The sequence below is a fragment of the Hydra vulgaris genome, chromosome 15 (genome assembly GCF_038396675.1).
Source record: "Hydra vulgaris chromosome 15, alternate assembly HydraT2T_AEP".
NCBI lineage: Eukaryota > Metazoa > Cnidaria > Hydrozoa > Anthoathecata > Hydridae > Hydra > Hydra vulgaris.
The window spans coordinates 27,434,126-27,506,214 of NC_088934.1; the positions used below are offsets into that span (position 1 = coordinate 27,434,126).

The 72,089-nt window shown below is 27.5% G+C and overlaps 1 protein-coding gene across 1 annotated transcript; it reads left to right on the plus strand.

The window, feature by feature from the left end:
* Positions 1-19,588: 19,588 nt before the first annotated feature.
* Positions 19,589-22,321, plus strand: LOC136091853 (uncharacterized). Its single transcript, XM_065819566.1, has 3 exons — positions 19,589-19,640; positions 20,982-21,173; positions 21,627-22,321. Exons 1-3 carry the CDS (start codon positions 19,589-19,591, stop codon positions 22,319-22,321), a joined length of 939 nt encoding a protein of 312 aa, XP_065675638.1.
* The last annotated feature ends 49,768 nt before the right edge of the window (positions 22,322-72,089 follow it).

The window sequence follows — 72,089 nt, forward strand, 5'->3', positions numbered from 1 at the left end:
ACTTTAAATTGCAAAGTGGCAATGTAAGTTTGCACTCTTCATTATAGGTACATTAATGTAGAGTTTTATTTTTTGGCTTCGCGACTTTATCAGATTCTCATTCGCCATATGTACTATAATCTTGTCAGTTGCTTTGTAAATTCAAAATAATATGTTTAATAGAGTTGCCATATGTTTTAATAAATATTGCATCTCTATTGTGATTAGTCTATAGTTTTTTTTAAATAACAGATTTTTAAGGTTTGTTTTTCAAAGTTGATAAATATTTTTCATAATTTTGGCAAGTAATAATGTTAAAAAAGTTCCTAATTGATGTTATTCAAGCAATAAATGAGCTTCAATTATGTTTTTTATTATTATGTAAAATACTTTTTAATATTTATTTTTTATTTATACATGTATATATATTTATAATATTTATTACTGTTATTGTTGGAAGCTTGCTAAAATGCTTCAAAGATTGAATTACTAATAAAAGTAGACTTTGATAGTCTTCTTTTTATTAATTTGTTTGTTTATTTAATTCTTCAGTTCGGCCATTTTGTAATATTCGAGTATTTTGTTTTAGTTTGCCAACTGTGGAAATATGGTTTTAATAAGGTATATTTTAATGATTCCAAATTTACTTTATTGATCATGAGCCAACAAAATAGAAATAGAGCTGGAATTCAATACAATTATGGTACTTACTTAATACTAACTTTGTTTATTGGTAACATTCCAAAACTATTTATTGCTATTTGTTATGCATTATTTTATTTTACTATATTATATTTGTCATGTTGAAAATATAAATTTTCTTTATACTCAAGTGATTTGGTATTTTGGGCCATACAACTTGAACAGCTCTTACCATTTCGCATTTCTTCTTGATTAGTGGCGTCTTTAAGTCATTTTAACAGCGATGTTAAAAGTACAAATATAAAATAGAAGTTAAAGGTACAGCTACCAAAAGTAGCAATGTTAAAAGTATAAATCATAAAATAGTATTCAAAAGTACAGTTATAAAACAAGCGATATTAAAAGTACAAATCATGTTAAACTAGTCAAAGGTACAGCCACCAAGAGAAGCGATGTTAAAAATACAAATCATAAATCAGAAGTTAAAAGTACAGCTACCAAAAGTAGCAATGTTAAAAGTATAAATCATAAAATAGAAGTCGATAGTACAGGTACCAAAATTAGCAATGTTAAAAGTACAAATATAAAGTAGAAGTTAAAAGTACAGCTATAAAATTAGCGATATTAAAAGTACAAATCATAAAATAGAAGTTAAAAGTACAGCTACCAAAAGTAGCAATGTTAAAAGTATAAATTATAAAATAGAAGTTGATAGTACAGCTACCAAAAGTAGCGATGTTAAAAATACGAATCATAAAATAGAAGTCGACAGTACAAGTACCAAAACTGGCGATGTTAAAAATGCAAATCATATAATAGAAGTCAAAGGTACAGCTATAAAACTAGCGATATTAAAAGTAAAAATCATTAATTAGAAGTCAAAAGTACTGCTTGAATAAATCATAAAATAGAAGTTGAAAGTAAATCTACAAAAAGTAGCATTGTTAAAAACACGAATCGTAAAATAGAAGTCCAAAGTACAGCTATAATACTAGCGATATTAAAAGTACAAATCATGTAATAGAAGTCAAAGGTACAATTATAAAATTAGCGAAATTAAATGTACAAATCATGTAATAGAAGTCAAAAGCACAGCTACCAAAAGTGCCAACGTTAAAAGTATAAATCATAAAATAGAAGTCAAAAGTACAACTGCCGAAAATAGCGATGCTAAAAACACAAATCATAAAATAGAAGTCAAAGGTACAGCTACAATACTAGCGATATTAAAAGTACAAATCCAACAAAGAAGTCAATAGTATAGCGCGAGTTATACCTGTGTCGCCTATTCTATATTGGTAGTATAATGATATAGCATTTGTTTTAGAAGTTAAAAGTACGCAAACTATAATTAAGGCAACCGTTTCGATTTTGAAAACGAGGCGTACTTTTGACTTCTACTTTATATATATTATTATATATATATATATATATATATATATATATATATATATATATATATATATATATATATATATATATATATATATATATATATATATATATATATATATATATATATATATATATATATATATATATATATATATTGCTAACCGTTATATTGCTAACCAAATATAACATCCCCCATAGAAAAACCGAAAACGAAAATGCGTTTTCAAGTTATTGCACCTAAAAGTGCATTCAGTACGTCCAAAATATTTATGCCCAAAATAATAATTTAAAAACGCAACAATCAAGATTAATAAAAAGGTTTGTAAACAATATACTGTAAATAAAGTCAGCATTAAATGGTAGTATATTTCAAATACATACTTATGAAATTATGAAATTCATACTTAAAAAGTTAATATTTTGCATGGCAATGATTATATAGATTAAACATGAGGGATTTGATATATTAGATACCAAATGCTAACACTTTGCAGTATTTTAAATCTGACATAGGGGGATGTAATATTCAAGAAGCCTCTATAAGGGGGATGTGATATTTTTACATAGGAATTTCAGCTTCTTATTGTGATATATATATATATGTATAGATTACACATGGGGGATGTGATATTTTAGATACCAAATACTAATACTTTGCAATATTTTAAATGTTACATAGGGAGATGTATTATTTTAGAAGCCTTAATAAGGAAAATGTAAAATTTTACGAAGGAATTTTAGCTTGTTATTGTGATATATATATATATATATATATATATATATATATATATATATATATATATATATATATATATATATATATATATATATATATATATATATATATATATATATATATATATATATTATATATTTACTTGCAAAGTATTAGTACTTGGTATCTAAAATTTCATATTCCTCACACATGAGGAATGTGATATTTTGGATACCAAGTACTAATACTTTGCAATATTTTAAATATTTCACAAATTATTAATTTATTATTATATAATTTATTTACTTTATAAGAAACTACTTTTTTTTTAAACCAATACTCAATTTTTTGAACTCTAAATTTATTTGTTATACATTTTTATTGAATGCAATTATGTTTTTTAATTTACCTTAACATCTTAAGTCAATTACTATATTTTACTTATTTTGATTTTTGGTAATTTGTAAAATTAAACTTATACTAAAGCTTGTGTATATGTTTAATAATAAATGTGTTACAAATTTTTAGATGTATGTGCTAGAATTTGGCGGTAGATTTCTTCTTTTTTTTCAACTTCTAGCAGTGTTTCCCTAAAAACCTTTATAAATTATTTATTAAGTTAAAATTATCATGTGCTACAATTTTTTACATGTTGATATATATATATATATATATATATATATATATATATATATATATATATATATATATATATATATACATATATATATATATATCACAAGTGAGAAATTTCACACACATTTTGAAACTCAAATATTGATGTTGTAAGTGCCTACTTATACACATAATGATAATAATATAAGAATAAAAATAATATTTTATGAAATATATCATTTTTTCATTTAGTTAAATGATTTACCTTAAAGCAAAGTACTCCACATGATATACCGTCAACTTGTTTAGCATATGGCGATGTTAATATTCTAAACTTTTCAATAATGCCATATCTCTGTTGTAAGTAACGACTAAAGTATAATAGTGGAAAAATTATAAAAGATGTGAATACAAAATTTTGAGATACCAATCATTTGATTAAAAAGTCATCATACTTCTATTTGGATTCTTCTTTTTTTATGGAATTAATCGGCTCTCCCATAGGGTTCATATAATGAATGGTTTTATCACCTGGTTTGATTATATAAAACACAAAAATAAAAAAATAAAAAAAATATATATATATATATATATATATATATATATATATATATATATATATATATATATATATATATGTATATATATATAAGTATATTTATATACATATGTATATATATATATATATATATATTCTATATACATATTTGTTTATATATATATATATATATATATATATATATATATATATATATATATATATATATATATATATATATATATGTATATATATATGTATATATATATATATATATATATATATATATATATATATATATATATACTATATACATATTTGTTTATATATATATATATATATATATATATATATATATATATATATATATATATATATATATATATATATATATATATACTATATACATATTTGTTTATATATATATATATATATACATATATATATATATATATATATATATATATATATATATATATATATATATATATATATAATTTAAATAATAACTATCATTAATTATTTGGATTTTTTTTGTAGCTAAAAGTTTGCGAATACCTCATGCCATCTTTGTATTAAATCAGTTTTATTTGGCAACTCGTCCAGTGAGAGTAGCTCAGCTGGTGACAATACTTCGATTCGATTCTTCACAGCATTAATGAATGGAATGACATTCAATTTATTGTTTTACATTTAAATGAAAAATTTTTTTCAAACGAAGACAAGTTATTAATACTGTTTGTCTTGCACAAAAATTAAATTTTGAAGTACATTCATTAATCATACCTTTTTTTACTGTTTACTAGTAGTTTTAAATAGATATAAACAACTTCGTCACTGAGACATTCGTTTCAAGTGTCTTTTAATGAACAATTATATATTTTGCAGCCACCTAAATCTGGATAATATACCCATTGTGGCTTTTACAGAGTTTATAATAGGGAGATATTGTGTTATTGACCTATTAATGAAATGTAATAAAAATTATTTATTTAAGCATGCATTCATCAAATAAAATAACGACGGTACTACATTTACAGAAGATTACATAATGTTATAAATTTTTAGACCTTCTATTTTTTCACCGGTTGGCAATAATGTTTAAAATTGATTTTATTTAAGTAAGATTACATAGAAATCTTCAGTTCACTAGCGCGCCACTGAATAATATATACCTTTCACTATCTTAAAATAAAAAGCCAACATGAAGGAATTGAAAATAATTTTTTAATACATACCTTCATCATCTTCAACTACAGAACATTTTATTGTCTACTCTGCTTTATATGTCTCGTCTAGAAAATTGAACATAAATATAAAATGATAGGCTAACAAATGAAACGGTAATTATTTAATAAATACCTTGATTTTCTTTAACTACGAAGCTTTTTATTGAATCTACCCCCTCTACAAAACAAACCATACATTAAATAAAATGTTAACACTTATAAATGAAAAAGTAATTTCTTATTACATACCAAAATTAACTAGAAAGCCTTTTATTGTCTCCAGTGTCTTATTTGCCTCTAAAAAATTAAAATATAAATTAAAATAAAAAAGTAACAAATATAAATGCAAAGGTAATTTTTTAATACATACCTTCACTATCTTCAACTACAAGGTTTTTAATTATCTGCTCTGCATTATTTGCTTCTAAAAAATTAAACAAAAAATAAATTATGGAAAAAAAAATCCCTTAGCAGACCAAAAACTGAAAGATAAAAAGAAAATCGCATTTAACAATTAACCCTTTATGCTTTCCACCAATGAATGTTTCTTTTCAATTTCTATTTCGTTTTTTGTTGTAATTGTTTCTAAAGTAGAGGGTACAAAGTCTTTCAAATTATAAATTATTGGTTGTTTAGCAATAATATTTATGAAACTCCTTAGCTTTCTTTTTAGAAGTTAAAAAAAGTAGTTATCGGAAAACTTATATATAAGTTTGCGCGTACCTTTATCACAAATGCCTTCGAGGAATTTCTTAACATGGGCTCTTTTGTGGGTTCCTTTTATAATGGCTTTATTACTACTCAGTTTGTAATTTCCACATTTTGTAATATTGCTTACTTTTTAAGGTCCTTTAAACCGTGGCTTAAAAACTCCTCCTTGCTTCTCCTCCCTCTAATCTCTTTTATCGTAATACTTTTTTTGTTTCAATTGAGCTTCTGTAATGTTCAAAAATTTATAACTATTGTAATTAGAAAAAAACAAAAGATAATCTTAAAAGATAAAAAAAACAAAAGATTAAGGTATCTTAAAAATTTAATCAAAGTTAAATAGTGTAAGTGATTAATTTAGTGACCAAATTGGTTAAGTTGTCAATATGAATTTTATTTTTTTCGACTTCAGCTTTTACTTCATCTTCATTTGCGGGGGAAATATCGATCACCTAAATAACAAAGCATACTGGTATTGGTAAACTGAACTATGAGTGTAAACTAAATATAATTGCTCAAAATATTATACCAAATATACTTACTACTTTAAACTCACTTCTGCATACAGGTGCACGGCCACCAAGCATTAACTCAAAGGTGATACTTTTGTAGACGTTTGTCTTTCAATACGTAATGGATATAAAACTATATCTAGAAATTCATTCCAGTTTGACTGGTTTTCGTCGACAAGCTTTCTGATTTTTCTAATAAACGTAATTTCAAAATAATGATGTTATTATCATTATTTTATTGTGAACTTAAAAAATAATAAAATAATGCACACATTTTTATTTTTTATTTGCATTTTTATCTTGTCCATTTGTTTGAGGGTGATAAACAGCAGTTCTTCGTCTTTCGATACCCAAGATCTTATATACCACATCGTTTGAATAATTAAATAACGGAAAAAATGAATTGTTTTTATTACTTGCTATTGCAAATGCTGTATTATTCAAAATCAAAAGGTCTTATTCTAATTCATCCTTAAAGGATTCAACCTAATGTTGTTCCTACGGGTCTGCATTATATAAAAAAAATAAAAAAATACCTTATTGCAAAACTCAGTTCCATTGTCAGTAAGTATGACAGATGGAAATCCAAAGGTTATGACTAATTTTGTTATCGCTCTTGCTACCGTTATTGCTTCCTTATTTGGTAATGTGTAAGCAATAGGCCATTTAGAAAATAAATCGGTGCAACTCATGAAGTATCTGTTACCCATTGATGTTTTAGTATAAGGTCCAGCGAAGTGTTTAGCAATAATTTCTCATACTCTTTTGGTCTAAACACAATATTTCAACATAATGCAACATAAGAAAGTAAACATAATACATCATACATAAATAAAAAGATTAAAATAAAAGATTAAAATATTCTAAATAAAAGATTCTAAATTCTAGAAAGATATTAAAAAACACTTTATTAAATTACCTTTATAGAATGTAAATGATCGAATGCGGAAAGCAGTTGATTCGATTGACATCGAATGCATTGTTTTATCTGTTAAAAGATTTATTTTTTTATTCCTTTTTTAATCTTTCATCTTAACTTCCCAAGGCCGATGGTAGTGGTTTTACAACTCTACTATGATAATAAAATAAAAACAATGCAATTAAATAAATTTAAAAGCAAAATACTTTACCCATTTTTTAATATCTCCGGTAATATTGGGCCAAAAATGTTTTTCCATTATTTTCATTACTGTTTTATTTGTGCCACGATGGCCCCCTAAAGGACTATCATGTTCCGCAGCAAAAAGTTTTTTTTTACTTTTCCTATCCACAACAATATCCGCATAATATAATTTTTTACATATCTTCTACGCTTCAACTTGTAATCTAAGAGTAGTAAATATTGAACAAACATGCTTTCAATTTCATTTATTTCAATGAAATATTTGAATTTGAGTTTTGTCTTTTATTACCAGTGCCTAGAACACAATAATTTTTTGACACATTTCTTGAACTTCGTTTTTCATCTTTTCGAAAACCAGCTGCATAAGTGCTTTCTGTTAAATATGCTAAAATATTGTTAAAGTAATGTTCGTTTTTTTCCACCTTTTCTATTTTTAACTCTTAAGTTTTTCAAAATTGTAATGAGTATATCAAACCTGTTTTCATACTCCGAATAAGGGACTATTTATATACATATATAATCGTAAGAAAATCAATAAGTATGTCTTAATCTCCTTATTGATTTTCTTGTATCTCCTTTCAGTATGCCTATCTTTGTAACGCTCATTTTTCTGTTTTTTAATACTTATATTTTTTTCCTCTAAAAACGTCTATTTCCACATGCAAGGGTTACTGACGGCTTCGCCGAAAGATCGTGACTTATGTTGTGTTCTGGAGGGGCTTGTTGTTGACTAACCTGTAGGACTAGCCCTGGTAGGTAAAGCGTGACTTGGTAAGGCATGTAGTAGAAGGGGGATAAATTTTAATACCTACTTAGTATTAAGATTACACGTAGAAAATTAAACTTAAATTAAATTAAGTAGAAGAAAAAATAAATATTTCACAAATTGAATAGAAACTTTTGAATCAAAAAGGAACAAGAATATTATTTAAATATTTTCAATGTTTTTTAAACATGTTTTGAGACCAGTATTATGCGTAATAAAAATTGAATAGCTCTGGGTTTCTGACACGTCAGACGATGGTGTATTCAAAAGAAAAATTTTTGGGCCCAACTTTCAGCCCCAAATAATAAATATTTACTAATACAATTTCACTTCACTTTGTTTAAACTCATTTCTTTCCTGAATTGCTCAAGTCGAACTGTTTGACAAATATTATAATTACCGGGAATTTATGTTCGGAATTTTGTTACCACGGCTACGCGTTTGTACTCGACTCGTTGAATTGAAATTAAAAAAGTCTTTTTTATGCCAATCGATATAGTCAATTTTATAATCTAACTCAACCATTTTAATTAAACCAGCACGCTTTCGTCCTTATTTTAAACTTGTCAAATTCCTAGCTATCGAGCTGTCATTATAAGCACGATTTTTAATTTTGAAATCCTCGTCATACAATGTGGGACACGGTTTAAAGCATTTGTATCATTAATTAAATAAAAGAAATCAAATATTCTAAGTGTGTACGAATATAATTTTTTTATAATTGCTCCATTGTTTTGTTGCCAAAATGGTTAAAATATTCGCAAAAGCATTTTGATGTCGCAGTGGGCTTAAAACAACATGTTGTTTTCATTTCAAATTAGTTATTTCAAATTAGTCAAATTAGTAAATAATCGCGATCCCCAAATTTTTTATGTTCGTCTTTTCCATAATACTATACAGTACTATAAATATACATACAGTATTGGTACAGCATTCTTTATCATTACACATTGATAATTGATGTTTCTTAATAGAAAAGTTTACAATGATTTTACACTTATCATTATAAATATGTATAAATCAATTTTTGAACTGGACTTGCGAAGACTCAAAATTGACTCAAGAATCAGAGGCACCTTCTCTCATATAACCCACAAAAAAACGTTAATATAATCATACTTTAAAATTGTCACTTTATTGGGATAATAAAGAAGCTTCTTTTATTTAATAAAAGATTCCAAATATTTTTCAGCCCTCTCTTCTTTAATTTAAAAATATACAAGAAAGAAACAACAATGACAAACTGTAATTATTTCTTTTCTTTCAATGTTTATGCACTAAGACATAAAAATACAAGCATAAGAATGTGTTCGTTTTGTTCTTTTTGAATCTTTAGAATTCATTAACTCGTTCAAAGCCTTATGCCTTTTAATAAGCTTTTTCAAAGTCTTGGTTCAACAATTTTACATTTTTTAATTGTTAGCTCAATCACATCTAAATAAAAAAGAAGATTAAATTAAACATTAAAAAGCTAATAAAAGAAAATAAAGAATAAAAATAAATTGTAAACTTATTATAAGGTTTCGAAATAAACATATATTGTATACATACATTTATCATATACTTTTAAACATCTTCCAACAAAGCTGAAAGAAACAAGAATAGCTACTACTATTTCAGTATAAGAGTTCTCTATATATCACAATAAGAAGCTGAAGTTCCTACGTAAAGTATTACATCCCCCATATCCAGGCTTCTCGAATATTACATCCCCAATGTAATATTTAAAATATTGCAAAGCACTAGTATTTGGTATTTAAAATATCTCATCCCCCATGTTTTTTATTTTTTTATTTTGCTGTTTAACAAAATAATCGACATATATATACAAGAAAAAAATAAAAGTATGTCCGTAGAAATAAAGAAGACAGTAAAATCTTGTCAACTAGCACCGTTTTTGTATATACAATAAAAAATAAAAACTGTTCTTTTTTACAATGATCTTTATAAAATAAAGAGTTAAACAGACAGGGGCTCAAAGAAGATGAAAATAACAATACGTCATCGCAATCTTTTTATAGAGCTCTTTTATACATTTTTAATAGAAAATAGATATTAAATTAAAAACTCTAATGGGCATAAAACTGCTGCGCTAATCAGTAAATCAAAAAAAGATCAAATAAAATAAACACTAAAATAATTAAAATTACTTGGTGATCCCTTTAAGCACAATTGATTCTCAAATTTTAAAAATTTCCTTTTTTATTAGAAACTTAAATGAACTTAATGACTTTGCCATACATTTGAATCCTTTTTGATAACTATTCCATATATTTGGTCCTTATATGAGTTACTAATATTTGCTCTTAAATAGTAGTTTTCATTTATGTTTATTTCAAACTTGTTATTAAAGTTTGCAGGAGAGAGATTGTTATTGAATCGATATATAAATATTAAATGCTGATAGATATTTATTTCATAAACATCCATCATTTTCATATCTTTCATTATAGGTTTGGCGTGTTCACGCTTATTTTTAGAGTAAATGATTTTGCTAGCATATTTTTGTAGACTATAAATTTTTTTAAGTTTTGATGGTTGCGTACTCGCCCATGTTATGTTTGCATAGCTGATGAAGCAATGAATTAGTCCAAAATATATTATTTTGAGACTTTGTTTATTGATATATGAGCGAACTCGATGCATCATACCAATTATATTAGTGATTATAGATTGAATATATCTTATTTGAGGAAGCTTGGATAAATTCTCATCAACAAAAATTCCTAAGAATCTAATACTGGCTTGTTTTTTAAATAAGTTATCATTTAAGATATTCGAATTCTTAATAGTTGAATTCATTATCATACACGATAGCGTTATTTGTGGGTTTTAGGTAATTTTTAAATGAATCAGATGTTGGACTTATTTTATTAGCGAGATTAGGACCAATATTTATGAAATATTTGTAAATTCTTCCGAGATTTGTTTTTTACAGAATATGTCAGTGTTGTTAATATTAATTCTTTTTGATAAAGAAGTTGAATTTATTTTTTTCTTCCCACTATCTCATTATTAATGGACCACATTTTCTTATTATCGGATTTGCATTTAATGATTTGATTACTGTAGTATTTATTTTTAGCCTTTTTGATAAGATTTTGGTAAAAATATTTATAATTTTTGTAGGTTATCTACTTTTCAGTGTTTTTATTTTTTTTTTATTTATTATAGAGATTTTGCTTCTTTTTTGAGCATTTAATCCGTGATTTATCCATCCACGGATTGCCAACTGCTTTTGTCTTAATTTGTATGTTCTCTTGAAGACAGGTCTCATTAAAGCAATCTAGGAATATATCTAAAAAATTATTAAAAGCTTCGTTAGTGTCATGACATCTATACACGTCGGACCACGTTTCTTGTTTTAGTCTAATTGATAATTTATTAGTATTACTTGTTTTAAGATTGCGTTTTTTCAAATTTATAACTTTAAGTTCACAATTAGATATGGCTTTTAAATTTCTTACTTTTATGAATATCGGAAAGTGATCGCTAATGTCAGTCATAAATATCCCGGTTTCAAATTTTATTTCCAGGTAATTATTAAATAAAATATTGTCTATTGCCGTTGCCGAGCGTTTTGACACTCGTGTTGGTTTATTAATTGCTGACAAGACATTAAATTTAAGAAGCATGTCAAAAAAGGATTTTGTTTTCGGAGACTTTGAATAAGTTAGAGCATTAAGGTTTATGTCCCCAATATCGTATAAAGTTTTAATTTCTTTCTTTATTTTTTCAATCGTATTTTTGATAAAAGTTTGAAATGAGTTGATTTTGCCACTTGGTGGACAATAAACCCATCCAATTAAAATATTTCGAAATTTTTAATTTACAATTTTAATGAAAAGGCTTTCATTATTATCGTTTGAGAAGCATAGTATGTTTTTTACCTTAAAATCATGCTTTTTTGAGACATAAAGTCCGAACCCTCTACCTTTTTTTCCATTTCCTCTTGTTTGCCTAATAAGTTTAAAAGATTGCAAATTAAAAGTAGAATTTATTTCAGGAGAATTTTCAAAATCATACCAAGTCTCTGAAAGAACTATGACGTCGAACGTATAATTTATAATATTTAAAAATTCTTTTAGTTTCTCAAAATTTTGCTGCATGCTTCTAATGTTTATATGCAAAACTGAAAAAGAACAATCATCATTTATTATTTTAAAATCAAAAGGATCAATATATGGTGTGTCAATTAAGTTCATTTGGATTTCTTGAAAAATATTTATATTTTCTTCACACAGGTTATTTAAAAAGTTACTCTCAAAAGAATTTAAATTTTCAAAATGCGTAGCCACTTTAATGAATAATTAAAAAGATCAAATAAAATATCTATAGATAAAAAACAATAAATTAAATCAAAACTTTAAAAAAATCTTACTCGTTTCTGTGCGTCAAACAACTAGTTGCGCTGCGGTTAATATCTTCACTTACGTGCATCGAATTAACAATTTCTTTGTGGATGTTTTTTTTTTAAATTCGTGAACAATAAGTTTATTGTACACGACTTTAGCGTAATGATCATTTTGTCGATGAAGCTTGGCCTGCTCAAAAAGTTCTTTTCGCATTTTTCGAGTCGTAAAACTATAATCTTTATTTATAAAGATATTGCTCCCTTTTAATTTCATCGCTTTTTCTAAGATTACCTTTTCATCTTCATAATCGCGAGGCTAGAGAAAAATTGTTTAAGCTCGTTCTACTTTAGCTAGTCCCACTCGATGGGCTTGTTCAATCTTAATATCTTTCTCTATTCCAAGTTGTGCGTTAAAAAGTTTCTTTATTTTTTCTTTTGTCGTATCCCCTTTTTCTTCGTTTGTTTCAACTCCCCCATCATTTCGTAAGTTATTTCGCCTGTTTCTACCTTTGTTATCTACGCTCTTTAGTTTTAGTTTGGTATTGTCCGAAGATATTTTTCTCCGCATTTTTCTGACATTTGTTAAATCTTCACAAATCTTATTTATTTTTTCTCCTACTGCTTTAACTTTGTCTTCGCATACGCCACCAACAAAATTCAATCCTGATTTTATATCGTCTAGATCGCGTCGAACATCTTAAAAACTTGTTTGAAAATTATCAAACTTTTGATTCATGCTTGAAAAAGCTTCACGAAAAAAAGATAAAATTGTTTCTTATAGTAGATTTAGCGTTTCCCTCATCCTAACAATGCAAACAAATTCGTCCGATTTAGCCATTAGATAAGTAATACTTCATAAAAATAATATCCACGAAACTTTTATTTTTTATTGCTCTAAAGAAAAACCGGGTAGAATAATGAACCGCGTACAGAAAAGCCTAGAAACAACTTTTAAAACGAAAGTGAAACGACACTAACGCTATTAAATTACAGTATTCATATTAAGACTAGCAGTAGGCAACCCGTAATACTGGTAAGTAAATAAATTATTAACAAAAATTTAATTTTTATTTGTTTTCTCTAATGAAATATAAATTTAATAATACTTTTTTAGTTGTGCTTACTTTTATTTTTTTTGTCTTCATAGTCCAACTATATTGTAAGCTTCATTAAAGATACAGATTACAGTTAAGTTTAATTCGCAACGTTCGACAAAACTGTATATTTAACAAAACTGTAAGGTTTATTAAATATACAGTTATTGATTTATTCCGCAACGTTTGAACATTAAATGCGCAAATCACAACAAAATCGTTTTGTTAAAATATTACTTGAATTACATAGATCATCCAAGTCTTATTTAGTAATTAAAAAAGTAAAAAGAAGTATTAGTAAATGAATTATTAATAACAATTTAATTTTCATTTGTTTTCTCTAACGAATTATAAATTTATTAATGTTTTTCAAGTTCTGCTTACTTTTATTTTTCTTGGCTTCCTAGTTCAACTAAATTGTAAGCTTCATTAAAGATACAGATTACAGTTAAGTTTAATTCGCAAACTTCGAACATTATATGCGCAAATCCAAACAAAATCGTTATGTTAAAATGTGACTTGAATTATGTGCATAGATCATCCAAGTCTTATTTTAAAGTTGCGGAAAATTGTTTAGGTAAAATATCCGGAATATATTTTCCCTTTCCTTTCTCTTAACTTTACTTTTAACTGAGTAGATTCTAATTTTTTTTAAATTGTTCTTTATTTTTCTAAGAGTGATGAGTGAAGCTTAAAAAAATAAATATTCACAAAAATTATTCCTTAACTTGTATGTTAATATAACTAATTAAAATATAACTTGTCAACTTGTATAAAAAGATATTCTTTTAATAAAGATCGCAATTGCTTTTACTCGACATTTTTGAAGTAATTGTTATTCTTTACGTGAATACTAATTTGAGCAAAATCGATAAATGTATTCACATAAAGAATAGCAATTAGTCTAAAAGCGTTGAGTAAAAAGTGTTTAATTTTTATTCACCCAGCATAATGAGCTGAAAAGAATATAAAACAGATGTTAAAACCATATAAAACAGTAGTAAAAAGTATATTTAAACTTGTGTTTATTTTTTTTTTTTAAACAAATTTATTTACATGATATGTAATTAAATGCGTAACAAAAATATATACATATATAAAAAAAAACCTTCATAAAACAAATTTTTCTTAAAAAAAAATTAACATTAAAGGCACTCTTCAAAATCAGTTATATAAGCCGCCATCTACAGGACCGAGGGGCCAAGCATAGCCTATTGTAATGAAAACTATATTAAAATTATTAAGAATAATTATTACCGATAGGGACGATGATTTAACATACAGTATCGGACAAAACGAGTGCAAGCAAATAATACTAATTTAGTGTCTTTATATAAAAGTGCTGCATTTTTTCAATTTAGAGAAATAACTATGTAACTGTTTAGAGACAAAGTTCTTCAAGTTTTATTCATCACAAAGTTCATTATTTGTACACGAAAATTAATAAATTAATCAAAAGTATTAAAAAAAGTTGATTTCCTTCTGAACAAATCAAGTGCAACCCGACAAAATGTTGACCAAGCTGTATTTCGCTATCAATATTTCGAATCCTTTTTTGTCGATCACAGCCTTGCATCTTCGAGGCATAGATTCGATCATGTGATCAATGAAACTTTGTGGAATTGCTGCCCAGGCCTTTTGGATTTGTTTAAACAGTTGATCATTATTACGAACACCTTCACGATTAATTCTGCGGTTGACGATCTCCCACAGGTTCTCGATAGGGTTGAGATCCGGAGATTAAGGCGGCCAATTCATCACTGATAGGTGGTTGTCTTGAAACCACTGCTTGAATACTTTTGCAGTGTGTTTCGGATCGTTGCCTTGCTGAAAAACCCATTTTATTGGCATATTCCATTCAGCATGAGGTAACATAACATCTTTCAGGATATTTTTATACATGAAACGGTCCATTATTCCATCTTTTCGATGTATTGGACCTAGACCGTTAGCAGAAAAACACCCCCATACCATTACATTGCCTCCACCATGCTTCATGGTCTATTGGCAGTAACGTAAATCGAGGCGTTTTCCGGCCCGTCGACGTACACGGCAAATGCTATCGCTTCCAATGATGTTGAACTTCGACTCATCACTGAACAAGACAGTTTGCCATTTCTGCAAATTCCAGTCAATATGAGATGTAGCAAACAGGAGTCTTTTCTTTTGGTTTTTTAGTGAAATCAGCGGTTTCTTTGCAGGGCGTCGAGAAAACAATCCGGCTTCAACAGCACGTCGTCTGATTGTTCGGTCCGATACAGGCAGCTCTAATTGCTTTTGTATCTCGACTGATGATATCCAGGGATCCTTCTTGACGGATCTGACGATCATAGAATCCTCTCTAGAAGTGGTGAAACGCGGTCTTCCACCTTTGTCATCTGCTGCCAACTTCCCCGTAGAACAATATTTGGAACATAGTCTTGATACAGTCCATTTTTTCACGCGATATTTATCACAAATACTTTTTTGTGACATTCCACTTACGTAATCGCCAATAATTTTCTTTCTTAGTTCCAACCCAAGACTGTCGGGAGCCATTTTTGCACTTGAAGTCATAAAAATAATAAAAATAAATAATCACGCTTCTCAAGGCTTACCGTGTTACATTTACCTTGTGATGATACAATAATGCTCTGTGGAACACAACGTCTTGGTTGGATGTGGACTGTATTGATGTAATGAAACATTTGTTGTATTTCACTTCTTGTATTGATGTTCTTCGATAAAACACTTTAATAAAACTCACTTCGATAAACTGTCTTGATAATACTGACTGATTGACTTCCATATACTGACTGAATTACATGTCGATTTACATGTCTCTTATATAGTAAAATGAACCTGTGTAAACCTGTTCTGGAAGATTCTAGATGCTTCTTTTCGATGCTTCTGGAAGCTTCTAGATGCGTCTGGATGCTTCTGAATGTTTCTGGATATTTCTAGATGCTACTGGATGCTTCCAGATGCTTCTTCTGGAAACTTCTGGAAGCTTTTGCATGCTTCTGGAAACTTCTGGAAACTTCTGGATACTTCCTTTAATTATTAAAAAACTTCCGTGACGTTGACACGGACCAGACTTAATAAAATGAAACAAACCAAGAAAGTTGCACTTGTTTTGTCCGCTGCAAAATGGCACTGTGCGCTGTCTGCAAAATTCTGCCAGTGTGCTATCACCTGTCAGCTGATTGCTCATGTCATGGCATGCTATGACATATATATATATATATATGTATATATATATATATATATATATATATATTTATATATATATATTTATATATATATATATATATATATATATATTATAAAATATTATAAAAAATTTTCTCCAACAGAAAAGTCTTGACAATGGAAGCCATAATATACATATAAATTTTTATGCAATGTATAAATGACAAGTATTTAATTTGAACCTAACATCATAATAGTTAACAATTATTTAAGTTTTAGTATTAAAACAAAATGTTGCTAACTTTTCTCAAAAGGCTTTTCTTGAATATCTCTAAAGGACTGGCTAATTATCAACAGTATTATTTTTTTTTTTTTGAAATTTTAATAATTCATAAATGTACAAGTTTTAAGCCAGTAACACAAACATAAGCGGAGTAATACTAATATAAACATATTTTGTATGTTAAAATAAAATTATTTATCTTTATATACCTATTTTTCTTGTTTTGATATACTTCATTAACATTTGAGGTACCTTCTGCACATCTGTATTTTTCTTTTGCTTCAGATTCTGTTTCTAAATTTTAAAAAGAACTTATGATAGTTATTATTGTATCAAAACTTCATTTTCAAATTTCAATAATTATGATTAAATGCTTAAATAAATTTACAAAAAATTATCAAAATTATAACTTCACTATCTTTGAGAATATTATATAAACTAACTGCAGTTGACAAAATTCTTCCTGAAAACCTAAGCCATCCAACATTAAGTTCTTGACATATTGATTTAGCTAAGACTATTTTTTTCATATTTGTCCAGTGAGACCAATAAAAATCTGTTGTGTTTTTAGAGGAAATTATTGATAACACATTTTCACTCATAGCATTTACCAACCAAATTAGTGGTAGGTAATCTGTATTGTTTTCCTCATCGAATGCAACAATTGCATACAACATCTTATTCAGTAATAAAGTACAGTACTGTATTTACACAGAAAATTACCCTGCTATAAAATGTAAAAGAAAATAGAAAATATCCATACTCCGTAATCTCCTTTATATAGGAATAAACTACTACTAAATTTCACTTTTAGTTTTAAAGAAAAACGTTCAATGGTCTTCAAAAACCATTCATGATTCTAAGAGTTTATGCCACAATGAAGTAAGACAATAATGAAAACCCACACGTCAACTTTATAATATTATATGCATTTTCTTGTGGCGTTACTTTTCATAAACGTAAATGTTAATGAATTCTTTAAAGTAATTATTGTTGTAGTTGCATGTAAAACTTTGTAAATTTTTTTAACTTTTTACTAAAGAAAGAAAAAAAGAAAAATTTTTATGTAAAAAATAAAAGTAGTTATAACTTTTTATATAGAGTTTGAGAAAAAATATAAAACGAGAAAACGATTATAACTATAATTTATACGTTATATTGCAAGAACTTTTTTTTTGCACAAGGTAAGTTGCAAATGGCGATAAAAGTCTGATTACATAGATTTTTCCGCAAATTATTTTCACAAGATGGGTCCCAAATGGGAAACCCGTAAAAACTCCAGTTTTTTTAGCCCTTATAACCAGATAGTAAGTAAGCCCAGTTAAAAACTATATGGTACCCGCCAGTCAATGTTCGCTGGGATAACAACATGGAGCCCACGGAAAATACGAAAAGAATATAAAGTCCTGAAGTCCACAATTGAGACTAAAAGACAAAATTAAAGGAGCGAAATATAAAGAAAGAGTTGTGGTCAATCAGCTAAGTGAATTTAATACTTGTTTATGAGAATTTCTTTTAAAGATATACGTTAGGATTTATTTAAAACTAAGTTGTAACTTTTGGATCGTTTGTCGATCGTTAACTACATATTAATATTCATTATTGTTGTTTATGTGATAATTGCATTTTATTGTTGTTTTGAAATATTTATTTCATAATTATTAATTAAGAAATTTATTCAAGATACTGAAGGAACTTAGTGAAGAATATATTAAGAAAATTATTTAAGATGTTATTAAGAAAATTATTTAAGATGTTATTAAGAAAATTATTTAAGATGTTATTAAGAAAATTATTTAAGATATTATTTAAAAAATTATTTAAGATATTATTATTAAGAATTGAGGTTCATAAGATTCATTTATTAAGTATAATTGTACACAAAGTTATTTAAGTCAATATAATAAGTCGAGGTCAAAGGTAGTATTATTATTTATTGTTATTTTTGCTACGAGGATTCAAATTGACTAGACATATTGTTCATACGAGTTTTATTGATTTATTCATTGAGGTCTCAATTTGAAAAGGCCATACAGTTGTATTTAAAGCCATATACTATTTATATATATAATATAGTTCTTTATTTATTTTCCTAATCTTATTATGTCTAATCTTGCTTATAAACGCAGAGGACGAACGGTGGCCGTCAATTCAGTGAGGCCAGTTTTCGAGCAAGCTAACAATCTTATGGTTGGTGGTTTGCACGGAGATTGGTTGAATGAGTTGACGACTCTGAAAAATACAGCCATCGATAAGTATTTGAAAATTACACAGTTTTATTGTGATATATCATCTTTGACTGACGTGGATGAGGAGTTAGAACAAGAAGAAATTACGAGTACAGAGTTTACCATTTTTGATAAGCGATCTATTTTAAGTATAGAAGATTTTATTAATAAAAATAATGTAGATGATATAGTTTCGAGCTTTTTATAAAATTTTTGATTGCGCTCTAAATAAGAATATGGAATGGTCTGATATACAAAAAATGACTTATCTTAGAAATTTAGTTGAAGGTCAGGCTTTATCTGCAATTACAGGATTAACCTTATCTAATGAAAACTATTCAGTAGCTTTAAATATTTAAAAAAATAGATTTTCCAATAAGTAATTATTAATTTCAATTCATATGAAAGAATTTATTGTTTTAGTGAGGAAACATAAAACCGCTAAACAATACGGTCCATGTCAAATTATATTAAATCCTGATCTGAAAGTTACGTGTGATTGTTACCCAGTGGGCACAGTACGTTTTTAAAACGTTCTTTGGACGTTTTTATTAGGTTTCAACCTTATAAGAACGTCTAAAAAACGTTTTAAAAACGTACCGTGCCCACTGGGTACGATCAATTTATACGCAACGCAATTCCAAATTGCGTTGCGTAATAGTGATAACAATTCTAATACGCAACGCAATTTGGAATTGCGTTGCGTAAAAGAATTGTTATCACTAGAAAAAATTAGGGATGTTAGAAATATAAGCGAATTAAGGAAAATGTTTGATACAAAAGAAATACAAATTCGGAGTTTGGAAAATTTATCAATAGATGAAAATATGTATGGATCAATTATTATTATGATCTTATTATGATCAATTATGATCTTATTAGAAAAATTCCCAGAGGAGTTAAATTTAATTATAAATAGAGAATTAAATCAAGCATGGAATATAATTAACGTTTTAGAAATATTAAAAAATGAAATAAGTGCCAGAGAAATTACACGTAGTATTTATAAAAATTTTGAATTATGAAAATCCCATAACTGCGAATACTTTAAACGCTAACGGGGCAGATAATCTGTTTAGTAACAAGTATAACCAGTATTTAAGGTAAAATAATTCCGTAATCAAAATTTTTCTACAAATTTAATTACATGTGTTTATTGTTTAGAAAATTATAAATCTCATTACTGTAACTTAGTGACTGATGTTTTAGCTAGGAAAACTATATTAATTGAAAAAAGATGTTGCTTTCGTTGCCTACGCGAAAGTCACTCGAGTAAAAATTATAGATCAAATTTTCGATGTTTTAAGTGTGACAAGCCTCACCATATATCTATTTGTGATAATTTTAAAGAGAATAATAAATTTGATAATAACTCTATAACAGGACAGTTAACAGCTATTGCTGATGTTTCTTCTGAAATTAATTAACGTGTTTTACTCCAGACAGCCTGGTTAAAAGTCAAAAATAATAAGTCCCGATTTAAATATTATCGTCGTCTCTTTGATAACTGTTCCCAATGAAGTTACACTACGCCTTCATTATGTAAAAAATAAAATTTAAGAGCAATAGATTCTAAAGAAATTAATATCAAAGCTTTCGGAAATAATAATAATTCAAATGAAATTTTAGATGGAGTTAAAGTTTATGATCAAGGTACTGACGGAGTTGATATTGAAATTATAAGTTTTGTAGAAGAAATTTGTTCTCTGTTAAATGGCCAGTATATAGAAACTGCGTGTAAAAATTATAATCATTTAAAGTACTTAAAGTTAGCAGATTATCAAGGAGATAATGAATATTTAGAAGTTGATATTTTAATTGGTGCCGATTACTATTGGTCAATAATTGAAAATATGATAAATAAGAGGGTTTAAAGGCCCAATTGCAATAAAATCTAAGGATACTTAGTCAGTGGTCCTATCACGGTTAAGAATCATAATAAAGTAGATTGATCTGTTCTGTCTTCGCATGTTTTAAAAGTCGAAGCACAATTATATAATGATAAAATGTTTTTGAAAGAAAAGCTTTCAACTATTTGGAATAAAAGCGAAGATAATATTAGTGACAGTCTAGTTGCCGAACATTTTCGCAAAAGCATTAAATTTTAAAATAATAAGTATACTGTAGAATAACCCTTTAAGGAGAATCATCCTTTGTTATGCGATAATTATAGTTTATGTTTAAAGAGATTCAGATTATTAGAGAACAAGTGTTTAAATGATGCATAATTATTTGATTCATATAGTAATATTATAAAAGTACAATTATTAATAGGAACGGTAGAGCAAGTTTTAAGTAATAATTCTAAAGTCGGACTTGTTCATTACTTACCTCATAGGCCAGTTATAAGAGAAGATAAAGTTACAACTAAGATGCGCATGGTATTTGATGCGAGTGCGACAAACTCAGGTCCCTCGCTAAATGACTGTTTATATTCAGGTCCTTCTTTAACAACTCTACTATATGAAGTTTTGATACGTTTTTGTGTAAATAAGATAGCATTTATTGCAGATATTGAAAAGGCCTTTTTGAACATTTCAATATCTGAGAAACATCGCGGTTTCATACAATTTTTGTGGTATGAAAATGTTAATAATTTAGATATAAAAAATTTAAAAAATCATAAAATAGTATCATATAGATTATGTCGTGTCTTATTTGGAGTCACTTTTTCTCCTTTTCTTCTTTCAGCAACTTTAATTAGCCATGCGGAGCGTTATTTAAGTTCTGATCCAATATTTCTATGTCGACTAAATTCTATTCACGTTGACGATTTGAGTTTTTGCTCTGATACTCTAATTGAATATTTTAAGTTTTATGAAAAATGTCGTTCCCGGCTAGGTGAAGCTGGTTTTAATTTAAGAAAATTTGAATCTAATTCGGTCGAGTTAGATAAGTTAATAAATGAAACGAATTTTCTGAGTCAAAATATTACTAAAGTATTAGGTTTAACATGGAACAAGAAATAAGTTTTTTTTTTTTTTCGTTTTTTGAGAATGCCGTCCCTTAGTTTTACAGCAAGTTTTTTCGATCCCTTGGGACCAATAAACCCAGTAATTGTGCGTTTAAAAATTTTATTTCAACAAATTTGTATATCTAAAATAGGATGGGATTGTAAAATTAATAAAGATTTAATAAAAGTATGGCAAGATATTTATAAGGATTTAGGTTCTGTACAGTCGATTTGTGTACCTAAATGTTATTTTTTTTCGAAATTGAGTGCAAGTTGCACGCGATATAAACTTTATGGTTTTAGTGATGCTAGTTTAAAGCCTTTGGGAGTTGTATATATTTAAAATATATTTTTAATGAGAACAAACAGTGTTCCTCTCTTGTTACTTTAAAATCTAGAATAGCCTCGCTAAGTAAATGTACAATACCTCGATTAGAATTAAAAGGCTGCTTACTGCTTGCAACACTTATTTCAAAAGAAGTTGAGGAACTTTCATCAATTATTCATATTTCTAAGATTAAATTATTTTCAGATTCTTATATTTGCTTACATTGGAAATAAATTCTTATAAAATTTATAAAACATTAATTCAAAACCGTCTTGAAAAAAATTAGAGATTTATTTGAATTTTTTTTTTGGGATTATGTCGAAACAGATCGTAATCCTGCGGATATAATACCACGAGGTACTAGTATTGAAAATTTAACTAATAATCAGTTATGGTTTAATGGACCCACATTTCTTTATACTCCAGAGATTTGGCCTTCCTTTGATCAAAATAAGTTAATAAACCCTCCAGACGAAACAAAAATATTACTAATAACTAATGAATTGTTCATAGATTTAAAATTTATTGATATAACTTATTTTGATTCATATTCCCGTTTAATACGGGTAACAGCTTATATTCTAAAATTCGTATCTTGCTTGAAAAATAAGCAAGTACGAAAAGACAATCTTTTACTTTCTCCTTTTGAATTAAAATACGCCAAAATAATTTGGATTAAATTTATCCAACAAAATATATATAGTTCTAAGAACTATAAACAACTAAAAAATGATTTAAGATTTTTCTTTGATAGCGAAGGAATAATAAGATGTATTCTAAAATTCGTATCTTGCTTGAAAAATAAGCAAGTACGAAAAGACAATCTTTTACTTTCTCCAATTGGGCAATTGGGAATGCTCCAATTAGTTACCATATTAAATTTCCAATATTTCTTCCAAAGGAAAGTTGTTTTACTGCATTAATTATTTTACATCTTAATATGAATACTGAAATTTAGTAGTGTTAGTGTCGTTTCACTTTCGTTTTTAATGAAAAAGGCTTTTCTTAAAGCATTTCTTTACTCCGTGCAGTCTTTCAGGCAAGGTCTACAAGCCGATTAGAGCTGATTAATTTTAGTTTTAAGTGGAATTGATGTTGTTTATAGTTAAAATACTAAATTTTGTTTGTTGTTCGTTGTTTTGTTTTTTCTAGCCTGTTTTTTTTTTAGAAGAAGTTAGAACTAAAATGACTGGTAAATAGTTTTTTTTTAGTACAATGTTTCTTTTTTAGTAAAGCGTTTCAGTTTTATCTTCAGTCTTTTTAGAACATTTTAAGCAAGTATTGTTTCATTTTTTAGAGCAGTTAGAAGGAGCTGAAGGCCTTTTTAGTAAGTATATAGTACTTTATTTATAGTTTATATTAGTAACATAGTTGTATTAGTTTAATTATAGTTTATATATTAGTTTATATAGTAGTTTATTTATAGTTTATATTAGTTTTTAAAGTATATAGTAGTTTGTTTATAGTTTATATTATTAAGTTAATTTAGAGTTTATATTAGTTCAAGTCTATTTATAGCTTATATTAGTAAATTTATTTATAGATTATAGATTAGGATTAATGAGAATAAAAAATTTTTTTAGACAGGCAAGCTGACAGCGACTGAAGTAAGTTTTATCATTTAGATTTTATTTGAGTACGAATGTAGCTTTAGCAATTTTATTGAATGTAATTTTATCTCAATTTTTTTTTTTAGACAGACAGACAGAACTCAGTAAGGACTTAGATTTTGTAGATTTAAGAGTTTCTTTTGAATATTCTTTGATATCATTGAATATGTTTAATATATTTTAATAAATTTTCTCATTTAGGTGTGGTATCATCAGCTGGTGTATCAGCAAGTAGTAATGTTTTTTATTTTATTTTATTTTAAAAAGAATCAATAAATATTGTTTATTTAAACATAATCATCAAGATAAAATAGATAAGATAGCTTTTTTATTTAATATTTTTTTATTAAGTCATAACTTCAGTTACAACAGGTAACTTAGTACATTTATTTTGATACTTGAATTACATTTGTTACTTAAATTTTCAAGCAATAAATATTGTCAATTTCAACATTATCGTCGGGATTATATAAATAAGCTTTTTATTCGATAATTTATTTTAGTTACTTCCGGATCAACTTTAAGTAATGGTAACTCATTAATTCATATTTTATTATAGATAAATGTTGATATAAAAATGTAAGTTGGAAATTTTTGTAGATTTAAAAAGTTTGTTACTTTTCTGTTTTTTATTTAATAAAAAAACAAGCAATGAATATCTTTTCACTTAGCTTTGTCGATTGAATTATTTTCTATTGGTAGTTTTTCACTTGGGTAAAAGACTTTCAAAACATTATTAAAGCGTCTTAATTTTTGTAAATAGCTATGAAGTAATAAGTAAGTTTGGTTTTATTATCTTGATTTTCTTTTTCACTTTTTTTTTAAAAATAAATTAAATTAAAGACATTTTTTCTATTTTAGATTTGAAGCAACAGCTCGGTAAGCAAGAATATATTGTATATATAACTAATGATATATATCATTATTTGTTGGTTATATATGAATATATTTAATTGTTAACATATTTAATATATATATATATATATATATATATATATATATATATATATATATATATATATATATATATATATATACTAGCATGAGTTACCCGGCGTTGCCCGGGCCAATATTTAAACTGGCTTACCTGATATCTGTACACAATATTGGGCCCAAATATGGGCCAATAAAATCGGCCTCCCTGACCCCGGGGTCAGGGGGACCCATTTTTTGGCCCCCTTGACCCCAGGGGTCGGGGTACGGGGTCAAAACCCAGCTAAGAACCTTCTCCCCCTCGAGGATACCCCCATGCCAAATTTCATCGAGATCGGTCCGGCGGTTTGTATTTCTATAGAGAACAAACAAACAAACACACACACACACATTGCCCTTTATATATATAGAAGATATATATATATATATATATATATATATATATATATATATATATATATATATATATATATACTATATATATATATATATATATATATATATATATATATATCTATATATATATATATATATATATATATATATATATATATATATATATATATATATATATATATATATGTATGTATGTATGTATGTATGTATGTATTAAAGATTAGGCTAGACTGTTATTGAAAATTAGCCTATTAATATTTTTAATCTTTCATTTTCTTTTTTTTTTAATTCTCCTTCAAAGGCGAGTTGGTAAGTTAGGCATACTGTTCTTAATTTAGTTTGTAATTTAGTTTAAACTATTAATATTTTGATAAAGTCTTTACAACTTTTTTTTATTATTTTTTTTAATTTTTCTTCTGTAAATGTTCTTATGTTATGTACTTATATACATGCACTTATGTAAAAAAATTCAAATGTTCATATATTTGCAAATTTTTTCCATCTAGATGAGTTGTCAAATCTTAAAGGTATAATTTTATTTAAAATGTCTTTTGAAGGTGTTTTTATTTATCTTTTAGCAAGCAAGAAGAATATTTAAGTCTATGTTTTGTTTTTTTTATTAGATAAAACACCAAACGGTACTTATAAGTTCTCAATTGCAATAATATATGCTTGATTATAAGTAGTAAATTTTTTTAATTAAAATTTTGCTCCGTCAGTTAAAATTAAAATTTTAAAATTCAGTTGAAAAAATGTATCAATTTTTATTTTTATTTTTAGAACTTTCGTATGAAGATTATAAAGTCTTTTGGCAAAAGAAGCCCGGACCTTTGACCCATCGGTCATTTCAGAGGTGGATACAGTATGGAAGGTCTGACCACCCATCATTTAGATGGGGTGGCCAATACCCCTCATACAGGGGTCGAAGGTCCGGCGGGATAATTAAAAATTTTCATATCTAGAATTTAAAAAAATGCTATTTGTAGGCATGAAAGATTTTGTGTGTATATATGTTTATATTTATATTTTGTAAATAATTTTTTTTTTTTTTTTTGTGTACAGTGTGTATGTATAAATATATATATATATATATATATATATATATATATATATATATATATATATATATATATATATATATATATATATATATATATATATATATATATATATATATATATATATATATTTATATATTTGCCGGGTTTTAATGTAATTTCATTGGCACGAAAAACAAATAAGCGTGGCGGAGGTGTTCTTAATTATGTTTAAAATAACTTACAATATTTTACCCGGCATGACATGAGCATCACTGATGCTGATAAAGAGGTTTTAACGATTGAAATTTTAACCAATAAATTAAAAAATAAAATTCTAAGTTGCTGTTATCGCCCACTTTCAGGTGAAATTAAAAATTTTAATTCGTTTTTATGTAATGACGTTATTAAAAAAAGTAACCGCGAAAATAAATTTATCTACTTATTGGGCGATCTGAATTAAGATTGTTTTCAATACCACGTCAATAGTAACATTAAAAAGTTTTATAATGGCATTCTCGAAAATGGTGCGATTCCTTTGATTAGCAAACCGACAAGAATTACTCAATCAAGTGTTTCTTTAATTGATAATATTTTAACCACTGATGTTTTTAACGTATCCTTAAAAAAAGGCATAATTAAAAATAATATATCTGATCATTTTCCCGTTTTCTTTTCTATAAATATAGATAATAAATTACTTCCTAATGAAAAACGAGTTTTCAAAAAGTGAATTTTTACAAATAAAAACCTTGAATCTGTTAAAGAACAATTATTTTTAATTGATTGGAACTTTATAAACGCCTCTGATAATACAAACTTAGTTTATAACTCCTTTTTTAAAACTTTCTATGATATTTACGACACTAATTTTCTGAAGTTAATTTAAATCTCAAAGCTAAAAGTATTGAATCGCCTTGGATTACAAAGGGTTTGCGTAAGTCTTCAAAAATTAAACAAAAATTATACATTAATTACTTAAAATGTAAAACAAATGAAAATAAAATTATATATAAAAATTACGCTAAACTTTTTGAAAGCCTCAAAAAAAAACAAAAAAAAAATTATTTAAATTTACTGGATAAATATAAATTAAATTTTAAACGCACTTGGTTTATAATAAGAGAAATTACTGGCAGCGAAAAAAGTACATCTCACTCTTTGCCAAACATGGTTAAATTTAATAATGAATTTTTATATGATAAAAGACAAATTACGGAAGAGTTTAATAAATATTTTGAGTCTGTAGGACCAAATCTTGCAAAAAACATTCCTATAGCAAAAAGTTTAATGAATGATCTATGCTTCCCTCAAAACTTTTACTTGAACTCTTTTGAATTATCTTTTGAAGAGTTTGAAATAGCATTTAAAATGTTGAAGTCTAAGTAGGCCCTGATGGTATTAACGACAACCTTATTATAAGTTCATTTGATGTTTTAAAAGATATACTCTTTAAGATTTTTCAATATCAATTAAACAGGGAATTTTTCCACAAGCTCTAAAATTAGCAAAAGTCATACCAATATTAAAAGATGGTGACGTTGAGAATATAAGTAACTATCGTCCAATTTCACTACTTTCTTTATTCTGTAAAGTTTTAGAAAGAATTTTGTGCAATTTAATTTATAATCATCTTACTATAAACAATTTATTATACAGCAATCAATATGGATTCCAAAAAACCAAATTCCACTTAACATGCCATTTTACATTTGACTCATTTGAAAATTCTCAATTTACTTTAGGTGTTTTCATTGACTTGGCAAAAGCTTTTGATACTATTGAGCACAAAATTCTTTTTAAAAAGTTGGAGTGGTACGGAATTACTGAAAATATATTAATTTGGCTTAAAAGTTACCTAAATAATCGGAAACAATTTGTTTTTGCAGATGATAACGTATCATCTAATTTGTTAAATATTTCATGTGGAGTTCCTCAAGGATCCATATTAGGACCCTCTCCTCTTTCTAATATATATTAATGATCTACCAAAAGCTTCTAACCTAATGAAAATTATGTTTGTTGATGATTCTAACTTATTTCTTTTTCATGAAAACATTTTTACATTTTTTAGCAAGATGAACATTGAACTAGCCAAAATTTCCGAATGGTTTAGATTAAACAAACTATCATTAAATATTGATAAAACGAAATGGATTCTTTTTCATCCTAATGGTAAAAAGCACCAGCTGCCTAGCAACTTACCCTTTCTTTTTATCGATAACATAATTATTAAAAGAGTTCTAGTGACAAGATTTTTAGGTGTATATATCGATGAAAATCTTAATTGGAAAAGCCACATTCCTAACTTGTGCAATAAAACTTTAAAGAGTATAGGCATTTTATGCAAAATAAGAAACTTTCTAGATAAACATACCTTAATTCAGTTATATTATTCGCTAATTCATTGCCATATTAACTATGTAAACATTGCTTGGGGTAGCACTTATAAAAGTAAACTTAAACCTTTCTATCGGCAACAGAAACATGTAGCACGCCTTATAAATTTCAAGGACTTTTTTGCTCACGACAAGCCTCTTTTATATGATATGAAAGCACTCAATATATATGAGTTAGATGTTTTTAATATTCTTTGTTTTATGTATAAATGCATGACCCACATATCCCCCGTTTCTTTTCGTACCTTGTATTTACAAAGAGATAGAAATAAATATATTTTAAGGAACGATAATTTAATTCGACAACCATTTTCTCAAACTAATTTTGGATAATTTTTTATTTCATTTCGCGGACCATTTTTATGGAATAGTATAGTTCTAAATACTTCTAAAGATTTTTCTCAAGAATGTAATTTTGATTCTTTTAAACAAAATCTCAAAAAACTCATTTTTTCAACTGATAATATACTAATCTACTTATCTATATTAGTGTATGTATATACTTAATGTATATTCTTTTTTATTTATTTTTTTGTTTTTTTTTTATTCACACACTAATAAAAATATACATACACTCTAAAAAAAAATCCGTTAAGATATCAACGGAGTAACTCCGTTGACAGTAAATCCGTTAAACTCTGTAAAGTTTACGGATTAAATTGTTACAAAATAAGGGAATAAAACAACGGATTACTCCGTTAATTATAATATAACAGAATAACTTTGTTAAGTTAACGGAGTTCAGGCGTGTAAAAGGAGTTGAAAATATAAATTTCTTTGAACACTTAATATTTATTTAAAGCTTTCAACTTAAAAGTGTATTGGATTTTAATAAGTGAACATTATCATGTGTGTTTTAGGTTAGTTATTTTCATTATTAATGTCATTTCTTCATTAAGTTAAAATTTAAGCTACATTTATTAATTAATTGTATAATTTAACGTTTTATACATTTACAGAATGTCAGTGCTAATCAAAGTATGGTCTTCTGATCGAATTATTAAGAAGTTAGTTGCCATCAACAGTAGTGAAGATTTTGCTGCTAAAGGTGACAATACTATAAAAGCATTTTAAAACAAATATGCAATTTTTAAATGCTTAACTTATTTTGCAGATTTATTAAATATTTTTTACCATTTTCGAAATTTTCATGGCTTATCCACAAGAGGATCTGAATTACGCTGTATGTTTAATAACTGTCCAAGAGTATTCCTTAGCTTTAGTAAGTTAAAAAAGCATTTTGAGCAACATCATTTTGTTGTGCCAGATCAAACTTTAGGCTTCAATAATAATGGAAGTTGCAGTAACAACTCACGAAGTGAGTCACAAGAAGAAGCATTTGACGCACATTTTCCAAGTGACCCACACGAAGATTTTAATAATGTCACAATTGTTAACTCTAGTTCTATAACAAGTGACAGTATTGAAGTATCTGTTATGAAGTTTGTATCAGAAATAACTTCAAAACCAAACATCACTTTAGCTAATTCGCAGCTTATTATGGAAAATATGTCTGGCCTACTAAATGATGTTGCTGTTTATGCTTCAAAGATAATAGAAACTTTAGCAATTAAGTTGAAAGTAGCTCCAACTAATGAATTTGTTTTTGATGCGATAAATGATGTCAATAGTATGTTTAGTATTTTCAATAAAACTGACACTATATATAAAAGAAACAAATGGCTAAAAGAACGTGGGTACTATATTGAGGCAATAGAAATATCACTAGGTATACGTGAAGAGCAACAATACTCTATGATATTGCAATCAATGCATTCTGTTTTAGTAGAGGACAAATGCTATGTTGTGCCTATTGATATCCTACTTGCCAAGATATTAGAACAAGCTTTGTCAAAGATTACTTTCCCACAGTGCACACCAAATTCACTCCCAAATAAAATACAAGATTTTGTTGATACACATACTTTTCATCATCATTCATTCCTTCAACGGCACCAAAAACCATTTTTGCTACACTTTTTTATTGATGCATTTGAAGTAACAAATGTGCTTGGGAGCCATACACGTGAACATAAACTTGAAGCTTTATACATGATGATACGCAATATTGCTCCTGAGTATCAGTCTAAGACAGATAGCATTTTTTTAGTTGGTTTATGGTATGCACTAGATGCACACACAGATAAATACTCATACTATCCAATCCTTCATAGTGTTGTATCTTTATTGCAACAATTGGAAAGTGAACAGGGTGTTGTTGTCAAAGTTAATGGAGTGGAAGAAACTATTCATGCCATTTTGATTTTATTTTCTGCTGATAATTTAGGAGCACACACTTTGTTTGGCTTCATGGAAAGCTTTAATGCAAAATACTTTTGCCAATTTTGCAAGTGTGCACATTGTGAAATTCAAACTTCATTCAAGGCAGAAACCTTTGATAGGAGGACTTGAGCAGAATATGATATGTGTGTATCAGAAAGTAAAAGTAATAACTACAATGCTTCAGAATCTGGCATTAAGCATGGTTGTCTTTTTAATTGTTTGTCACAGTTTCACTGCGTAGACCAGAGTGCAGTTGACTGCATGCATGATGTATTAGAAGGTGTTGTACCTTTAGAAATATGCCTTGTTTTGCAATCACTGATAGACAAAAAATATTTTCTACTTGCAGATGTCAACAATGCAATCAATAATTATAACTATTCACTGAGTGATAAAAACAGCAAACCCCCGGAAGTTAATTTAAAAAATATTCGCATTTAAGCTGCTGAATCATAGTATTTGATAAGAAATCTGCCTTTAATGATTGGAAACCTAATTCCAGAAGGTGATGCTCATTGGAGACTTTTACTAATGTTGCTTGATTTCATGGATGCAATATTTGCTTCAACTATAACTGTTGGCCTCATTCGTCAGCTTGAGTTTAATTTAGAGGAACATCATGCCCAATTTAAAACCATATATCCTGAAAAGAGACTTATTCTAAAACATCATTTTATGCTACATTATCCAGAATTTATGTTAAAGTATGGGCCTTTAAGCAGATACTGGTGTATGCGTTTTGAGGCAAAACATCGATTTGCTATAGAACTTGCTTCTGTTGTTCGCAATTTCAAAAATATTTGCAAAACTATTATGCATCGTAGTCAACTCAAACTAGCAAACACATTGTTTAGTGGGTCTTTGTATACAGAATATGTACAAATTGGCATATGTGATACAGTAATTGTAGGCAATTTACAATCAGCAGTATCAAATAGTTTGCGCACAGTTTTAAATATGGACAATTATGATGAAATATATGTTGCTCATTCAGTTAGATTTGGCTGTTATGAAATCAAACCGGGTTGTATTTTGTGTCATGACATTGTGGAAAGTCATCCTCAGTTTGGAGAGCTAAAGTGCATTGTTTCTCTAGCAAAACAAATATACTTTGTATGCTATCCATTTGAAACAATGCATTTTCATGAACATTTTCATTCTTTTGATGTTAAAAAATCTAGCAATCCAAGAATACTGCTTGTCTTACATACAAATCAGCTTAAGGACTATCATCCATACAATGTCATATGTATTGCCGGAGAAGATGGCACATACGGATACTTTGTAAATCTGAGATTTACAAAGTGTCACAATTTTTGTGACACTTTGTAAATCTCAGATTTACAAAGTGTCACAAAAAAAATCAATATTTCTAATTTAAATTTTCACACAATTTTTCAAAATAAAAATTTAAATTAAAAATATTGATTTTTTTTCATTAATGCATTACAAACTGAAAAATATATAAATCTTAATAATTATTAAATATGTATAATTGTTTAATTGTATATGAAGTTGGTAATGTGTATTTATATATGTTCACTTTAACTAGTCTGCATTTTTGTCGTGTATATAAAAAGCTAAATGACTTTGTATTGTTTTTCTAGTGCGTTGCAAGTTTGGTTTGACATCAGATAAAGTTGTTGGCTTTGTCTATGAAAATGATGGCACAGAGGTTGATGAAGTTGATTTTGAAATAATAAAGCATTTAGCAGAATCAAACACAATTCTCATTCTCCTTATAGATGGTCAGCAGTGGACCAATGCTAGTTTGGTAATTTAATTTAAATTACAACTAGAGACGGCTATTCAGTAGCTGTCTTTAGTTGTAATATAAATGAATTTACAAAATACTGTTTTCTGTACAAACACATTATGTATAATGTGTAAATTGTTTATTAAACCTTTTTTTTATCATAAATTCTATCTAATATTTTGAAGTTAGCATTAACTTGTGTGTTTTAACTTTATAAACTGTTTTTATATATATTTTTTTTTTTTAATACAGCTAATATCAAATTTACCATTAGTGTTGCCTTCGTTGAGATTTAGGTCTCAATAAATTAAATGCAGAACTCCTGACATCATGTTTGAAAGAATGGAATTTATTCGATCCAAGCTGCAGAACCTCAAAATACCGAAAAAGACATGAAACATTTGCATCCTTTTATGTTGTTATCAGAATCACTGTGCTACTGTCATTACGTTCGTGGTCTTTTCAATGACATTGACATTGTTCACAATCCTGAAGAGTGGAGGTTATTTATTGACACTTCAACAAGAAGTCTAAAGGCAGTTTTGCTCCATAACAGAAACCAATTTCCTTCAATTCCAGTAGTTCATTCCTTTAATTTAAAGGAAGACTATAAAAACGTGAAGTTGTTGCTTGTGAAAATCAACTACAACAGTTACAAATAGGATGTATGTGGAGACTTTAAGATGCTAGCGTTTCTCCTCGGCCAACAAGGGGGATATACAAACTAATCATGTTTTCTTTGTTAATGGGATAGCAGGGCTGCGGACCGGCACTTCACGAGACGTGAGTGGCCAATGACAGAACATTTACAGCCTGTTTCGCACAATGTTATTAATCAATACCGGATACCGGTTGTGAAGATCTTACTACCACCCCTTCACATTAAACTAGGTCTTGTCAAACAATTTTTCAAAGCATTAAACCCAGCTAGTGCAGCGTTCCAGCATATTCAGCAGATGTTTCCAAAGGTGTCAGATGCAAAAATTTATCAGGTGTATTCGTTGATCCGCAGTATAAAGTTAGCTTGGCATGTAAGGAGCTGGAGGACAAACAGTCTGCTATTGAAAAAGAAGCCTGGATATCTTATATGGTTTGTATGATTAAAGGAGTGTATATCAGATATAATCTTTATTGCGTTTTATCATATATAATCTATTTGAAAAAAGATGGAAAGAAAAGCTGGTTAATCTTTTACTATAGGTTGTGGGTACCCAAATAACCTCCTTTTTCTTGCGTTGGTGTCGAACCCACACATGGAGGATTAAAAAAATAAAATCTTTTTTAATTAAAATAGTGCTTTAGAATAAACTTGCAGTTTTTTTTAAAACATTAGTTTGACTTCACAAGTTGTTTTTCAGCTATCAGCTGTCCCGGAATTTTGCGATTGGTTTTTCACTAACTTTCAGACTAGCTAGAGCTCTAAAAATTCTAGCATTTGTGTAAATTTGATAAACGTACATCTTAAAATTGTTTTCAGAGCCAACTGGAGAACTCCACTTTTTTGAATCTTTTTTTTTTTTTTGGTTTTTACTTTATCTTTCAGACTGTGACACCATTTGTGTTGTCCCTATTAGCATGCATGTTAAGTTTTTTTCCTGGGCAAGGGGGTCGTACCATTATAATTTTTTTTCAAACATTTTGTTTTTCTTCATTGTTGGGGAATATAACTCTTTAGAAAGAAAAATATTTTACAAAAAAGTTTTAAAATGACATTTTTTTGATTTATTTGTTTTAGTATTAATAAAGTTTACTGTAAAGGAGCCGGGCGTATTTTTAGCCGTGCTGCTGCTTTTCGCTTCTCTTATTCAGCATGATCATCGTTAACAACCACTCTATCAGAAATGAAAATTAAATTTTTTTTTTTTTTTTTAGTTAGTCTATTCATGACTACAATAATTCCAGTTAGTCATTTCCCGAAATAACTTTCATTTTGGTTAGATTGGTTTTTAACAACAACTACGCTTAATAAAAGCAGTCAAAATACAAAACTTAGAATAAAATTGCAAAATACAGAACCATTTCCAAAGCAAGAGCAATAAACCAGACAGTCTTTTAAATAAACTTTTAAATAACTGATTCAAGTAGCACCAAGATTAATTTAAAAAGTAAAATTAAAGTTTAAAAAGTAAAAGTAATAAACTTAAAAAAAGCTGATAACTTTTCATAACCACAACACCCCCTTATTTTAATTTGTTTAATATAGCGAATTTAGTAGGGTGGTTCAAAGAAGCATACTTTTAAATTTAAAATTATATGGTCAATTGTGAACAAAGGTGTTCTATATGATGAAATAACATATTTTCCAGTTTTAGTAAAAAAAAAAATTTAAATTTTTGTAAAATTTTAAAAAAAGGAGAAATCTTTTTTGAAAATAACATTCTAAAACAGAAGAAATATTGCATGAATAACAGAAGTTTTGAATAGTTGTATTTTTTTAACATATAAAAATAATGGTTGTAAAAAATATTATCCATAAAAGTATAAACTAAACAAAATACAAGATTTAATTTGGAATTGATTTAAATACGAGTGGTATTGCGTAGTATTATCAAAAGCAATGTAAAAAGGTTTTATAATTTGAAAATGCGGCAATTTCTTCTTTCACCAAGCCGATTAGAATTATTTAATCAACGGAAAGATTTAAACGACCACCTCATTTGGTTAGGGTGTAAACTTTTTTTAATCATAACTTTGTAAGAAAATCTTTGTAAGATGAGTGTAAGAAAATAAAAAAATAAAAATTACTTATTTGTTGCCCTCACATCTAGAGTAATGATGGTAAATGTTTTAGGGTATTTTTGTTTCCAGCCTCTAATCACCACAAGTTTTATTTCTTAATCTATCTCTAAATCATTGCTTAGCTCCAGCTCGGGTTATACGTATATAACACAGTGACATAGCAAAATATTTTCGGCCAGTGGGCATTAAGTGGCCCAGGTGCTAAATTTCTGTTTCTCTGGATCAATATCTTTTATTAAAAAAATCAAAAATCTATAAGGACACCTTGAGGCTCCAAAACCTGGCGGCCTTGTGCCTAGTTGCTTGAGGGACCGTAAGTTTTGCTTACACTGGCCTTGTTTTAGTCAGGCAACTGATAATACGCTCAGATAAAGATATTTACCTAAATAATCCGGGACTGATTTAAAATTTTCCTCCTTAGTTTTTAAATAATAAAAACTTTACGCAGAAAACCTGTAAAAAGAACTAACAACTATGCCAATTACCATGGATATACGTGCCTTCTGCTTAATGCCATATTTCAGCTTTGTCTGAATTTTAGACTTGACTTTTGTCAAAACTACATTACTAATGTACAAGATCCTCTCAAAGTTATTGCAGAATATAAGTAAATTTACTTAGTTAGTTTATATAGATTACTTTTAATTTACTTTACAAATTATATAAAATGTGAGGTTATAAAATTTAAATTTTATTTTATATAACTTATTTTTAATAAAAAATTTGATATTACTTTTAAAATAAAAAGTTCCTACTTAAAAAGTATAATTTTATTCGTAAATTTAATTCACATTTCGTAGCATTACTTTTACGTAATTTATTTACATATGCAATTTTTTTTAATATACTTTTTTTTAAACTAGTTACTTTCCCCACTGGGCATGCGTCGTTCGTGGGACCTCCGTTGGACGTCTTAACGACGTCTGGACGTCTAGGAGACGTCTTACGGACGACCTCCAGACGGCACATGCCTATTGGGTCATAGGTAAATGCCAATTAACGTTTGAGGAACTATTATATAATGTAATGTAATTTTTGAAAGTAATTAACTTTTAAATGTAAAATTATAAAGCTTTTTTATGTGACTTACTTTTACATGTACAAGTAAATTACTTGTACATGTAATTTACGATGTAATCTTCTTTTACATTATTTACTTTTGAAAATAAAAAAACTTACATCATAAAGTAAAAGTCGTTTCAAAGAAATTAACTACACGCAAATGTAAATTTACATTAAACGTTTAAAATTACTTATGACATTTACTTTTTGATAAAAACTAACTTACTCACGTAAGTAAAAAAAAGGTAAGTGAAAGAGCCTTCTCTATTCTCTAAATTAATATTTATCGATAAATTTTAAATTTCATAAAAAAATTAATATGGTCATAATTTTTGAACGCTATAAGATTGTTTTATGAAATTTAAAATTTATCGATGAATATTAATTTACTTGAGAATAGTAAAAAAAACATTTTATCAACTTGATGCTTTCATGTTTGGGGCAGTTGTGACTTAAATTTTAAAAATATTTTAGTTCCCAGGCTCCAATCATTGCGACTTTGTGTAAAGCACCTTTATTTTACATAAGTATAAAAGTGTATATGTTTGGAGTTTGCTGCATGTCTGAAGGTTAGCTCAAGCATCAAAAAAGTGCTGGATCCACCCTTGTAATCATACTTTATAGAAGTATAAACTCGTAATCAAAAAATGGGTAAGGGGTATGTTTCCTCGCCAACCTCTTGCTCATTAAATCAGTGGCTAGGTTACCACATGACCCACAGTTAGGGGTCCCAGCAAATTTAGGGATCCTTTTGCAAATTTCAGAAATTTTTGCTTTTTTTTCTGTTCAATATCTTGTGAGCAGGTTTTTAATTTTTTAGGGGCTTTATGACAGTTTTTTTTGGGAATCATCAACATGATATCAAACTAATCTTTCGTAGAAGAAGTATTAATATAACTTGATAAGATAATTTTTATGATGCTTGCATGCAGAGCCGCCCAGTGGAGAAAGGGGGTCACACTAGGTACATCTTATCTAGGCACAAGGACAAAGGGGGCATATGCGACCCTCGATAAAAAATTTTATTTAAATTTTTGATAATCATAAAGAGCACTAATCTTTGGAAAAATTTTAAACAAATTATAAAAGACTCTTTTTACAATTAGAATTTATTACAGCAGATTTCAAATTTTTATTATTCTAAATTTAATTCAAAATAGAAAAAAAAAATTTATTATCACTAAATGAATATATTTTAGTAAAAATTAATATAGAAAATGTGTATGCATTAATATATATGTATGTTTATATTACTTTTATTTTAAATCAGTAGAAAGATACTATAGTTTCACGTTCTTTTCAAGACATTTTTAGCGTTTCGCAAAATTTTTATAACTTTTTATAATTTTAAAACGGATTATGTATATATTTGCTTATATTTAAACAGAGACAATATGTAAACGGGGCTCGGTGATAAGACCTTTTATGTCTTCTTCTAACTTCGGCCTAAATTTATATATGTAGTATGCATCTATTGTAAATTTATAAAACGGCAAACTTTCAATCAGGCAAATTATCAAACACCAAAAAAAAAAGGAAGATTATTTGCATAATTTTAAGCAAAAAATTGGAGACAATATAGACGATTTTTTTTTTCTGTGAGATATTTTGAAAGATTTTTTGAATTTTATAACATGATATGAAATTGAATTTTAGGTTAAGTTAAATGGAAATTTCTATTTTTTTCTGCGTGGAAGGACTGATTGCAATGGTTCCAATTTAAATGTAGTTAAAATTCGAAACACTTATCCGAACAAAAGGCTACTTTTAAAACATTATCAATGTTATGTTACATAAATCAGTTAAGTTACTCTCATTCCAACACTTTTCAAATATTCTTTCTCAATAAATTCATTCCAATTAATTTAATATTGTAAAACTACATTTAATTCTTTTTCTCTTTAATTCCTTTGAGAAATAAATTATATATAATAAATTCATTTCGATTTCGAGAAAAATGAAAATCTTTTTTATTTATTTAAAAATAGGTAACACACATCTTAGAATAAAAACGTCATTTTTAGTTTTCGAAAGCATGATTCAGGGTCCCAAGGCATAAAAATCGCTGTAGAAAAAGATGTAATAGAATACAAGAACAAAAAAATAAAAGTATACTGAAAGAGTGCGGCTTCGATAAAGTTTAAAAAAAAAAATCAAATAACTTTACATCCGACCAAGTAGTCGAGGTATAGTCAACAGCTTTATTATTTATTCACAATTTTATATTCATAATTTCATTCCAAAGCTGCGAAAGCAATTTTTTTTAGACGGAATATGCTACCAACAGCGTTCATGAATTCAAGAGTCCAAGAAAGCCATCTTTCCCTTCAAACTTTAACGGTCTCTGAAGAAGAAGATGATAATCGGGTGAGGTTGGGACGCGTTCTTATTTTATGAAAAAACCTGAAGATATTAAAAAAATATCATTTAATATCTGCAGATTCTAAAAACATATTATTTAATATCTGCAGATATTTAAAACATACCACAATTCTCAAATGCTTTTTTTAGTTTAGGATTAAGAGGCGATTCAACCGGTTGATCAAGCAGTTAGAAACGTTCCCGCTTTGTGAAAGAGGGTTTTATCCAAAGTCGAACGCGATCTATACATACCAAATGGACCTCAAAATCCGGCGCTTTTTCCTAGAAATTCTACAAACAAAAAAGTTCCTACCTCCATTTTTTATTTTCTTAACAAAAAAGATTACCAGAGACTGGTTTATCTAGAGTGGAACTGTAAAAACTTTCATTTGTTTTCCCTGATCTGTTTTTGGACAAAAACATAATTTTGGCCCTGGATTTCTGTGTTTCCTCTTAATGTGGAATGGCGGAATAAAAGATAATTGGTGAAAGCTAGGAGAAAAGATTAAAAGTCACCAGTGTAATGTTCAACACAGAAAGCACTACATCGTCTGGAAATCAGCCTTTGAAGCCTCGAAAAATCAGACCGGGATCGTTTCATAACTTAAAAAGTCAATAAGATGAGGCATCTAAGTGGTATGAAACTTTACGCTGCGTCCTGGACATCACTCTCCATTTAGTTTTGAGAAATCTAAGTTTTCGACGTGTGTGTGCAGTTTATGTTCATAAAATAATTTCAATGTTGGTTGGAATATTAATCTAGATGTAATCTTTATTTCAATGGTATCTTCATATTTGTGTAGGTTCATCAAGCGTGCTGGGCAAGTAAGATCAAGTAAGGTAATTTTTTAGCTAAACTTAAGCTGCTGGGAAAACACAATAAGACGCGCTATTTCCATCAAGAAGAAATTTCTCGATACCAAAAACTAGGAAAAATAATGCGAGCGCACTATTTGAGCTAGAGAACTCAAAACGAGTTCATTACGGCATGTGGTGAAACTGTTTTCGCTGCTATTATCGAAGAGGTCCACACAGGCATTTATTTTACCATTGATGTTGATGAAACTCCAAATGTGTCTCATACGGAATAAATCACTTTCGTTCTTTGATTTGTTCGCCTAGGATCTGGCAACCAATGGATAGTAAAAGAGCGTTTTCTGAAATTAGAAAATCTAAAGAAAAAAAAGGGTTCTGACATTGCGAAGCTGATTGTAGATGTTTTTGATCGAAGCCAAATTAATTTAAAGAACTATAGGGGCCAGGGCTATGATAACGGGGCTAATATATCCAGAGTATGCAAAGGAGTGCAGACATTTATTCTCGAGAATTATTCTCAAGTTTTGTTCATGTCTTGCAGTGCGCATAGCCTCAATCTAGCCGGTCTCATTCAGCAGAATCTTCTACTGCAGTCAAGAACTATTTTGCCAACATTCAATCGTTGTATAACTTTTTTAGTAGTAGCCATATGGGCTGAAAAATTTTGACTCTAGGCAACTTAAAAATTTTGAGGCAGCTGGGCCGTCCCTTCACCAAACGTCCCAAACAAAATGGAGTGCGCGCATAGAAGCTATCCGGCCATTGTCGAAACAACCAAAAGAAATATTAAAGTCCTTGAAACTTCTTGAAGAACTTGATTTAAAAGACCATTAACTGACTTTAGTTAAAGCAGTCAAAAAGTGGGTTCAATCATTTAATTTCATTACCTTGGCTTCTTTCTGGTTCAAGGTTCTCCATTGTGTCAACGATATCTGCCTCCTTCTTTAATCAGAATTCATCTCTTTGGATGACAAGACAAAGTTTTCAAAGACTCTAACTGATGATCTTGACTAACTACGTTCTTTTTGGTCTCATATTCTCCAAGAAGCGAAACTGGTTGCATCTGGGTTCGCTTTGTTTGGGTTTCAAAATAATTTTGTTTTGAAGAGGACAAGGAAAAAGGAAAACAATTCACTGCGAGTCGATGAACACAGCTCTCTTTTACGAAGATAAATCAAAAGGTTTTGAGGTGAACGTATTTAATATTGCTCTTGACACGCTGCTTCATCAGATAAGATGCAGAATGGATACAGCTCAAAAGACAACAGATAGGTCGTTTATATGGTGTTCTCAATCTCCTTCTGATGATGAAGAAAAACTTAGAAAGTAAAATGCAAAGTCCTGGCAAATTTCTACATAAATGATGTAAAGAAGAGGAGTTGATTGAAGAAATCATCTACATGTTCTGAAGCAATCAAATAATTTTAGAAAAATAGAATCTTTTTCTTCTGTCAAATTGCTCAACAGAATCTACCAGAAAGGTCTTCAGTCAATATTTCCTTCAATCTGCAATCTTGATTTGCATTTTTAATACAATCCCGGTTTCAGTGGCTGAAGAAGAGCGCTCTTTCAGTAGGCTTACTCTCATCAAATCCGAATTGCGATCAACATAGACTGAAGAACAACTTACTAAACTTTTGGTAATTTCAATTGAAAACGACCTAGCCAAGACTTTATGGTACGAAAAAGTCATCTCTAGTTTCGTAAAGAAGAAAGCCCGAAAAGTGAATATAGTTTGATCTGACTAGTTTTCATAATTAACATTTTATTGATGAAATTCATTTTGCAATGTATTTGTATTTTCTTTTTATCATACATGACCAAGTTCAAATATAAAGTGTTTATGTAGAGTTAATGCAAAAATAATTATTGTTTTCATTAAGTTGTAACGTGATAGTAAACATACGGACAATAAACAGTAAAACTTATGTATAATTTAATATACCCAGAAATCCAAAGTTTGGAGTACCGAAAAAAAATTAACCCGGGCAAATCAAAGTCTTTGTGCGGGCCTGCTTGCATGCAGTAAATTTATTTAGACATTGTCATGTTACAAACCCTAATCACAATTATAATTGTTTTTTAGAAATTCTTGTAAATTAATCTATTTAATTAAGTAGACATGTCATCAAAGTACTTTAATAAAGATTCTTAAAGTTCTTTGATACTTTAAGAATCTTTATTAAAGTGCTTTTGACACTACTTTGATACTTTCACAAAGAGTTTCTCTAACTCAAATATCAGGGGATGTAACACGGCGATATATATATATATATATATATATATATATATATATATATATATATATATATATATATATATATATATATATATATATATATGACGATATATATATATATATATGACGATATATATATATATATATGACGATATATATATATATGACGATATATATATATATATATATATATATATATATATATACATATATCACACATACATATATCAGGGGAAAAAAAGTATTATATGAAAGTTTTGCGCCTTTGAAGCCTTGACACCTGGGTAAAAAATAATACCCAGTTATCCGCCATAAATAATACATATAATACCCGCTATCCGCCGTGTCAGATATCATGATATCATATACAGCGGTGGCCAAAAATTAAAGACCACTCATTTTTTAGTTGGTTTCCTAATCTTTAAATTAAAATTAAGAAGATGATAATTGACATATTAAATTATTTTTTTTAATATCTTGTTAATTAAAACATACGGATTAAAGTGGTATAATTTTTTTAATCTAATTCTAATTAAATAGCGTTTAACTTATTAAAAAACTGATGAGTACTTATAAATCTTCTTTAAAAAAATTGGACAAAATTTAACGACCACTTTCAAATCTTTAACTTGCACTTATTAAAAATAATAATCCATTATTTTTTTTAACTGTCTTAATTGCTTATTACGTTGGCTATAAAATAAAATGTCGAAACTTAAGTTTCGATATCAAATAAACATTTATTTTTTGAATTGCAATAAGGATATAAAAATATTACAAAAATGCGTGCAAAGATCGAAGAAAAAGACAGATACGCGGTTCTTGTATTAAAAGAAGAAGGCTATAGCATCACACAAGTAGCAGAAAAGCTCGGAAGGTCTCACTCTTGCATTATTAATATAATTCAACAATACAAAGAGACCCGGTCAATTAATGATCGTCATAGAACTGGACGCAATAAAATTTCAAATGACCGTGATGTTCGCTCGTTAAAGAGATTAATGAAAGAAAACAGACAAGAATCATCTACAGACTTGTCTACAAAATGGACACTGTCAAATGGTCTGAAAGCAAGCCCTAGAACTGTGCGAAGGGTCCTCCACAATATTAAATTATTTATGGCGTGCTGCTGCAAAAAAACCACGCTTAAATAAAAAACAAAAATTTACCAGGAAAGAGTGGTGCAAACTACATAAAAATTGGTCAACAGATCAGTGGAGCCGTGTAGTCTTTTGTGATGAAATGAACGTTGAGGTAGACAACAGAAAAGGTTGCGTAATGTTGCGTAGATTTCCAAGCCAACGGTTCGATGAATCATGCATTTTGAAACGAACAAAACAAGACAGTGGTTCAATAAGCATTTGGGCCTGTATGAGTGCCTGTGGAGTTGGCGTTTTTCATTTATTCGATGGTAGACTCAACAAAGAAAGGTACATCGAAATTTTGGAAAACTCGCTTATTCCTAGCATTAATTTATGGCAGTTGCAAGATGGATTTATTTTTCAGCAAGATAATGCGCCGTGTCATAAAGCGCATGTTGTTAGCGATTGGTTCAATTCTATAAAAATTCAAGTGCTTCCATGGCCTGCCAATAGTCCAGACTTGAATCCAATAGAAAGTTTATGGTCGTGGCTTGATCAGAAGCTTTGTAAAGAACAACTTTACAATTTGGAAGATTTGAAATCTTCTATCTCTCATCATTTGAAAAATGTGCCTGATGAAGTAATCAAAACTTTAATGAATTCAATGCCAGAACGAGTACAAGAGTGCTTGAAAACAGGAACAACACGTTTCTAAATTATTTTTTTATTGCTTTTTGAAATATTTTTGAAACTGGTCTTAAAATTTTGTCCAATTTTTTTTTCCCATTTATATTTTTTACTAGTCAGTTTTTTAATTTTTTATAATTATTTTGTAAAAAAATTATAAATTCTTTTATAATAAATATAAAATACAATAAAAATTCTTTCTAAAAATGTTTTTCTTTTTTTGATACCTTTTTCCAAATTAAAATTATACTAAGGTTAAAAAAAAAATTTTGAAAAAAAAATGAGTGGTCTTTAATTTTTGGCCACCGCTGTATATATATTATATATGTATATATATATTGTATGTATATATCTATATATATATATATATATATATATATATATATATATATATATATATATATATATATATATATATATATATATATATATATATATATATATATTTGTTGTTGTTGTTGTTTGTCATTATGTGTTACTATTATTACTTTTGTTATACTATTGTTTTTATACTGTTGTTATGTTAATGTTAATATTATTATTATTTTTATCAATTTGATGATTAATATTCCTATTGTTTTTATTATTAATATTGTTACTGTAATATTGATATTATATTGCAATCTTTATAATTAGAATCTCCTTCATATTTCAATAAATGGTAAAACACAATGAAATATGACTGTAAAAATTCATAATTTTAAATATTTCTCTGCAAATTTGGGAACGTAGTTCCTAGTAAAATATGTAACTCAAATGATAAAAATCTTATTTGCAGAAAAAGAAATTAATTTGGAAAGAATTTTTTAAAAAAGCAACTTTAAAAAAAAATGCAATTTTTGAAAAAAAAAATGCTATAAACTTGCATAAAAGTTGTGTTGCAGATCAATCGAACTGGGGCAAATAAGTTTAGTGTAAGTTTATGGGGCCAGTTAGAAGTTTGAGTTTGATCTAAGCAACTTACTCTTTGTTTCCAACGGCTAATGAATCGTGACTTGAGCGCAATAATTGCAAAACATTTGAAATATCAAAAGCTCGGTATTTTGCATCAAGAAAGAGAAATAAATAGGGATTCTTTAATAAACAGGGATAGTCTAGTTAGAAAACTAAAAATATTTAACACTATTGACTCGTGTAGTGATTCTGGCTAACGCTTTATATACTTATTATCATGCTGATGTTTGTTGTAAATGGTTTATCAATTACTATTTTTTTGCCATTTATTTTCAAAAATTAGAAAAAAGTTAAAAAGCTAAAAATTATTATTCAAAAAATGTATTTTTATGATCTTTTTAAAAGTGTTTACAATATAAATGAAAGCAAAATTATTTAGCTCTGATTTTAAAAAATATTTCATTTGATAATCTTTTAAAACAAGACCAAAACTTTAATCTTTTTATTAAAGCAGTTTTTACATTATGTATTTCATTTTATAAAAATAACTTTTTTTAAATGCTTATTAAAATCTAGTTCGTAGAAGACGCATTCTTGCATATTCTTCTAGCTAAATTGTTGTTTTTATTGTTATGATTGGTCGCTTGTTAGCGGTCCGCGCTCTCAAAATATGGCATTATTAACATGATTGCAATGGAAGATATTAAAGAAGAGAGATCAAGTACAAGGTTTCACAATATATTCAGTATATAATTAATGGGAATGTCAGCGATGCTAACGTAAGAGTATTTAACGCAACTACTTGTCATATTTCACACAAACTAAGATAAAAATTATACTTTAAATTAATTTGACAGTTAAGAAAAAAAGTAGCTTTGTGGTATATTCAAAAGGCAAAAAAAAAAAAAGATTGTATCTGCACTTATATTAGTATGTATTAATTGATTAATACATACTAATATATGAGCAGATATTTCAAAAAGGCTGTTATGCAAATATTAATAAATGGATTAAAGAGAAAAAAAAAAAAATTTAACTCTGAGTGAATGTATTTCTTTTAAAAACTTACGATAAATATAAATTGCCTATTAGGCATTATACATTATGTAATCTCACTGATCAGTCATCAAGTGACTTGGATGAAACGATGTCAAATGGAATTTTTAAGCAAAAATTCTGCCATTAATGGTATAATATTGAGTATTCCAACTCTGATTGATGAAAGGAGAATCAAAAATTTAATAAAACAAAATAAGAGTGAGAAAGAGAGAGAAGTTTCCTCAAATTTAAGAAAGTTTAAATTATGCTTGTCAAAGGCTAAATTTAAGTTTTATTTTGAAAATTTTTTATCAAGTAATAGATGGTATTCTATTGACGTCACGATGTAAAAATTGTTACTCCGACGCATGGAGCACTATATTGAAGGCTTATTCATCGCCCAACCGTAAGCCGTGACTGGGGGCCTATTTTAATATTCTAAAATTTGCAAAGATGAAAAGCTCAGATTGAAAATCTTACCAGAGAATTTTTAACTTTTTCAAATTAATCTTGTTTATTCTTTTATATTTCCAATAACTTTGTATTAATAATGTTTTTTAAATTATAAATTTTTGTAAATAATTTTGAAACACCGTAATTTTACTTACTTTTTAACTCCTTAGAGTGTAAGGAGTTATATATAATTTATATATAACTCCTAAGATTGTTAAATATAACTCCTAACATTCTATATTATATGCAATATTAAGATTTTAAACATTTTATATTATATACAATGTCAGGGTTTTTTCAGTTTCAGTAATAACATATATGATTGAAAAAACAATTAATGTTCATTCTATTACATTTTATGATGGTATTCCTTTATTTCTTGTTAAAATTTTTGAGAATTTACATTTTGAAACATTTCATTGTGGAATAAAATGTTTTATAAAAAGTTTGTGTAAAAATCGTGTAAGTATTGTTGATTCTTGGTCAAAGTTTGAGGAAATACTACATTTTCTAAATGTCATGGAAATAGATCATGAAAAAAACATTATTCAGCAATAAATGTCAGTTATATCTGAAAAGTTTATTTGAAAAAAAAAATATAAATCAAATACAATTATACGTAGTTTTGAATATTTTTAAACATCTCGTGCTTTATACAATAAACTAAGAAACGATTTTCAATTGCCATCAGTTAGTACTTTGACACGCATAACATCAAAAGTTTGCAAAATTGATGATGCTAGTTTCTCAGACTCAGTTTTCAAAAACATTAAAGAAAAATAAAAAAACTATATAATTATTTATGATTAAGTATATGTCAAAAAAATGATGCTTTACCATGGTGGAACATTATTTGGTAAATTTTTAGATGATCCATCATTATTGACTAAAACTGTGTTGGGAATTATGATAGTATGTCTCACAGGTGGTCCTAAATTTCTGTATAAGATGATTCCAATTTCAAAATTAAGTTCAAATTTTCTGTTTGAACAAATAAACTCCAGCATAAAACTTATAAAGTCATCATCTGGCGATGTAAAAGTTGTTATCTGTGATGGTAATTGTGTAAACCAAGCATTTTTTAAATTATATCATACTATTCCAGAAAAACCTTGGAAAATGGAGGATGGGATGTATTTACTGTTTTGTTTGTTGTTTTGTTTTTACTGACTTTGTTCATCTTTTAAAAAACATTAGGAATCTAAGGCTTACAGAAAAAAAGGTATTCAAAGAACGGCCAAATGGGAGCACCTTGAATGCTTATATCAATTAAAATTAGAAAAGTTAGTCAAACTGTCAGACTTGAATGAAATTGCAATAGGTCCCAATCCAATTGAAAAGTTAATTGTATCTACTTGCCTTAAAGTTTTTTCAGATTAGACATATCATGCCTTGATAACCAATTCTCTAAAAATTTCGAATTCTAAGGATACTGCAATATTCATAAATAAAGTAATAACCTGGTGGAAAATTTTGAATGTGAATGTGTCATGATTATGTTCTTCTTGGAATGTTTACCAGTGGCCACTTAGAAAAGGAATTTGGGAAATTGAGACAATTTCCCAAATTCTTTTTCTAAGTGGTTGTTTCAGGGGTGCCTATTTTATAATTGTTCAAAAATTGTAGAAAAATTGCATACAAATCACACATCACTGTTGTTATCTTTAAATATTGACATAGATTCTTTTGATTTTAGTTTAGGTCATCAATGTGTTTCTTGTACATATGTTTTATGTGAAGCAGGTAGTGAAATATTTGACAGTTTAGAAAAACTTGAGTCATCAACTTCTGATTCAACCAAAATGACTTTGATTTATATGGCTGGTTATCTATGTAGAAATGAATATAATGAAAACATTATGTTCAATCAAACATTACTTTATTATGAAAAGTTTGGTGAGTACCTCTCCTTTAAAAATATTGACTCATCTTTGGTGAGTCTATATATCGCGGTGGTCTCAAAATTCCACCAGACAATGTTTCTAAATTTTACTAATTTGAAATTAATCAAAAACATTGCAACACACTTGCTAATATATTTTCAAACAATTTTTGTGCATAAATTACATCAAGATCTAATAAAGAACCTGCATTAAAAGCTTTAATAGCAGAGTTGTTGATAATCCGTAAAAATAATAGGCCCCTAGTCACGGCTTACGGTTGAGCGATGAATAGGCCCTTTAGTATAGATCGCCTTGCTCCAACGCCATCTTGTATGTTCAACAAATGCGCATTAGTTTAACGCAAGGCAAATTACTATTATCTGTTTGTTTTTTTTTTTTTGTTTTTTTTTTTTTTGTTAATTCACCTCCCCAAGGCCCAGAAGGCCACTACAGACGAGGAGGCTACTTAATTGTGGTTATAACCCTCTCTCAACTCTATAACTCCGAAACACGAAACTTGACTAACATGGCTGCTGTGCGAGGAAAGAAGCTGAGCGCAGTACACCTAGGGACGTGGTGGGGACCGAACTCGGAACCTCCTGATAACGTAGCGAGCGCTCTACCACTACACCACTACCGCATATTCGATATCGCGGTTCCTTTTGTATAAAGATTTAAAAAGTTTATTATTTTGCATAAATTTATGTAGAATTTAGTTCTCTTTCTCATGAGAAATTAATTTTTTTTTGTTCAAATTAAAACTCAATATTAAATAAATTATTTTCTAAACACTGTCAAACAAGATAATTAACCTTAGCAACTAAGTAAATTGTAAATAATTTGAACAATAATACCATATAAACTAGCAAAACCATAAACTTAGAAGAATTTATAATTTTGGAGGCAATCAACACTCGTACAAAAAATTGTAGGAGGTCCAAATGACTTCGATTTTACTATAAACTAAAAAATACTATAAGCTTCAAGTTGTTAAAAATTTATGTTTACCTTTACCTGAAATTCCAGAATTTTTTTCATAAAACATAGACTTTTTATTTACAATTTAACTCCTAGCATGGTTGATAGTAATAAAGTAAACTTTAAAGTTAAAAGCTGTTTGAACCCTGCAGTTAAGAAAAGTATACACATTTGATAAAAGTTTGATACAAAGGTCTTCTTTGGTTTTAAGATATGTAAGAAGTAAAAAATATGAATCAAATCAAAAATTTATAAAATAAGTAACAACATTTCAAGGACTTTTATAGTACAAGCATTTTGTATGTTGATCTCCTGCGACCAAATAAACACTTCTAAAATTATATGAAGCTGTTAACAGCTTCATATAATTTAACTGTTATATAAGCTCATATAAGTTATATAACTTATATGAACTTTTTTTTCAAATTGAAAAAGGAATTTGAGTTTTTGTAACTTATTAGTTATTTTTACTTTGATTTTTGCGTTTTCTTAAAACAAAATTTTTCAATATGTACATGTACTTGAAAATATGCTCAAATTTACATCAAAATGCCAAATCAGTATTCATTTTTAAAATTATATATAATCAACTTTTTTAGGATTGTTTAATTGTGTACAGTTTTTTTTTTTTCATTATCAATTTAAAAAATCTGTTTCAAAAACTCAACAAAAGTGTAGTTTTTTTTACTTTCTATAGAAACCATTACAATAATAATAAGTCTATAAGATATTAAGGTTAGAGAGGATAAACCCCAAAAACTTAAAATTAGTAGTAAATGTCCATGAAATCCACATCAAAAAAATATCTTTAGCGAATCGCCAAATTTTTATTTCTAAATCCGTAATATCATATTTTTTATTTTAAACGATAAGTGTTTAGCTATATATATTCTTGTAAAAATGGAGGAACATGCCCAAACATTACAGGCTGCTACTGCAATTTAGTATGTTACAAAATTACAGCTTGTTAGTGGGGTAGACCTGTATATATTAAAATTTAACGAATGGGACACAAATCATAAATCACTTCCTTCCGTAGACTACTTCCGTAAACTTTGCACATATGCTTAGCAGATGTATGCCTACAAATAATTTATTTATGGATGAGTCTAAATATATGTATTGTTAAAGCATACAAGAAAATTAATAAGGAATATCAGTATCATAGAGATATAAATTTTGTGACTTATTATGTTCCTTATTAACTGAATAATAAAAAAAAAGGTTTAAAAAAGTTGCAATCCATTCGTAGCGCCTCTGACAACTCAAGCGTTTTACTATCTTGATGCTTAGCGATAGCGGGAAAGCTGTGGAAAGATATCTTGTCACCATCACGATATCAACTGTTGACAAAACAAGTAATTGGCATAGTTTTACTGACAAGAATAAAATAATTTATCGTTTCTATGAAAAAAAAACAATATTTTTACACACGTTTCAAAACAACTTCTTTTAAAATGTATAATGAAAATAAATAAACTAACTTTCTATAATTAAAAAATCTCTCTATTTAAACTTTTATTTTCACCTATAAAATTCGAAAAGATGTATTTTTTATATAATACATTTCTAAAAAAGTTGTATATTATTTTAAACGTGCTAGTCGAGCATTTTTTTTTTGCCAATTTGAGCATATTTTTGAAATACATGTATTTGAAAATTGATTTCTTAAAAAATCCAGATAAAACATTCAGAATCATGTTAGTTTATAGTCTCCACAAAAAATTATGTTATTAAGTCATTATTGAGATTCGTTATTAAGTTCCAATTGTTTACATTCATCGTTGAAATCAATGGAATTAGAAAAAAACTGCACATGTTCAACATACTTTACTTTCAGGGGTAATATATATAATTGTACATAAGGCCCTCAACTAACTACGTCTTTAAATGACAGAGTCACCTCTTCTGAGAAACTCATTCCATACTAATCAATGAAATGAAATAGATCTTCTAAACATAATAACAGCTTACTTGAAAATGTTTTAATACTTACAGATCTATTACGTATTTAAAAGTATTATTTATAGAAATCTTTGATATGTTACAACTTATTTCAAAAAAATTTAGAATTTGATTCATGTCCTCTTCCTACTTCTCTTAAAACTAATGCAGAATTAGCTTACTATGCATAATGTATACTTTTATTTGCAGAAGAATTCGATGCAAAGAAGGATGAATTGAAAACACTGCTTATAAGCAAGCTTTTAAATAAGTTATTAGATAAGTTAAATTCTTGACATGACAGCAAAAAGATACACATATAATTTCAACAATTAGAAGTTTAATATAAAATTATAATCATTTGGATCCTCTGCAACTTATTTACATCCTTAGCACGAGTGTTGATTTCCTTTAAAATCACACTAATTATTATTAAATACTTTTAATATAGTAAAGTAATTTAAGTAATTCAGCATATTATTTATATACATAACACTTTAAAATATTAATACAAATTAATAAGTTATTTAACATGCTTAAACAACCAAAATGTGTTCACTGCGTCTGAGTTATGTATGTTAGCAAATTGACAAAAATATTTAAAAAAAGGAAAGAACTTTATGCGTTATAACACTTAAAAGAAGATGTTCAAAATGTAAAACAAAAATAATTAAGTCTACTTTTGAATGCTTTGGAGTACTCTATATACAGTTTACTAATTTGCACATTACTTATAAATTATTAGTAATGTTCGAATAAGTAAACTGTATATAGAGTACTCCAACGCATTCAAAATTCTTGTTTTCAAAGGTGTATTATATTATTGATATAATACACCTTTAAAAACAAGTTATTTAATAGAGTTTTATTTTGAGCAAAAATAAATTACTTATATTGTGAGATAGATAATTAAATTCTACATAAATTTATTCAAAAATAATCTTTAAAAATCTATCTACTTCAAGGAATGTTATCTAAATAATTGACATTAAATATGTTATGCTAATAAACCCTCGATTTGTCTACTATATTTGCCATATAGTATGGCGGCCGCAAATTTTAACGCCATGTGATAGAATACCATCTATTACATTTTTTATTTAAAATGTTTTCGGGTTAATTTTTTTTAAGGATATTTGAGGGAGGGGTGAGGTTAAACATAAACCCTCTTATAAGTCGATGTATACGCCACTACTACATGTAAGTTCTTGTAAAACATAATTTTGATTGTATGTATTTTAAATTGTATATTAATCTCAGTTTTAATAAATATAAATTTATTTATAAGGAGAAAACATTTTTAATACTAGGGTGTGTTAAATTATTACCACCAAACCTTCCTCCATTTCCAAAATACCTTTATATTTGTATATATTTGTCTGTGGCCTGGAATGTCATTTTTTGTAACTTTTAATAATATTTTAATTTTAAATTTCTACTTTTTTAAGATGGAAAGGTGGGGGCTGGGGGTGGACAACTCCTCCCAGATGTCTTTGTATAAATCACCAATACATGTTTGATAGATATCTAAGATAGATGGTTATAATCTTTTTTGTCATTATAAATTTTTTTTTTACTAATTGTTAACGTAAAAAATTGACCGGAGAAAGCAGAAGACGATGGTCTTATAATCTTGCCCCGTTAATTTCAGTTATATTTTACTACCAATATCAGTAAAATATAAAATAACCACAAATTATACGATATTTATTGCACACATATATAAATATAAATAGATATAAAAACTCGAATAAACAAAATAGCCATGTAAATGTCTCTTTATAAATAAATGTAATATGTCTCTTTATAAATAAATGTAAATGTCTCTTTATAAATATGAATACAAGTAAATATATTTATATATTACTTTACAAGTAAGTGAATTTATAACCATAAACATATCCAGCTATGGTGTACATGGAAAAATTTTGAGACGTGTAAAAGTTTTAAAAATAAGATATTGTTTCAGTAATGTTGAGGTCAAGTAACGGTTGTTTAGCAACGTATTTAAAATGTTGAATTAAGTTTATCGTTTTAATATCATTTGTGAGAAATGAGTTCCGCAATTGTGGTCTTTTTCTAGATATTGAGAATTTGAATTGTCTCAAAGATATTTTTGGAATATAGTAGTTCTGCATGGAATATTTTGTTTCTTATTTGTGATCAATAAGTTGAAAGTAATTACGGAATATTTTTGGGTCTAAATTGATTTTTAGTTTAAACATAAACTGAAGGATGCTACATATGCTTTGTTCATAAATAATAAGAACTCAAAGTTCTTTCATTATTTGTTTAGTAATAGTACATCCATTTGTTAATATGCGGCATGCATACTTTTTTTTTTTACAGAGTGAAATTTATTTTAATTGGTAAATACTTGTCCAGGCAAAATTGAAGTAGCTAATGCACTATAAACAAATGCATAGAATAAAATGTTTAAACATTTTTTTTAAATATACTTAGTTTTATGCATAATTCCAATGCTTTGAGAGTTTTTATTATCAAGTAACTTGATGTGCTTTTTCCTGCTTAATTGCTTATCTAGTATTACTCCTAGAAACTTCACAGAAAATGCTCTTTTTAATTTTGTTTTGTCAACTAAAATATTTGGAAGTTTTAATAGTAAAGTGTCTGACTTTGAAGGTTTTGTGAAAAAAATGTACCTATTTTTTCAATGTTCATGTAAAGTTTGTCGGCCTTCAACTAATCGTTTGATTCTTTAAGCTCCTGATTTATTGTGTTAAAAATAATAATAATATTTAAGTGGGTGAAAAAGCTTGGGTGTCATTTGCAAAAAGAATAAAGTTCAGTATACGAGAAGATAAAAATATGTCGTTAATATAGATAAGAAAAAGCAAAAGACCAACAATGAATCCCTGGGGGAGGCTATAAGTAAAGATTTCAAAGGAAGGGTATATTTTATTGTAAGATTAAACTTGTTTCCGATTGTTTAAATAGCAACTAAATCATTTTAAATTTATTTTTTTTTTTAACATAATTACTAAGTTTGTATAAAAAGGTCTCATGATCCATTGAATCGTAAGCCTTCGACAAATTGATAAATACACCAAGTGTATATTGATTTTTGTCAAACCCATTCAAGATTTTTGTTAACTAACTTTATCACTGCACTTTCAGTTGAATAGTCTTTTTTTAAATCCGTATTGGTTATTAAAAAGAATATTGTTATTTTGGAGATATGTAAAAAGTCTGTTGTACATTATGCGCTCTAGTACTTTTGAGAAGCATGGAAGTAGATAGGTCTTTATTTTGATAAAGTAGAGTTTTCTCCATTTTTGAATATCGGAATTACCCATGCTAATTTTTGCAATGTCTAAAGTTTTTAGGAAAAACTCAAATTTTCAATGAGAAATTAATGATATACAGTAGGGGATGTTCAATAATATCATAAACTTCTTCAACTATCTGAGAGCTTATGTCATCTTGGGCCGGACTCTTTTTTGATTGTATTGTTTTAAATGCATTTAGAAGCTCCTCAGAAGATCTGACTCTTCCATTACAAAACCCACTTCTTTTAATTATGATTTAAACATTTTTTACATGAAGTTATCTTATTAGCTAGTGTCTTTTCGATGTTTGTAAAATAGTTGTTAGAGCTTTCATCAATTTTTTTGACCATTAATAACAATGTTTTTATCATCGGCACTTGTATAGTTTCGTAGAACATTACCTGGATCAATCTTTTCCTTCCCTTTTACTTCTTTTATAACATCCCAAGGTTTTTTTATTATTACCAATATTATTTTGTAAAAGATTCAAGTAATAATTTTTTTAGCTTGTTTGTTACGGTTTTCGAAAAGGTTTTAACTTTTTATTTTTTTACATTTTTTTTTTTTTATGATTTAATGAGGCCATGTGAAATCCATGGACTTTGAGCTTCACTCTTGTTTTAGAATGGCTTTTTCATATGCATTACTGAACTCACGAATAAAATGTTTATAAGCTTTATTTGCGTCTTTGTAGTTAATAAGGTGTTCCCTATTTATTAGCGATAAGTGACTGCGGAGTAGTATATATAAAACAAAGGGAAATAAATAAAAATAGTATATTCAATACTATTTACAATTATTTTCCTTTATATATATATATATATATGTGCTATTATGTTTTATATTCTGTCGCATTTTTCTTTGCATATTGAATTAGAAGTGAAAAATATTAGGAAATTATCACTTACATCGTTTTTTAAAATGCCATTTTGAGTGTTATATTATGAAAAATTGTTAGTAAAGATATTGTCTTTGTGTGTTTCAAGTTGATGAGTAACGCGAGTCGGTTTGTTGCAGGATTTATGCGAAACATAAAACATTTTTTAAGAAAATATAAATTATTTTTTAAAAAAATATAAAACAATTTAGTTAATTAAATGTTTTATATTTAAAATATAATACATTTAAATACGTTACTACTCCATAAAACTTTGGAATTTAGGAGGTTATTCGCAACAAAGAAGAGAACGATAAAAATAAAAAAAGACGGCGGTAGTTAGTTCGTAGTAAAAATATCTTAAAAGGATAATTTTTTGTTTCTATATGACATACATGTTTTTTTTTTATAACTATATGAAATTTTTGAAACAGGCTCGGGTATGCTTAAGCAAAAAGTTAAAAGAGGCTCAAAAATATGCTTAAGCTTAAGCATATTTTAATAAGATATGCTTATTTACTTTCTAAAAGTACTGTGCGCGTTACTAAAAGTTAATGGGTTTAAGAAAAATAAAAAGTTGACTTATGCTCTGTATTTGCTTTGGTTTTGGTAACTGAATTAATGTTGTAGTATAATAATAAAAATAAAATGTATATACTTCATACAAATATCATCAATGAAATCAAAGATATGAACTTCACATTCAGTCTTGTCCGGACCAATAAAGGTGTCATCTGGAAGAATTTCGTTGGCATCTTTATTTATAGCATCATCTACCTCCACTGGTTAAAATCACTCTGATTTCCTATGGGTTGATCACTACCAGGATCAATTATGGATGGTGGGGGCACTTTGTAACTATCAAAGCCCTCTAGTTTAACAAGAGATCTTCTGAGCCATTAGAAGTCATTAAACACCCAGTCATCGTCCAACATTTCTTCCTTTGCTTGTCATACATAGAAGTGTTTAAAGCTTTCCATCCTTCCCCTGCCCAGTGTGTAATCAAAATTCGTCTCTCTTTTGCATTGTAGGGCATTTTATTACTGAACCTTCTATCAGAATAATTATTTCTATCAAGCCATATTTGAAATTCAATGGAAATAAGTCTTTCCAGAGTGGCAGCATATCCTGTGTTAACTGGTTGACAAAGGTCAGTGGCACTTGGTAGACCGTACCAGAGAAGTCCTTTAGCAGCAGCGACAGCATCTTTAAAATCCTCCTGCATCTTTCCCTTCAAATTGTCCAGCAAAAGAACAAATTTATCAAGCTTTTGTTCTTTGACAAGTGGAAGGAGTGTTTTATCACACCAGTGCTTACAAGTGTTTTGGTCTAACTAAGCATTTTGTTGGAAGTAAACGTCAATATCTTGTGCCATGCTAACTTTTCGTCTTTTGAAATGCGTTTTCTCTGACCTCTAAAAATGATGGGTAGCTTTAGTTGCTCTCCTTCTGGCCAAAACATAATTTGAAGGGAACATTGCCTTTTTTTCAATCCTGAGCCCTGTTGTGAGATCCATGTATTAAGCGTTGCACCTTGACCCTTGGGCACATACTCATAAGTTTTCTTACCATAAACAACAAAGAGAAGTAGGCTCTGATTAACATAGAGCCTTTGTCCACGTTGGTCCTGTCCCTATTTTTTGTTGTAACTTGGATCTTAAGAACCTGTTCTGATACGCTTTTCTCTGTATGTCGCATGCTATTTCTGTAATAATGGTTCCATTTCTTTTTTATGTTTCCTTTTGTTTCTTTATTTCGATCTTATTTTTAACTCTTTTTTTTTGTATAAATTGAACTATAGCATAATATTTTATTTCCACGTTTGGATCAATGTTTAATTGTGTATTTCTAGCTATACTAAAAAGCCAGGAAAAGTCAACAATATGACCTTACGATCTGACTTGTAAAAATTCTTTGTAAAATAACTTCGTAAAGTTTTTTGTGGAATGTCTTTCCTTCAGAAACATTTTGCGATTGGATGATTCGTCATCTTTAATAAAAGTTTCTTTTTTTTAAGCCATCGTAAAATCTGACTTTGTATTACACCAAATGACTCTGCTATAGTTTCTTGATTTGCCTCATAACCATAGGCGTTAATTGCTTCTGCTTTTACAAAACAGCAGTTAATTGGTGGCGTTTCGTACCAGCTAATTAGCTAGACTCTTCACTTTTTTTCATTGCACTAACAACTTTGTTGACTATGTCATTAAGCACATCATTCACTGCTTGAGTGATAAGTTTTTTGTTACTTTGAAGAACTTGTGATTGTGAATGTTTACAATCTTGTTTGCTAACTCCATGAATAACTTTAACATGAAAAGCTAGTCCTTGTTAGCTTTTAAACAATTTTTTGCAATGCTCGCATTCAACACTAGTTTCAATAGCTTCAAACGGCAATCAGATTGCACTCATTACTCCTCTGTGCAAAACATTTTTTGTAAAACCAAACGCTGCCGATGTAGACTGCTCTCTCTTTATTCTCTTTGACATTATTATTACTATTTTTAACAGTATCTGAAAATTTGACTTAGAAATAAAATAAAAATTTTGAATATTGTATTAAATAAACTACACATTAAGAGCGAGAGAGAGAGAGAAAAAATAAAGAGAGAGAAATATAACACTTCAGAGCGACTCTTAAACTGTATGTTTTTCTATTCAAGTATTGAGATTTAGGTTTTGCGACACAACGACTTTATTACTTCATAAAGTCGTTGCATTGCAAAACATAAACTTTGATTTTTGTTGTTTTTGTTGGTTTAAGTTTAGATACATATATATAAAGTTTTTAAATAAATAAAATTTAAATCTTTTAAATGGTTTATCAAGACTCAGAAATATGCTTACATATGCTTTTTTTTTTTTCCAAATCTGAGCCTCCATATACTTATAAGCGTTATGCTTATAAAAAAAACATGTATTACTTTAATTCATAGTTTATGTTTTGTAATATAAAATAAAAATTTTCAAAATTTTTTCAAACTTCTAATGTTTAAAGTTAATGATGTAAGTGATAGTTGCGTTGAGCCAACATAACAAGATACTTCCTCAACATTACAGCAACACGACTCAATTTCAATACCCTCAAAAAGATTTATATCAGGATCATAATTCATTCAGGATCATTTTTATTCTAAAGTAGTGCATTTTTTTTTATCAAAAGTTTAATTATCAAACTTTTGAGATTTTTATTAAAAGTTAAATTATTACTACGAAAAGAATGGAATCAAAAACGTAAACTGAAAATAAATTTTAGTAAACGGCAAAAACTCAACCGAAATAAAGTTCTTGGCTTTTGATTAACAATTAATTTGATATATTTTAAAGTTATACTTTTTTACTTCAATATTTTTTACATAATAAAAGCATCTACGTAGAAGACAGTTGCGTAACGTTTCTCCAAGTGTTTTTGAAAACTTAGGCTATAATAAAATTTTAATCTTTTCATTAAGATTTACTTAAAAGCAAAAATGGACGCAGAAAACGGGCCAATGGAACCTAGTAATTTCAAGTAAGTTAGCTATATCTGTTTGACATTTTTTATTGCTTTTCTGTAAAAAAACTCTTAACAAATTCATTCAACTAAGCTGTTTTTAAGGGTACGAGTGCCGAGTTTGGAAGGATACCATTGCAATAGAAACCGCCTAAATTGTAATCACCAAAGGTGATAAAAGTATAAACGGCTTCCATTCACATATAAAAAATATATATAAATATATAAAATAACAATAAATATAAAGTATAATAAATATAAAATAACAAATATAAAATAATATAAAAATTATATATTTATAAAAAAAAAAAAAAGAAATATAAAAAAACAAAGCAAAAAAGGCCAATATATCCGTATAGAACAATAATCCCAAGGAGATAAAATATAGAAACTTATTCGACAAGCAAAAAAAATATTTTTCTTGACATAAAATAAAGATATAAACTTTAAAAAAAAAATTCCAAAAAAAGTATTATATTTAACATAAAAAAGTCAAAAATATTTAAAAAAAAAAAAAGCAGTTTGAGTAATAATATTGTTTCATAATTATATAGCTTTTAGTAAATGTATGAAGGTTATTAAATTAGAAAATGAAAGAAGGTATGAAGATTATCAAAACTTTGGCTTTTAGAAAACAGTCAACATTCAGAACATTTCTAAATCTCTGCTGTGTAAGAACTTTCAAAAATCAGTCATAAGAGAAGGAATTCAACCTTTATTTAAAAACTCAAAAAAAAAAAAAAAAAATAAGAAACTTACTTTGTGAGGTTGTTTTTCTTTTATAAAAGTTTCAAGACTCAATGTTGCAAGTTTGTATTAACAACTCTTTTTAAAAAAGCAAAGCTAAAATAAATTTGTAGAATTCAAGTTATTAAGGGTTATTAAGTTATCCAGAGTTTTTTGTACATATTTTAAGGATAATACACACATAGAAACACTCACAAAATATAAACCCATTTAACCTTATATATAACGCATAATTAATTATGCATTAAAGAGATAAAAAATTCGAAGATTTCTTGCTTTGACAAGCTAACAAGTAACGTGGAAAGCACAAATATAGTAAAAATATAAATATAATTTCAAAAAGCATTTTGAAATTACGTAATGTTTTATTTATTTATGTATTTTTACCAACTTTTTATTTATATATTTCTACCAATTACTAATAGATTACATACTGACAGATTCTTTAAACAATATTTAAATTTTAAAATACTTATAATAATCAAAGAAATTCAAAAAAGGCAAGTACCCCTAACTGAAATTATTTTGTCATCTTTTTTTTGTTAATTTCGTTTGTTGTTTCATTTTGTTTTTTGTTTTATTTTTTGTTATTGTTGTTTAATTACTTTAATTTGAGATTGTTAACTAACAATCTTGACAGTCAACAAATTTGTTTTTGTAATTTTGACTCTTGTATTACTTAAATATTATAATTTGTAAAATACTTTGACATTATACTTTTGTAAACATGCATAATTTTGTCCCAAAATCTACAGTAACATATTTATAAATAAGTTCAAGACAACTCTAAGCTTCAAAAGAAAACCTAGAAGTGGAAAAAAGAAACTTTTTATAATTCCAAAAGGGAAAAGTCGATTCTCAGTTCAATCCGAATCAGTCACAGCGAGATCCAGCAAGAAAATTCAAGACTTCACGTTTTTATATCAAAAAAAGTACTAAATAATGCTGAAATTAAATCATTTCATAAGAAAAATACACCAGAAGACGGCAAAACATATTGCAAGGCAAGTTTTTCACAACTTCCTGGTCAACAATTTTTCTATAAGAACAAAAATAAAGCTGTCAATGATCAATTTAAATATATTAAACGAGAAAAATTTGAATTCAAGTTCCTTGTGTGGCAAACAATTTGTAGCAGTGATATGCAACCTTTTTTTTTTGTCACTAAGAAGACCTTGACTGCCTCTATATCAAAGAATACCTCTAAAAAATAACTTTTGCCATTTATAAAAAAAACACAAAAACTGATGTCTCTCTTGGCCAGATCTCACTGCTTCTCATTATTCCAAAAAAGTTCTTCAGTGGTGCAAAGATAATAATGTGAAAATTGTTCCTAAAGTTGCGAGTCCTCCAAATCATCCTGAAGAGCGCAAAGTTGAAGATTTTTAGGCAATATATAGTTGAAGGATTTCTTCGAAAGACAGTTGGAATAACAAAAAAATTAAAAAGACTTTTAAAATAGTGGAATAATACCACCACTAAGGTGAAAAAAGAAAAAAAATCTGCGATATGATGGCATCAACCCGCTATAAAATTTGAACTCTTGTCAAACAGCTTACCAAGGCTCTTAAAATTAAGTTGAAACCCTAATTGATGTAAACACATTTAATATGAAAATTGAAATAAAAAGTATATATAGTTTTAGATAAATCTCAAGTTAAAGTTGACCGCCTTTTTCCGTGTCCAATCGATACTATACATATGTAAAAATTATTGTTTAATTACTAATAAGAAAAAATAATTTATTAAACTAATTTATAAATTTATTAAAACTATTTTATAAAAAAAAATTTTATATGAGCACAAGTATAAAAAATTTTAATTTCAGTATATCAAATATGTAGGTTACATTTGATTCATACAACAATAATAAAAGTTCGCTTTTATAATAAAAAAACCTGGTTACCCGGTTTTACGACTTAAAAAAAACAAACGGTTTTTTGAAACTTTCCGATTTTTGCCAAGCCCTAATTTATAAATACAACATTCGTGTAATATTTGTTCTATGACATATCTTATAATTCACGTTTATCAAATTTAAAAAACAAGTCATCAAATGACTTGGTTTTTGAACATGCTTTTTGAATTGCTTGTTTGAAAACAAAAGCTTTTTGAGATTATCAACTTTATCAAATGTTTGGCACTGACTTTTATTTATTGTTCTTGTTAATCGCTAATAAAAGTGACTTATTTAAATGATATTTACATATATATATATATATATATATATATATATATATATATATATATATATATATATATATATATATATATATATATATATATATATATATATATATATATATATATATATATATATACATAAATTCTATTAACCTTATAATTTTCAAGCTAGATAATTGCTTCATTAGATTACGTTTTAAAAAGTTCTCCTTGCCTTTTTCACATTGTCTTTATCACATTTTCCTTCAGAACTTGACGTTGTTGTTATTCCAGCTATTGTTACATGTTGTTTAGTTTTGAAAAATTAAACTTCTATTTATGGCAGAGAAAGGTATGATCTATATTTTTTAATCAAGTTACATTAAATTCTTATTGTACATAATATAAAGCGCTTTATTGTGGTCTTTTTGAGTTTTGATTTTGACATAAAATAAGATAATAATATTTTTGTCAACAAGTATGGTCTTGTCGAGTTATAATTTTTTTACGTGCAATAAATATAGACTGTTAACAACCAGATACTTTTGTAAAATTATCTACAAACGTCCGCCACCTTTTGTTTTAACGCTTTGAAAATAGTGTGTAAACCATTACGTAATATACACAATCTTCTAAAAAGTACTTAAACAGCTATAAAATAAATTCTTGGGATTCGATTTTAAAATGTTTAATACAAACTTAGCTAAACTACGTAAACAAATCTTAAATAGTTAATATATTAAACTAAAAAACTATAAAATCTCAAACAAATATATATATATTTTATTTGGCGATAGTAACGAAGCTTGTATTTATTGTTTTATTACTTATCTTGTAGATTCGTCTAAAGTAAAAAAGTTGTTCACTCGAAGAGAGTTATATGAAATAAATGAAAGATTATAAAGGTAAAAAGTTTGAAGAAAAGTTTTTGTTGTTGGAAGAACAACTTTTAACAGTTATAAAATATCTAAGAAATCAAAAAAGTGTCATAGCAAGAATTTTAAAATACTTTAAGAGTGATTTCAAGAAAAGATAGATAGGTGCAAATTATAAACACGAAAGTTTTATAAAAAACAATAAACAATAGTTCAAATCAAACATCGAATTACCTTATTGGTCAATAAACGTTTAACAGAGACCCGGACAACCATCAAAATCATTTATAGAGCTTAATGATTGCAGTAAGCGTCGAAAAACTATGGATCTGTGCGAGCAGGTACCTGTTGATGAGTTGACGTATGCAGCCAGAGTGAGCCAGCGCACTTCAGGAAATACTGATGCAGCAAAATTTATTAAAGAAATTACTGCTACGCCTACCAGAGCAAAGAAATACTGAAAAGTGTTTAACTCTGCTTCAAAAAGAGTAACTGACAATAAATTAACACCGCAAGAGACACTGGAGCTGTTTGTAGAAAATGATCTTACCAGAAAACAGTATGAACTAATTCAAAGTAGAAAAAAAATGTCTATCTCTGCTTCTCAATATTTCACCAAGCCAAAAAAGAATGTTATTCTGAAAAGGAATCGATACAAGTAACCGAAACTTCAGCGGAAATTCAACTACAAGCATTACTTGACCACACCATATTGCGCTTATATAAGTATGTCTCAGAGGCTGTAAAAGAGTTTTCAGAAGAAGAACAGAAGATTATGGTTCCATTATCAAAATTGGGCTGTGATGGATCACAACAAGCAAAATTTAAGCAAAAATTTCAAAACAATACCGACAGTGATGCAAAGGCCCATTCGAACCTGCTTCGTTAGTGAATCGAAAGACAAAACAATGGACGAGGTAGAACACGTAAAAAACCAAATAATGAATCATAAGGAACCAAAGTTGCCCAATTAAATTGGAAAAATAAGGCATATTTTGCTTTATACAATGGTAGATGGTAAAGCGTGCTACGATTCAACTGATACTACATCTTCTATTAAGTGCTACATTTGTGGGAAAAAATCAAAAGATTTTAATAAATTTATAAAAAAATACCAAATCAATACAGAAGCCCTCTCATTTGGACTCTCGATTCTCCGTGCAAGAATCCGCTTCTTTAAATCGCTTCTTCATTTAGCATATAAAATACCTTCACAAAAGTGGCAAGCTAAATCAGACGAGGAAAAAAAATTGTCAAAGAAGCGAAGAAGAAAATTCAAACAACCTTCAAAGAAAAATTAGGACTTTAAGTAGATATATCTAAAGTAGAGTTCGGAAATACAAATGACGGCAATACGTCAAGAAGGTTTTATTCAAACCCGGAATTATCTTCACAAATAACTGATGTTAACTTGATTTTAATAAAACGTTAACACGTTATTCTTGAAGTCTTTTCAAGCGGATATAAAATTGATGCTGTTAAATATAACGCTTTTGCTCATGAAACTGCTAAAATGTATATCAATCTGTATGTTTGGTATCCCTTGTCTCTGACTATGCATAAAGTTTTGATGCATGGCGCAGAAGTAGTAATTCATGCAATCCTCTCTATCGGCCAGTTATCTGAGAAGGCAGCTGAAGCCAGAAACAAACACTATCGGCAGTTCTAACAAAATTTTAGACGAAAGTTTACTCGTATCGACTGCAATACAGACGTATTAAATAGACTGCTATTAAATTCAGGCCCATACATAAGTAGTTCTAGATCAAAACGACATAAAAAAACGTTGCCTTTTTCAAAAGACGCAGTCAATAAGATTATCACAGAATGAAGATTTAACACGCGAATAATTTAAAACGAATTAGACCCTTACTATTTCTGATTTACGTAAATGATATCTACCTATCTTCAAACATGCTTAATTTTACTTCGTTTTGCTGATGACACTAATCTTTTTTATACCGATTTCAATATAAAAACAATTTTCGTTACAGTAAATCCTGAGCTGGAAAATCTTAATGACTGGTTTATATCAAATAAACTCTCTTTGAATGCCAGTAAAGCTAAGAACATTTTATGTCATCATCAATCTAAATCCGATAACATGCCTCTGCAACTTTCTTAGCTAATAATAAATAACAATATAGTAAACAGAGTTTCATCACGTAAAATCTTAGAAATAATATTTGATGAACATCTTAATTGGAAAAATCATATTACGCTAGTTGAAAACAAAATTTCTAAAACTATAGGCATTATGCATAAAACAAAACACCTACGAAGTAAAAAATGTTTAATAGATTTATATTACTCTTTTATCCATAGCTACATAAGCTATTGTAATATTGCTTGGGCAAGTACGTGCCCTTCAGCATTGAATAATATATATATTAAACAAAAACAAGCCAGTAGAGTTATATGTAATGTACTTAAATACCCCCACTCTAAGCCGTTACTCCGGGAAATTAAAGCTTCTAATGTCTATGAGTTAAACTTGTTCCGAAACTTGTTATTCATGTTTAAATATCAAAATGATATGCTTCCAAAATCCTTTAATAACCGATTTCTAAAAAATAATCATAATCTTAAAACATCTGGTTACTCAATTTCATATAGAGAACCTCGTCTGTGGAACATAGTTCTTAATGAAAATATGAAAAGTATAACTTCAATAAATTGTTTTAAAAATATAGTTAAGCAATATTTACTTGAATTAACAATAAAACATATTTTTTTATTTTTAAGTGAAAAAAAAAATCTTATAATATTTCAAAAATTAAATAAATAGGGTAGATAAGGGTAATATGAGCACCTTAAGCAAAAATTGGAATAATTTCAAAAATAATTAAGCTGAATCCAAAACTTTTTGCAAATAAACAATATTTAGGGATCCCTTCTCATGATCCACTTAGATATTTGGGCACCCAAAATTTTTTCTTAAAAACACAGAGGTTTTAAAAAAGTAACAAAAATGCTCATATTACCCAGACCACTTGGTAATATGAGCACTTTAAATTAGCTCACAAAAAAACATTAATTTTGTAAAAAAATACCAACCTGCCAATTAGAACTAATTTTTGGAATATAATAATTTGTTATTACCAAAACTTATCATTAAAAGATCAAATTTTAAGCCACTTTTTGTTGAAACAATACTATAATGTTTTCCACAAGAAAAAGAAAAAAAAAATTAGTTCGTTATTATTTCAATTTTATCAACTCAAACCTTTGAACGATAAAAATTCCATTTTTTTGAATTTAAATTACAGAAAAATATTTAGTATTGTTAAAATATTAAAAAGTTTTACTATATTTTATTTTTATTCAAAAAACCAATTAAAACCACTGCTTTTTTAGGACTTTAAACTAGGTAATTTCAATAAAAACCCTTTGAGCATGCTCATATTACACAAAAATGGCATCTTTAAATAAAGTCAAAACTAAATGTTTCTATGCATTATTTTTTAAGCCAAAAAGGATTGGATTTTTAGTTAACATGTTTTTCTTTATGAAAAAATTAATTTCATTATTTTAGCACCAAAATTTCGCGCCACAGATTTATTCATGCGTGATGATATTATTTTAAAAACGCAAAAAATTTAACAGCTTTTTAATTAGATGATGCCGGCTAATTACTGCATATAGATTTACGCAAATTGTACTGATTCCTGTAATCACCACATAGAGTCGACTCAAAAAATACATAGCAACTTTAACTTCACTGCTTACATCTAAAAAATCTTTAAGTATGCTCAAATTACCAAGGTGCTCATATTACCCTAATCTACCCTACATACTTTGTATGTATTTATTTAATTTTTGCAATTTATCGCATTCTTGTTGTAGTTATGTATTAACTTGTTTTATATAACGAGTATTTGTACATTTATACAATGAGAAATATGTAAAAAATATTTTACGCTTACTATTGGGGCTTGATGACAAGACTTCTGTCTACTACTTGCTCCTGTCGTTAACTAATTTTTTATTTAAATTTTATTGAAGAAAAATGTAAAACAAGAACGTTGTATAAAATTTTTAAATGACGAATAAATGTTTCAATAAGCTATAACTCGTAAAGCAAATAATTCTTTTTCTTAATAATATATAATTTTCTAAAAAGTTTTTTTTTTTTTAATTAAACGTTTAATTTTGATAGAATACTGTGTTTCAAACTAAAAAATTAAAAAAATATCCATAAAAAATACTTTTGAGCGGTTTTGTCTTACAAATACTCCACTGTGTGGCAGTTCTATTTTATGTCAATTGGATGGTGTCATCTTTTTCAGATGGAAGTGCGCCAAAAATGGTGTCCAAAATTTTGTTTACACATATTGTGCCTCATCTAAATTAATACCGTTTTGTTGAGGAGCACATTGGTGGTACTGTTTTTCAAACGCCTTACAAACTTTCCTAACAAATTTTTTAGCATCAACTTTTAAAGTTCTATAAGTCTAAAAACTGCCAAAAACTCAGTACTACCAATACAGTACTACCAATGTGCCCCTCAAATAAACGGTATTAATTTAAATGAAGGGTAACATGTGTCAACAAAATTTTGGACACCATTCTTGGCGCACTTTACGTTAGAAAAAGATGAAACCATCCCATTGACATAAATCTGCCGTTTTAAAAATAAAATATAAATAAAAACAAGCAAAAAACTTTCAAGCTGAAGACGCTGGTCACAACAATCTAACGAAAATTTCTTTTAAAAAATAAATTTAGTTTCGAGAGAAATTCTTATTTATTGATATTTTTAAAATAGTTGTATATATATATATATATATATATATATATATATATATATATATATATAAATATATATATATATATATATATATATATATATATATATATATATATATATATATATATATATATATATATATATATATATATATATATATATATATATATATATATATATATGTATATATATATGTATATATATATATATATATATATATATATATATATATATATATATACATAAATATAATAAAGAAAAAAACATTTAATTATAAAAATACGAGATTACAATGTTACGTCTCATTAGGTCAAAACTTTATGCATCGTTACGTAGTATCTTACGTAAAAATAACGGGCATTTTGCATGTAACGCAAAAATGTTACGTATCGTTACGTTACATCGTTAGCTATCTTTACGTAAAATGTCACGTCTCGGTTACGTATAAAAACCAGACATTTAGCACGTAATGTAACAAATTTCGTTTACGCCACAATACATAACATAACTTTAAAGTGTTATTGGGATACAATTCTCTATTGGGAAGATACTACTAACTAAAAATCTACTATAAAAAAAAATAATAATAAAATAAAACAACCATTTAATGTAATAAGTCAAGTAAAAGTGAGTACAACAACGTTCTTGTTGTAATAAAAGAAGAAGCTGCAGCTACATAAAAAAAATAAAAAATGTAATAAAAGTAATCAACAATTCAAGTATAAGTGAGTACAACAACTAACTTATTGTACTCACTTACACTTGACTTGACATTGGTTGATTCGACCTGAAGTAGCATAAGCTATATATATATACATATATATATATATATATATATATATATATATATATATATATATATATATATATATATATATATTTATTCATACATATATACATATATATATAAATATATATACACACACATATATATATATATATATATATATATATATATATATATATATATATATATATATATATATATATATGTATATATATATATATATATATATATATATATATATGTATGTATATATATATATATATATATATATATATATATGTATATATATATATGTATATATATATTTATATATATATATATATGAATGTATGTGTATAGTATATGTATAATGTGATGTATAGTATATATATATAATTTGTATATAATATATATATTTATATATATATATATATATAAATATGTATATAGCATATATATATATATTAAAAATATATATAATATATATATATATATATATATATATATATATATATATATATATATATATATGTATATAGCATATATAGAAATATATACATATATTAAAAATATATATAATATATGTTTATATTTATATATACATATATATATATATATATATATATATATATATATATATATATATATATATATATATATATATATATATATATATAGAAATATATACACACACATATATGTAAATAACAAATTAGTCATACAGTATATGCGTATATATAACATATATATGTACATGTGTATATACATTCACACATATATATATATATATATATATATATATATATATATATATATATATATATATATATATATATATATATATATATATATATATATATATATATATATATATATAAATGTATATATATAAATGTATAACAAAAGTAATCAATTAATGTACTAAGTCAAATATAAGTAAGTATAGCAGCTTAATTGTTGTACGAAAAAAAGAAGCATCTAGAAGCTATATAAAAAAATGAAAAATACAATAAAAGCAACCAATCAATGTGCTAAGTTAAGTTATAAATGCAATAAAACCAATTAATCAATGTATTTATTCAGTCTTCTAAATGCCAAAAAGACTTCATACAGTAAATCTAAAAATAAAAAGTAACAAATAAATTTCTTTTATTTTTATAATAACCTATTAAAACAACAAATTTCTTATTCACCATTAGTAGATGTCGTTCCGTTACAGCTGGGTAACACTTGTTCATTTTGGCTACAAAAAATATTTATTTAAATATTTTATCTCATTAAAAATTAAACATTTTATGATTACATTAATTACAAACAGATTTTATTATGTGTTTCATCATGAAAAAACATCGTTTCTTGCTCTCAACAAGCTAAGTCACTTTATAGCAAACTACAACACTTGGCTAAAAGAAAACACTCTTGCTGTAAACTAAGCCAAGCCCTAACATATTTTATATATGAGCCCCATATTTTTTTTTGGTTTTAAAAAACAAACGATAAAAAAATCAATCTGACTTTAACTAAAAGTCAGATTGATATTTTGAAATAGCAATCTCTACTTTAACTAAAAGGGTTTTTAATAATAGAAACGATTAAGAAACACTAGAATAGTTGACATAGTTAGAATGAATTAATTTGAAGTAAAGTGGATTTTTTTGCATTAGGAAAGTTTGAATGGTTTTCTTCAAAACCTTGAAATAAACTTTTTTTGAAACAGAAAAAAATATGCCGTTTTTGGCTATAAATGAAGTAAGTTTGTATAAATATAATGTCAAATTGCTTAGCTACACCTAAATATTGTTCAATTAAGCCAATTTTTTGCCTGAGTTTTTCATAAAATTGAAAATTTTATGAATTTTTTGAATTGACCAAACTTTATCGCATTCTGGATCAGGGCGACCCCTTGTTCTGCATGGTCTTTGGTTACTGCTCAGGATTTCACAGTTATCTATGCAGCCTTAAAGTCATCTCGGCTGTTGCCTGTTTCCGGATCTTCATTTAGGAATGTATCTGGCGTGCTCACAGTAATAAATATGTTCCTACTCCTCTTGGAATCAAAATCAGGAAGAGTTTTTTGTTGTACCGTAGTCAAATTCCCATGGACACGTTTAAAGGGTTACCTTTCTCTTTCTTTCTCTGAGAAATTTTTAACAAGTTGACACTTCGTATTAAAATCCAACTCGGGATTGACAAGACAAAAGAGAATCAAATCCTTATGTACCGCTTGTACCTCTGATTGACCAGTACCTACAAAGTAAATATCCCAGTAAATTATATTATATATAATTTATAAAAACATGTTTATTTTTTAGTACCTGCAGGAATTTTTAGAATATCCAAAACTTTGTACACCCCATTGTTGTGACCAAAATTTGAAACCCCTTAATCTTCTCCGTTTCAATCACATCAATCATCAGTTTGTCATCCCAGTGTACTGTAGAAGCCGTGTTGGGTTTGAATTCCATAACTATTTTTGAGGTGGCTTCCTGTTTGTGTTTTTGACGATCGCAACGGATGGTTTGTTTATTAAGAGCAAACAATTCAATGTCATTTCTTATAGACCTTGAAGTTTCAAATACAACCATCATTGTAGCCCGGTTGCTTGGTCAATTTTGATTGAGCATAGCTGCCAGTTGTGGTAATAGTAAAATTTGACGTCCTGATTTCTTTATTGTTGTTGTTATAGATAAATGCATTCTTTTTTTAACTTTCTCATTTTTCTCATCTACTTCTGTTGTTGCTGCAACAATACCTGTCTACTCCTAATATGCAACATCGTTGTCTTTTATTTTGTTGAAATTCTAGGAAAAACATGTCTTCTTCATTTACAATAGGCTTCATGGCATTAGAATGTGCGATATCGAACAATTCCTCAACTACGGCTGAAAAGGCAGTTTCGTTTGCTTGCTTTGTTGCGGTCTGGCAGCTCTTGTTCTTTTTAAGGCCCATCCCCTCATAGAATAGTTGGTCAAGTTTTTTTATGGAATCCTGACGGTGTTTAATTGGAATTTTTTCTCAAAACCAAAACTTTCCGCTCGCTCAATAGCAGGGTTTGCTGCTTTTCGGACATCTTCTTTCAGAACATTCCTGCTGCTTCCCTGTTGGCAGTTTGCTACCGTTAATCCCTTCTGCAGGGCTTCCAAGATAAACTTGAGAACGTAAAGCCATCTGAAAATGAAAAATTGTCTTAAAATTAGATATTTGTTATTGTTGATAATTTAATAATTCTTAATTTTTGCGGTATGTAGTTTTGAAATATATCAGTACTTTTATAATATAAAATAAAAAATTGTTATTGTTATAATGTTAATCAAAACACAAGCAGAAGATAAAAGATGGCTGCAAAGAACTTGTACAAGATTTTAAAATAATTTTGTAAGGTGCCCAAGATGTACTTATAATATATTATGTAATTTACAAAAAAGTATTTGAACAATTTAATCATCTAAACATTTATTAAAAAACTATATTTATATTTACTATTAGTATTATTATAATATTATACTCAACTATGTTTAATACATACTAACACAAAATACTTATTGGTTGAAATCTGTTTATCAAGTGTATTAGTTTTATTTACAGTTTGTTCCAAATGGCTTCTTTTTGAAAAAATATCGAACGTTTTGTCACTTTTGGGTTTTTTTGCGAAGTCTCGTATGCCAATATTCTCAGAAAACTAAAACTTTGTTGATCTTCCTCTAAATATTGATCAATCCTGCTCATATTTAAACTATATATACTGTATAAATTTCGTTTATAAATACATATTGTTATTTATCTATATGTATTTATAAACAATATTTATACAATATATTTGTTCTATAGGGTTTGTCAAGATTTAGACAATCCTGGCTAATACCCCGGCCCCGGCTATGGTTTATCAAACCCAGCCCCGGCGCAGGC

What these genes read in the sequence shown, in the direction of transcription:
- LOC136091853 (XM_065819566.1), top strand. Translation starts at nt 19,589, where the DNA reads ATGGAATGGTCTGATATACAAAAAATGACTTATCTTAGAAATTTAGTT. An exon ending in TCTTAGAAATTTAGTTGAAG is followed by an intron (nt 19,641 to 20,981) that starts GTCAGGCTTTAT and finishes ATGAAATTTTAG; the next exon opens with ATGGAGTTAAAGTTTATGAT. An exon ending in AGAAGTTGATATTTTAATTG is followed by an intron (nt 21,174 to 21,626) that starts GTGCCGATTACT and finishes AATTATTAATAG; the next exon opens with GAACGGTAGAGCAAGTTTTA.